The sequence below is a fragment of the Talpa occidentalis genome, unplaced genomic scaffold, assembly GCF_014898055.3.
Source record: "Talpa occidentalis isolate TD23 unplaced genomic scaffold, MPIMG_talOcc4v2.1 talOcc4.15, whole genome shotgun sequence".
Taxonomy (NCBI): Eukaryota; Metazoa; Chordata; class Mammalia; order Eulipotyphla; family Talpidae; genus Talpa; species Talpa occidentalis.
This window is the reverse complement of record NW_023601543.1, coordinates 56381791-56453879: the sequence shown is the minus strand read 5'-3', so window position 1 is coordinate 56453879 and position 72089 is coordinate 56381791. Positions and strand designations below refer to the sequence as shown.

General features: G+C 41.2%; 1 protein-coding gene across 2 annotated transcripts; it reads left to right on the top strand.

Moving 5' to 3' along the window:
• Positions 1-11680: 11680 nt before the first annotated feature.
• CLCN5 (chloride voltage-gated channel 5) lies at positions 11681-55576 on the top strand. Of its 2 annotated transcripts, none has more exons than XM_037512388.2 (12): positions 11681-11847; positions 22500-22651; positions 24943-25042; positions 28940-29127; positions 32520-32642; positions 33772-33978; positions 36634-36714; positions 37211-37753; positions 45332-45518; positions 46811-47209; positions 47366-47582; positions 48808-55576. In XM_037512388.2, the coding sequence occupies exons 2-12, from the start codon at positions 22544-22546 to the stop codon at positions 48896-48898; spliced, it is 2244 nt and encodes a 747-aa protein (XP_037368285.1). In that variant the 5' UTR covers positions 11681-11847; positions 22500-22543; the 3' UTR covers positions 48899-55576. The 2 variants fall into 2 exon arrangements, with proteins under 2 accessions (XP_037368285.1, XP_037368286.1); XM_037512389.2 differs by lacking the exon at positions 11681-11847 and adding an exon at positions 20313-20414.
• Positions 55577-72089: the final 16513 nt, after the last annotated feature.

The following is a 72089-nucleotide window of genomic DNA, read 5'->3' as shown; positions in this document are numbered from 1 at the left end:
CTTCTTTTCCTATTTGGATTACTTGTATGTCTTTCTCTTGTCTTATTGCTCTGGCTAGGACTTCCAGTACTTATATTGAAAAGCAGTGGTGAGAGTGGAAAATCCTTGTCTTGTTCCAGATCTTAATGGAAATGCTTTCAGCTTTTCACCATTGAGAATGATACTGGCTGTTGGCTTGTCATATATGGCTTTATGATGTTGAGGTATGTTCCTTGTATCCCAAGAATTTCAAGGGCTTTTATCATGAATGGGTGTTGCACTTTGTCGAAAGCTTTCTCGCATCTATTGATATATCATATGGTTTTTATATTTCTTTTTGTTGATGTTTTGGATAACCTTGATTGATATTCGGATGTTGAACCACCTTGTGTCCCTGGAATGAATCCTACTGGTCATGGTGAATTATCTTATGGATACACTGTTGGATTCTGATAGCTAAAATTTTATGAGGATTTTTGCATCAGTGTTCATTAGGGAGATTGGCCCTATAGTTTTCTTTTTTTGTGTTGTTCCTTTTTGGTTTTGGTATTAGTGTAATGTTGGCTTCATAGAACGTGTTGGTATTATACCTTCCTTCTCAAATTTTTGGAAGAGTTTGTGAAGGATAGGCACCAATTCGTCTCTGAATGTTTGGTAGAATTCATTTGTAAATCCATCAGGTCCTGGGCTTTTGTTTTTGGGGAGGTTTTGATTACCATTTCAATTTCGCTAGTTGTAATTGGTCTGTTGAGGTGTTCTTTTTCTTCTTTATTAAGCTTTGGGTGATTGTAGAGTTGTAGGAATTTGTCCATCTCCTCTAGATTGTTGAACTTGTTTCCATACAACTGTTCATAGTAGTTATTAATTATTCTTTTGATTTCTGCTGTGTGGGTTGTGATTTTCTTCTCTTTCATTTATTTTCCTGTTTATTTGTGCTTTCTCCCTTTTTTCCCTTGTGAGCCTGGCTAGGGGTTTGTCTATTTTATTTATTTTTTCGAAGAACCAGCTCTTGGTTTCATTGTTCTTTTGGATTGTTTTTTTTTTATTTTCAATTTCATTTATTTCTGCTTTGGTTTTTATTATTCTTTTCTTCTACTGGTTTTGGGTTTTTTTGTTGTTCTTTTTCTAGATCTTTGAGCTTCGAGATTAGGTTGTTTCTTTGAGTTCTTTCTTGTTTCTTTTTTTTTTTTTTTTTTTAAATATTAAATTTTATTTTTATATTCCCCCATACAATTGCAAACGCCCCATTCTGACCCCAATCCTTCCCTCCCCCCCCCCCCCCCACCCCCCAAAAAGTGTTCTTGGTTCATAGTTTTTTGTTGATTTTGATTTTCACTTTCTTATATTCATTTTCCTGGTCCCTTATTTAAGTTTTCTAGATTCCTGCTATGAGTGAGACCTCTTTCTTGTTTCTTGATGTGAGCATCTATTGCTATATATTTTCCTCTAATTACTGCTTTTGCTGCATCCCATACATTTAGGAAATTGGTGTCCTCCTTGTCATTCAATTCAAATAATTTTTTAATTTCTTCTTTGATCTCCTCGTTAGTCCAGTGGACTTCCAGTAGTGTGGGTTTCAATCTCCATGAGGTAGGAGAGTTCCTTGCCTTCTTTTTATGGTTTATTTCTAGTTTGATGCCTTCATGGTCAGAAAAGATGGTTGTTATGATTTCAATCTTGGTGTATCTGTTGCTGTTTTGTCTTTGTGGCCCAGTATGTGATTGATCCTGGTGAATGATCCGTGTGCGCTTGAGAAAAATGTATACTCGGATTTTTTTGGGTTTAGTGTTCTATAGATGTCTGTTAAGCCCAAGCCCTCTAGATCCTTATTTAGAGCTTTAGTGTCTTTACTTATTTTTTGTCTTGTTGATCTATCCATTGTTGATAGTGGTGTGTTGAAGTCTCCCACTACATATGTGTTTTCTCTGATGTCTGTTTTCAGAGATGCCAATAGTTGTCTGATATATTTTGGTGCTCCTTCGTTTGGTGAATATATGTGAATGAGTGTTATTTCTTCTTGAAGTATTGTCCCCTTGATCATAATGTAATGACCACTGGGGTCTCTTTTTATCTTTTTGAGTTTGAAATCTGTTTTATCTGATATGAGTATAGCTGTTCCTGCCTTCTTTTTTGGTCCATTTGCTTGTAGAATTGTTTTCCATCCTTTAATTTTGCGTCTATTTTTATCTTTTGCAGCTAAATGTGTTTCCTGGAAACAGCAAAAGGTTGGATTTTGTTTCTTAATCCAGCCTGTGACTCTGTGTCTTTTTATTGAAGAGTTTAGTCCATGTACATTTAGAGTTAGTATTGATATGTTAGCATCTGTTTTTGCCATTGTGTTTGTCTTTCCTTTGATTTTATTTATTTATTCTTTTAATAACTTTCTTTGGCCTTCTTTTGTTGTTATTCGTCTCTGAGGTTCTGGCTTTAGGACTCCTTGTAGTATTTTTTGGAGTGGGAGTTTAGTCGTAATGAAATTCCGGAGTTTCTGTTTGTCTGGGAAGGTCCATATTCTTTCTTCAAAGAGGAAGGAGAGCTTTGCGGGATAGAGTATTCTTGGTTGGCATCTTTTTCTTGGAGTCTGTTGACATGTCCCTCCACTCTCTCCTTGCCCGTAGTGTTTCTTTGGAGAAGTCTGATGTCAGCCTGATTGGCTTTCCTTTGAATGTTATCTATTTCTTCCCTCTTGCCACCTTCATTATTTTTTCCTTGTCCTGGATTCTTGGGAGCTTTACTATTATGTGTCTTGCTGTATTTTTCCTTTCGTCGTGGAAGTTTGGTGTTCTTCTTGCTTCTTGTATATCAATTTTCAGCTCCTTCTTCACATTTGGGAAGTTCTCTTCAATTATATCCTTGAATATTTTCTCTGTTCCTACATCTCTCTCCGCTCCTTCTGGGATTCCTATAACTCTTATATTTCCTTTCCTCATGGAGTCAGATAGCTCCCGAAGTCTTTCTTCGGTCTTTTTCTTTCGTACTTCTCCTTCCTTTTCTGTTTTAGTTCTTTTTATTTATGTGTCTTCAAGAGTACTTATTCGTTCTTCCATTTCATCTATTCTGCTTTCATTGCCTTTCCCAGAGTTCTTTAGCGCCTCCATTGATTCTTTGATCTCCTGCATTTCTTTTACTTCCCTCTTTAGGAACTCAATTTCATTCTTCTGGTCATTAATTATTTTTCCCATATCATTGTTTTCCTTTATGACTTCTGTCAATTTTTTAATCACAGCAATTTTAAATTCTCTATCTGGAAGGCTCAGAAGTTCTTCCAAGTTACTGTCGTTGCAATCTGGTAGATGGTTTTCTTTTTGCAGTGTGCTTTTTTGCGGAGGAGTTGCTGGGTTGCATGTGGTTTTTCTACTCCCTACTGCCTGTTTTCTAATTTGCCATATTCCTTGTGACACTGTGTTGCTGGTACTGGCTGGCATCTTGGGCGACCTTCCCAGCTCACCTCTGGCTCCTCTGGGGGACTTCTGCTGGTTTCACACAGTCTTCACCAAATAAAGGTCCCTGCTGCAAATGCCGGTGCCAGGGATGTGCTCCCCTGAATGCCTGGTCTGCCCCAGCGGTGGGTGCCACTCCCCTCTGGGCTGGGACTGCAGGCTAGAAAGCGCCTGGCATGGGCAAGCCTCCCAGCTTACCTCTGGCTCCTTGGGGAGCCTTCTGCTGGTTTCACAGTCTCCACCAAAGAAGGTCCCTGCTGCAAAATTACTTACTTAGAGTTTTAACACATGCATCACTTCTTATAATCATTGCCTCTAACAGGACACAGAATAGTTCAACACCCCAAAGAATTACTCTTCTCTGTCTCTTTGTAGTCAGATCTCCCTTCTTGCCCAACCCCTGGTAACTACTGATCTCTTCTCTGCTTTTAGTAGTTTTCTCTTTTTGAAAATGTCATATACATGGAGTCACATAATAAGTCACTTTTTGAGATTGACCTTTCACTCAACTTAATGCCTTGGAAATTCATCCAAGTTGTTCATTCCTTTTTCTTACCATATAGCATACCTGAGGGCGAGCTTACTAGGTCATGTGGTAAATATATATTTAAATATATGTTTAAATATATATTTAAATATATGTTTAACTTAAGAACCCCAAACTATTTCCCATGGTTTCACTACCATCTTACACCTGAATTAGTTCCACTTCTTCCACCTCCTCAACATCTCTTGATATTTTTGGTAACTTTTATTTTAGCCATTCTAATAATGTTATCTTACTATGAATTTATTTTCCTAACAGCCTATCAAGTTGAACATCATTCTGTGTGTTTATTTGCCAATTATACCCTCTTTGATGAAGTGTGTGTTCAAATCCTTTGCCCTTTTTATAATTGGTTTTATAAAAAATGATCTAAATGATTAGAAAATGTGACTTCCCCTCATCTGTTATTTGGTTATCCAGTAACAGCATTCTTTTCAATGACTGCCTACCATTTCATGAATCGTAACATAGTTTACTTAACCAAGCTTCTATTGATGAGCATTTCAGTGGTTTCCAAATTTTTGCTGTTATGAACAGCTGCACAGGGCAACCGTGTGTGTGCTTATATTTTGCTGTCTCTACATCTATCTTTGCCTTTTAAGTATATGAGGACATTTCTATAGCATGACTGTTTACTTCCCCACAAGCTTGGTAGTGCTGAATATTGTTCTTTTTTTTTTCATCTTTACAATATTGTAAGGAAAGTAAATAAATATAATCCATCATTGTTTTAATTTTCACTTGTAAATTAATGGGGTTAAGCATATTTTCCTATGTTTACTAACCATTTTAATTTGTTTTTCTGGAACTTTTCTGTTCATATGATCCTGTTTCTCTGATGGGATGGCTCTTCTTTTTTTTTTTAAGATTTATTTATTTTTATGCAAGAACTGGGGTACAGGTCAGAGGCGTGGGAGGGTGAGAAAATTCACCAGAGACAGAGCGGGGAGCAGAACAGGCAGACAGACTGAAAGCGCTGCTGAGAGGAGCAGCAGGTGAGACAGGAGAGGTCTGCCGTACCATGTGGGACTCTCCCTGGCCAGCCGGAAACCAAACCCGTGCTGCAGAGGCTGCAGCAGCTTCACAGCTCGGTGCTCAACCTGCTGCAGCGCAAGGGAGGCCCCTCTTCTTGTTTTTAAAAATATTTTTATTGCATTAGTATTGGGTTACATCGTTGTTTGCATTCTAGAAGTGTGGGATCCTCATCCAGGCACTGTTGCCATAGTGCACCTGCCGCCACCGTAGAACCCATAGTTCCCCACCATAGACCCGTGAGCTCCCCCCCTTCTAATTTTTTTTTAAAGATTTAGCTGTTCATGTATACAAGAACGGGGGTACAGACCAGAGGTGCTGGGGGGCGGTGAGAGGATTCACCAGAGACAGAGTGGGGAGCAGAACAGGCAGACTAACTCCATCCAATACACTGCTGAGGGGAGCAGCAGGCAAGACAGCAAAGGTCTGCTGCTCATGCTCCAGTGGCTGCGGACAGCTTCATAGGTTGCATCTTAACCACTAGTGCCACCAGGGAGGCCCCTAATTTTTTTTAATAGAAACCTTTTCTGTATTGTTCATCTTTTGCCTGGTATAGGTCAAATACATATATATTCCATTTCTGGTTTGCCTTTGTTAACTTTGTGTTTTAGAATCTACAAATAGCTATTATTTTAATATAACCAGTAGATTACCCTTTTCTTTTGTGAGTTCTGTTTCTTGTACCTAGAAAGGACTGCATCAATCTAAGATTAAATTTGTATCATTACTTAAAACTGTTGTCTAGTTAGTTAAGTGATTGGGATTGCCATTCTCAAAGGAAAGATAGAGGACAAAAAACTACCATCAGAATTAACTATTCACTAAATTTGTCCTAGGGACATATGCCATTGCAGGGACTTTCCAGGACATTAGCAAAGGCCTTAAGGCATCATTCTAACCTTCATGAAGTAGATTCCAGCCAGCTAAACAGAAACACCTGAATACTTATGATGGTACTTAGTATGATTTAAGGTTGTTTACTGAATTAAGTGTTCTTAACTATACTTGACATTGAGTTAAAGCTCAGTACATGTTAGCTATTATTATAGTTATTATTTTAATTATTTTACTATTCTATATCATAAGTGCTATAGCTCTTATGAGAACTTACTAGAGGAAACATTCTCTGTGTGTGTGTGTCTGTGAGGGATTAGGAAAGATTACACATAATATGTGTGTTTAAGTGGAGCCTTGAAAGGTAAGTTATTTGGTGGAAAGAAGAGCATTCCAGGCAGAAAGCAAGCTTTTACAGAGATAATATCTTTTACAGAGGTATCAACAGGTATAATATATCAACAGGTATAATATACAGAGGTATGAAAGGTAGAATTCCTGTGTACAATATACACAATATCAACAGAAAATTGTCATAAAGTCCTGGATATTTGGTGGTGAAACTGCACAAAATAATTCTATTTTCTAAAAGGCACAACAGCTCACACTAAAAAGATGAGTTAAAAGTTTGAAAGGCAGTAGAAGTGGTTCTTGTCTTCCAGATGGTTAGAGATACTGATTTATGAGGAATTAATAAAGAAATTATGCATGGCATGGTTAAATGCATCTGAGGTAGCGTTATAATACACTGTAAATTAGAAGAAATATAAATATGGAGATCTGAAAGAAGTGGCAGGGGAAGCAAATAGAAAAATGGTTTGAGTAACAGGAAATAATTCCGAGCTATCTTCACAGGCCATCTGTTGTAACTTGCCTGTCTGCAGCCTAGGCCATATGCTCAGCCATTCATTCACTCACTCATTCATTCTTTCATTCTTTTCTTTCTTTATGGAGCACCTAGATATGAATCCAGCACAGTGCTGCTTTAGTAATGCTCTTTCATTCCCTTTTCCCCCTCAGCTCCTTGTCTTTCTACCTAGACTGCCTTGTTACTTACTACTGTTTAGTTGTAGAGTGAGTAGACAGTCCTGACAGACAGAGCACCCAACCCAAGTATAGGCACAGCAGGATGACACAGCCTTTTATATTGAAGAAGCAGGGTCTGTTTGTGGTGTCCCAGGTCAGAGGCTCCTGGGGGTGGGGTAGGAGGTGGCAGTTGGAACAAGAGAGGACAGCAAGGGCTAGGGCTAGAGAGCTAGTTGGAAGTGTAGGGTGGGGTCCAGATTGTCTAAGCCTCTTGCTCTTATCTTGTAACCAAGGAATCACCAAATGACTTCCAAATAGAGGAATGAGATGATCTGATTTGTTTTTTAGAGAATTCATGAGTGTGAAGAATGAATTCCAGTGAAGAGTAGGTCGGCAACTTGAAGACCAGTTAAACAGCTATATTTTTCAATCTAAACAAAAAGTCAAAAAGCCTGAATTAAGACAACAGGAATGGAGAGGAAGGGATGATAAGTTCTGGAGACATTTCAGGGTGAGATTCAGTAGGACCAGTTCAATTTGGGGAATAAACTAGAAGGGTTTCACAAATTAATTCGAAGCCCAGGCTTGCAGGAGAGTGGGCTGTGTCCCCCTTCCGTGTGAAAACATGTCCAGACAACCCCTGCAAGCCTCAGCACAATGTCCAGGGAAGAAAAAATGAAAACCACGGCAGTGCATGAAATCACCAAGTAAGCCGGGAAACAGTTCTGTTTGCACTGCCCACTGTAAAAAAAAAAAAAAAAAAAAAAAAAAAAAAAAAAAAAGAAAAAGAAAAAGAAGGTCATAGTATTTGTGTAGAGAGACACGGAAATCCACCTACAGCTCATGGAGAAAACTACCATCATACTTCAGTTACGCTTCCCCCAAACAGTCTGACTGCAACGATTGTGTGGATGGTGCAGGGAGGACAAGGAAAGTCATTTGGGATACATCACCCTCTTATGTAACAGACACTTCCCTAAACACAGCCTGGTGGGATGGCAGTCATTACTCCTGCTTTTTGAGCTTGGAAAAGGAAGCCCCCACCTTAAACTTTCTGTGTGGCCATAAACCACACCAGTTTTATATGCTGAACCTTGAAAGTGAGACCTATCATGATGTCTACACTTTGAAGGCTGCCTTTAAGGTTCCTTCCTTCATAGGGAAATGCCTAGTCAGATTTTAGAATTTATGTCCTCTAATCTTTCCCTCATTTATTTATTTCCATTTTGTCTTATCTAAAGGACACACTTTATTCAGATTTACTTAGTGTTAAATTAATGAGCCATCCAGGGCACCACATCACTTTTAGTTACCATTCTCCTCTGACTCCTCACGGCTGTAGTAGTTTTCTAGACTTTATTTGTTTTTGATGACCTTGACAGTTTTGAGTACTAACCATGTATTTTATAGACTGTGCCTCAATTGGAATTTGTCTCGTGTTTTTCTCATGGTTAGAATGAGCTTATGGATTTGGGGGAGGAAGTCTGGAGGTCAAGCATCATTCTTATAGCAAGGATAGACCTCACTGCTAATGTTAACCTTGATCATCCAGCTAAAGGAGTGCTTTCCACTTTCCCCACTGTGAAGTTACTCTTTTTTCCCCATCTTTTCCAGAATGTACTCCTTTAGAAGGAAGTCACCTAGTGGCTCACACAAGAACAAGGGAGTTAGGTTCCACCTCCTTGAGGGCCAGGTATCTGCAGAAACTATTTGGAGTTTTTCTGCGTGGGAGATTTGTCTGTTGTCTCCCATTTATTTATAAAATCACTTATTTATGTCAGTAGGGATTCATTTGTTTTATACTTTGGGTTACAATCCATTACTAGTTTATTTTATTCAAATCTGTCCCGCTTTGGCCATTTGGAACTCTTTCAGCTACTCTTTCAGTTTCCCTTTGAAGCACCCCTCTCATTTCGGGTTTCCCTGAGGACATCCTTACTTTCTGGCACTGCAGTGTAGCCCAGGCCTTGTTACAGGTTTCCTGCCCATCCTGGAATCTGCCATTTCCCCAAGGAACCCAGCTACTTTAAGTGGTGAATGGTATTAACAAACAAGATTTGGTCAGTAGCTGTGCTCCTTTTTACTGAGGTGATGTTGTTTCTAGGTCCACCAGACTCTCAGTAAGGAAATGCATGTGTGTATGATGACCATGTATATACACATTTCTAGAAATGGTTGTCTCTATAGAACCAGCTCTGTCTGCATTAAGCTAAGTATGAGATCATGCTGATGGCTCGAGCTATCATCCATTACCATGTGGATCATTCTAACTTTCTTCCCTTGCTTGTCTGTAACTTTTCACCTTCGGTGATAAGAAACTCAGTTCCCACCTTTCACTATCCATTACTTCACTCACTTTCTGTGTGCAGGTATGATTTCAAGTTGTCAACCCCTGCCCTCCATGGGAAACTACCCTCTCGACTAAAGTGCAGGGCTCACACACAATTCCTTTTGCCTTTAGTCTTCCAGCTTCCACTCATTTCTAGTTACATGGGGCCTGAACCTTTTTCTTTACTCCCCTCAGTGAGGCTAGTTCACAAATTTGTAATATAGTTTGATTATTTTGTCACATTCTGCATTCCATCCTGGAATTTAAAAAAAAAAAAAGTCTTGCACATTTATTGTTCACTCTTAGTGCTATAAAGTTCTGTGGCTTTGACAAATGCAGAACGACATGTGTCAGCTATTACAGTATTGTGCAAAATTGTCTCACTGCAATAACAATCCAGTGTTTTGCCTGTTCAGCCACCTCCCTTCTGAATCCCTGGTGACCGCCTAACTGTTTTTTGGCTCCATAAATGTGCATTTCCAGAATGTCATATAAATGGACACATCCAGTATAGAGCCTCTTCTAAGATTAATTTATATCTTTGCCTGGATTGATAGCTCATTCTGTTGTAGAGCAGCCCCGATACAAAACGGGGTGCCTGACTGTGGGTCCTCACCCGCGCGCTTAAAAGGACTTATCAATGCTCTACTGCAGGCACACGTGAAAGGTTAATAAAAGGTTTATTTACAAGGGAAAGGGAAATGAGGAAATGTACAGCTCTGGGAGAAAAGTGGGAGACAAAGTTTTAAATGAGTCCTACCCGATCCGCCGATCAGGAATCCCAAAATGGCGCTCTGAGAGCTGGCCGCCAGCCAGGAGCGGTGAAGCCAGGAGGCGAGCGATCGCGAGCCAGAGAGCGAGCAAGGCCCACGTGTTTGGTTTTTATATCCAACCTGGCTGCCCAACTCCACCCTCAGGTCCCAGCCACCCTCCCCTTGGTGGTGATGGGATTTGTCTTTCCCAATGTCCTGATGGCTTTAGTCTGGAGTGGGGGTGGAGTCCACAAAGCCTGTATGAGATTATCTCAGGACATCCTTTCCCCCTAACAATTCCTTTTCATTGCTGAAAGTATTCCATTGTCTGGGTGTACCTTAGCTTGCCATTTACTTACTGAAGGACTCTTGGTTTCTTCCAACTTTTAGCAGTTATGGCTAAAGTTGCCCCAAAAATCTGTGTGCAGGTTTTCATGTGAAAATAAGTTTTCAAATCAGTTGGGTGAATACAGGGATGTATTACTGCTAGATTATCTGGTAAGACTTTGTCTAGCTTTGGAAGAAACTGCTCAACTATCTTCCAAAGTGCCTGCACCATTTTGCATTCCCACCAGCAATGAATGAGAGTTGTTATTCTGCATCCTTGTGAGCAATTACTATTTCTTTTTAAAGATTAATTTATTTATTTGTACAAGCACTGGGTACAGTCAGAAGCGCGGGAGGGTGAGAGAATTCACCAGCGCAAGAGCGGGAAGCAGAACAGGCAGACTGACGAAGTACACTGCTGAGGGGAGCAGCAGGCGGTAGGAGAGGTCTGCGCGCCATGTGGGACCTTCGCCCGGCGGCCAGGGATCGAACCAGCACTGCAGAGGCTGCGGGCAGCTTCGCAGCCCAGCGCTCAACTGCTGCGCCACCAGGGAGGCCCATGAGCAATTACTATTGTCAGTGTTTTAGTTTCATTGTTTTAATTTGCATTTCTCTAGAGGAAATGATGTTGAACATCTTTTCATTTGTTATTTGCCAGTGATATATCTTCTTTGGTGAGGCTCAGATCTTTTGATTTTAGATCTTGTTTCTTTTTTAATATGTACATTTAATGCTAGACCTTTATGCATTATGTTTTTTCACCCCACAAGTGAAACATTTTAAAATTTTTCTTGAGTGTTCTTTGATCCATGGGTTATTTGGAAGTTTATTATTTAATTTATAAGTATTTGGGCACTCTCCATCTATTTTTCTGTTATTGGTTTCTAGTTTAATCCTTTGTGCTAGGATTTATGATAAGCTGGCTGGGAGTTGCAGCTGTGTTTAATGGTTGGTGTAACTATCAGTGCCAGAGGGTTAAATTCCTGAAGTGTCTTTGTTTTTGCCCCATCTCAGTTTTGAGTTTCCCTAAGTACAACTTCTTGAGAGAGATTTTTATGTCTTGTAATTTTTCAGCTGTTATTCCCTGTCACTATACTGGGGCCCCATGATGGTAAGGAATGGGGCAGCAGATCATTTTTAAATCTTCTGATTAAGTCTCGTGTCTGCTGGGCCTGGGTCTTGTGCCTGTGATCTTCTCAAGTTAGATAGCTTTTTGTTTTCCCTGCCCCCTCCCCCTGTCCCTAACCTGAATTTTCTCAGTCTATTTCCTGGAAGCCCAGGACCTGGTTCACAATACTTTTTTCCCCCTTAGGTGAAACAAAAGGACTGGGAGGGTGGGTTTGGAGTGGGAGGAATACCCTTCCCCCACTTGTGATTAAGCTCACAGCAAAGTATTTTCCCCTGGAGCATAGGCCTTTGTTAGAGAAAGCTCTGAGTTACAGCACAGGATTACTTTTCCCAGCCCCTCCTCACAGCATGGAGGGGACCTTTCAAGTACCTTCACCATGAGAACTTGGTAAGATTCCTTGATAGAAAGCCCAGCTCCTCACTCAGTCTTCAGCGAGTCATCAAAGTTGCCATGTAAGTGTCCCTACCAGTTTATGGTTCTGGTGGTTTCTACTCCAGGTAAGCTGTGTCTCTTTGAATAAGCTTTTCTCTTCAGATTTGGGGGCTGCAATTTCCATTGCAACCTCAATTCTCTGCTGGGTTCAAGAAAAGTTACTTTTCACTTTGTCTGGCTTTTTCCTCGTGTAAGGATGGGAAGGATATCTTCTAAGCTTTTTAGCTTGCCAGAGCTGAATCTGGATGCCCCCCATGTATTTCTCAATTAGTGAAGTCAGTTTGGTCCCTTGAAGGAAAAAAATATTTCACTGGCCCTTTCATGGTTCTGTAAATCCGGAGTGGATTATTTTTAATGCCATCTTGTTCTGATTTATGGCACAGGATAGAGGAGAGGGATGTTGTTATGCTTCAGGAATGTGCACTGCATGTTTCTGAAGTCTCCAGCCAGCAGGTACCCCAGATATACGATAGCCGTTTTGTTACAGATCTGGTAAACCAGATGCTAAGCATTGGGTCACAGCTTGTCCTATAATCCTGATGAGCTGAGTGCTTAACTTTTCTGAGGATTCTTAGTACCATTTTATGATCTCATATAACTATGCACTCAAAATGCCATTTGGAATTCCTCAAAATTAAGGTCTTCTTGAAAATCATTCAGTACAATATATGAGTAGCCAAAACAAAAATCATTGCTAAAATGATAAAGCGTGAGAATTGGAAGGGACCTACAAAAGCATACGTTCTAATACCTCCTCATTTTACAGATGGGGAACCTGAAACCCACAGAGATTTAGGCATTGCCCAAGGTGACAGGACTAGTGAGTTGTGGAGCTAGGATGAGAAACCAGATCTTCTCACTGCTGGACAACAGGCTGATCACAACAACTTTATTCCTACTGACTTTCATTAATAAGCCACCTTCCTCTCTTGCTCTCCTGCCGGTGTTCTCCAGAACTGTTGCCTGCTTTGTTTCTAAATACCCCCAGTCTCTGCCTCCTGAGGTTTGCCCATTGCAGTGTAACCTGTGTAACACCTCATTGTTAGAGAGATACAAACAATGCACATGTATATCAAATGTATTAGTGTCCCCTTCTACTTTCCCATTCCAGAGATAACTCCTAAAACCTATTCAATACGACCCTTTCAATTTTGTTTCCATTTAGATAATATAGACACACACTTAAAAAATATTCTCAGTATTTTGTGACTCACTTTTTACCCCATTATTTGTCTGGGACATTTTTATTTTTTTTAATATTTATTTTTTATTTATGCATATAAGAACTGGGCTGTAGGCCAGAGGTGGGAGGGGGGTGAGAGTATTCACCAGAGACAGAGTGGGGAGCAGAACAGGCAGAATTACCACAATACACTGCTGAGGGGAGACAGGAGAAACAGGAGAGACTATGTGGGATAGCTTCCTGGCTAGGGAATCGAACTCAGGCTGCAGTGGCTGGTGATAGCTTGATAGTGCTGAGGCTTTGACCCCTGAGCCACCAGGAGGCCTGAGTTTGGGAGATTTTTAAATTGCAGTACACATCAGTCTGATTCTTTCTTTGTGCTGTTCCTCTCTGGTTTTCCATTGTTTCCGGGTTTTTACTACTATTAATAGTGGTACACTGAATAACATACATATATTGGTGTGCACAGGTACAGGTGCTTCCTTGAGAGCAATCCATATATATATACACACATATATTTTATAACTAATTTTTCTGTCCATGACATCGTACTGCACCCATGAATCCAAGAATACTCTCCAATTACTAATTCCTCTCTTGAAGATACTTCCCTCCAAAAAAAAAAAATAATAATTGCTAATTTCTTTTCCCTACCTTCCTTTTGGAGATTAATAGAGAGAAACCAATACAGCAATACAGGGTTAGTGCAGAAGAATGGGAGGATGGCTGTTTCTAAAACAATAATTACAAGTTATTAACTCAGGTTCTTGCTAGCCAAAATGGTTTCCCAACACTGTGGAATATAATGTGCACTCAGGGCAGTGCCTCCTTACCCACTACATTTTCCAGTCTTCTTGTCAATCCCATAAATGTGTAAATTTGTGAAGAAAAGAATAAAGAACAAGTAATGGAGCAGAGGGCAGTTCTTTATATGGGCAACACTCTCAGCATCTTTGCCAAATCTGGCTCCTTTACTTCTGGTTTGACATGGATTTGGGGGCATGCTGGTCCAAGTGGGAGCTTGCAGATACCAAGTCAGAATCCTCATGCTATATTTCCTAAGTTGGGTAACTGGCAGTTAGCATCCTGCCCCACTGCTAATGAAAGTGGGTTGGGTCAGGGAACTTCCAAGTTAGAGCAGATGCTGGGAGTAGGACACATAAAAGGTACACCCCAAACAGATGTGTATACCCCAGTGGAGACAGAACTGTATCCAGTGGGAAATAAGGTGTTGGAAGGTGGTGTTAGGATCTAGATTAATGCTTGTCTCTAAAGCCTTTTTCCTGTGCCTTTCTGCCATACCGCATCTTCCTGTATACTTCCCATAATTCTAAACTTCATTTTGATGGTATATATAATAGATTTGCTGGTTTTTTTTAAAGATTTATTTATTTTATTTATACAAGCACTGGAGGGTGACAGAATTCACCAGAGCCAGAGTGGGGAACAGAACAGGCAGACTGACGAAATACACTGCTGAGGGGAGCAGCGGGCGTGGCAGGAGAGGTCTGTTGTGCCATGTGGAACCCTTGCCAGTGGCCAGGGATCGAACTGGCACTGCAGAGGCTGCAGGCAGCTTTGCAGCCCAGCGCTCAACCACTGCGCCACCAGGGGAGGCCCAGATTTCCTGTGGTTTTTATAGTTCTGTGAACCTCCATCTCTTACATTGTCCTGCTGTCAGCAGAGTTGGGATAGCTTCCTCGGTGTCCTTCCATTTAGACAGCTTCAAGTTTTAACCTGCTGTGAAGAGGAACCAAAACAGACCCTAATTGACATGAATAGAGAGGTGACACTCAGAACAGCTAAAATTCTGACAGTGACATTGGATGTTAGTGCCAGGCAGTGTCATGGCCTTCCAGCTGCTGCATCGTGGGAATATTCAGGAGATTCTGGGGGACAGTTGGTGGGAAGAGGAGAGTCCTTAGGAAATAGTGGTTGTTTACCTAGGGTAGGGAGATATTTCAGTATTTAATAATCAGTATGACCGTACAGATGTGTAGCAATAGAATAAATGCCCCAGGTGTAGTCAACCGGAATAAATGTCCCCGTGCCAAAGTAAGATAGTATATTAAAACATAACATGGGCCTTTGATGCAATTCAATATTTGCTTTTCAGTCACTGGGGTTAGGTAAGTGGGAAAGAAAATTAGAAGCAAAATCAAGTTAGACAATAAAAAAGTCCTAAAAATGTTGAATAACTATTAGGCCTTCAACTGGAATGTAGTCTCAAACAGAGGCGAATGAAATGTGAGTGTCACTGACTTTTTGGGAAATCCAAAATGGATGTCAATGCAACCAATCAATGCAAGAAAGGAAGGGGGTACAGGTATGGAGGTGAGGAGGAACACATAATAAATAGTTCTTAGTATTTGCTATTGAATGCATTTTTTAAAGATTTATTTATTTATGCATACTAGAACAGGGGTACAGGCCAGAGGTGTGGGGATTGAGAGGATTCACCAGAGACAGAGTAGGGAATAGAACAGGCAGATTCACTGAAATACATTGCTGAGGGGAGCAGCAGGCGAGACAGGAGAGGTCTACTGTGCCATGTGGGTAGCTCTCTGGCCAGGCATCGAACTCATGCTGCAGTGGCTGCAGATAGCTTCACAGGTTGTGTCTTAACCCCTTGCGCCACCAGGGAGGCCCTTGAATGCATTTTAAAGGTAAAATTCAGATGACCACAGGAGTACCGCTGATGTGTGCTAGATAGGGTGTTAATTTTTTTGTTGATGTGGCTCTGGCCTTGCAAAAATACAGTAGACCCCCTACATATTTCATGTACTGAAATACATCTTTAAAAGTGGGACTATTTTCAAATCTTGTCATGCATACCATTAGCCCTGCCCCATTTCTTTGAGGGACTTGGTTTTCCTTGAGGCTACTGAGAATATGTGAGCCCTCACACAGCAGGGTCTGTGCAAGAGGTTTCTTCTTATCCCTTTCCCTTGTGTTTTGTTAGTGTTTAACTAGTTCTCTTAATCAGTTACTGTTCATACCCGCAGGTAAATGGCTAAAGGCATACTGGCTAGGGATTGGAATAAACATTATTCTCAAGTAGGAATTTCTTTTCTTTTATTTTAAGGGGTTTTCTAGTTTTAAACATCATGTGATTCTTAGAAGAAAATTAGAAAGTGGTTTCCATAAAGGGAAATGATTTAAATGCATTCATTTATATGCCTCCTCACTCACACAGTGTGTTTCTAATGACCTTATTGTTAAGTTTTTAGACCTAAGTAAGAGTCACCTGCCTGGAAAACTTGTTCACAGTATTTTTTAAGACTAGTTGTTTTTCCTGGAGTCAAACATTACAAATTAGCCTTAAGGGGGTTTTTCATCTACCTTTCCAGTGGAGATCTAATTGTACTTTTAACTTGAATCATTTTCCTGTTAAAGCACTAAATATAACTCAGGACAAACTATGCCTTCGCAAGTTATTTTTTACCTTTTAAAAATGCTTTTCTGGGCCTCCCCGGTGGTGCAGCGGTTGAGCACTGGGTTGCAAAGCTGCCTGCGGCCTCTGTGGCGCCAGTTCCATCCCCTGCTGCTCCCCTGCCACCGGAGGAGGGTCCCACATGGCGCGCAGACCACTCCTGCCGCCCGCTGCTTCCCTCAGCAGTGTACTTCGGTCCTTCTGCCTGCTCTGCTCCCCTCTCTGGCTCTGGTGAATTCTCTCACCCTCCCGCGCTTCTGACTGTACCCAGTGCTTGTATAAATAAATAAATCATTTTAAATAAATAAATAAATAAATAAATAAATAAATAAAAATAAAAATGCTTTTCTAAAAATAAATACTCTACACTTGCCTGAATACTTCATCTAACATTTAGGGTCGTTGTTTCATTTCATGTGTTCTTCATTGACAGAAATTAAACTTTTAATACTATTTCTTTATTTTTTTCTTTTTTTTAAAGATTTATTTATGTATACAAGAACTGGGGTACAGGCCAGAGGGTGTGGGGGGTGAGAGGATTCACCAGAGACAGAGTAGGGAAGAGAACAGGCAGATTGACCAAAATACACCACTGAGTGGCGCAGCGGGAGAAACAGGAGAGGTCTGTTGTACCATGTGGGTAGGGTAGCTCCCTGGCCTGCAGGGGATAGAACTTGTGGTGCAGTGGCTGTGGATAGCTTCATAGGCTGTGTCCTAACCCCTTGTGCCACCAGGGAGGCCCAATACTGTTTATTTCTAAGCCTTTTACATTTTATAACTTTGTCACCTCAGTAGTTGGTCCTGAAAGAGATCTTTGCTGTCATTCTTCACAGCTAAGTTTTATGAATTATTAGTTCTTTCTACTAAGTAAAATGACATATGCTAAGAAACCAACCTGAGGTGTACTCTGACCCACCACTTAAGGAATTTGTCATCAAATCAGATGATACCTCAGCAGAAGAGTACAAACAATGTAATCCATCTCATTGATGAAACCTCAAATAGTGGTATCATTGAACTCATCATGTTATCATTTTTAAATATTTTCTTTTTCCTGTTCTAAAAATTATGAACATTTAATAATTTCTGGTCCATGAAGTGGTCTAAAGTTTTGTTTTTTTTTAAGATTTATTTATTTATGCATGCAAGAACTGGTGGGGGACAGGTGGAGGTGTGGGGGGGGGTGAGAGGATTCACCAGAGACAGAGTGGGGAGCAGAACAGGCAGATCTACTGAAATACAATGCTGAGGGGAGCAGCGGGCGAGTTAGGGGAGGTCTGCTGCACCATGTGGGTCACATCCCTGGCCGGGAATCGAACTCCTGCCGCAGTGGCTACGGATTGCTTCATAGTGCTGCGACTTAACTCCTTGTGCCACGGGAAGACCCTGGTCTAAAGTTTTAAAAACATGGCTGGAAGAGCCACTGATCAGATCTGTTTCCAGAAAGATAACTTTGCTTGTCCCCAGATATTATTTACACTATTTTGTTTCTATCTTAGAGTCCGTTAAAAATTGCTAAGCTTTTCTTTGTCTTATTTTCACAATAATATCAGTTGATCTACACCTGGAAGGTTGGAGAATCAACATATGCTAGAGTTAACAAATTTGGCACAGACGGGCATGGGGGTCAGAAAAGAGGAAAAGGATGTAACATGTCCATCTCTCAATACCAGTCAGTGCCTCATTTGTTAATCTGGACTGTGATTCTCATTTTAGTATGAGTGTTACAAGGCAACCCCAATATAAGATGGGTTCCCTGACTGTGGGTCCTCACCCATGCGCTTAAAAGGGACTTATTAATACTCAACTGCAGGCACACACAAAAGGTTAATAAAAGGTTTATTTAAAAAAGAAAGGGAAAATGAAGAAATGAATAACTCAGGGAGTAAGCGAGGGAGATAAACTCGTGAATGCGTCCTACCCATTCACTGGCCTGGAATCCCAAAGGCACGGTGAGAGCTGGCGAAGAGACAAGAACCGTGAGGCCAAGAGAGCGACCCAAGGCCCATGTGCCTGATTTTATACCAAACCTGGCAGCTTAGCTCCACCCTCAGGTCCCAGCAACCCTCCCTTTGGTGATGATGGGATCTGTCATTTCCAGTGTCTTAATGGCTTTGGTGTGCAGTGGGGGTGGATTCCACAAGGCCTGTATGGCGTTTGCTCAGGGCATCCTTTTCCCCTAACATGAGGAGTGCATCATGCTAACAGCATCTAGGTCTCGAAGTAACTGCATGGATTAAAAATGTTCCTCTCCTAGAAGCACTGATGTAGCATTTGAAGCACACAGGATGTTTCATTAAAAGTTGCAAGCCTGGGGCCTCCTCAGTGGCGCAGCAGGTTGGCACGGCACTGTGAAGTTGTCCGCAGCAATTCCCGGCCAGCCGGGGAGATTCCCACGTGGCGCGCCCGCTGCTCCCCTCAGCAGTGCTTTCGGTCCGTCTGCCTGTGCTGCTCCCCACTCTGTCTCTGGTGAATCCTCTCACCCTCCTGCACCTCTGACCTGTACCCCAGCTATTATATAAATAGAAAATAAATCTTTGAAAAAAAGTTGCAAGTCTGGAAGAACTCTGTACTTCTTATACTACCTTTTTCTTAAGGTATCAAAAGAGATAGTATTGTGAAGTATAAAGTAATCGAGATAATGTAAGCCTTATTAGATAATGTAATTGAATTCTATAGCGGTCTTCAGATATTACAGATAAACTCCTATTTAATAAAAATAGACTTTGAAGGAGGATTATGAGGTTGATGGGCATATTATCCTCTTGGAGTAAGGTACACCTACTTTCCTCAAAGCATAATTCCATAAGACAATCCCACTCACCACAAATAGCTTTTGTTCCTTAATACTATCAGTTGCCACTTCATTTTAATTCTTCTCATTAATGCCAGATTGGTTTCTCAAGAGACTGAGATATTGCTTTTACCCAGGTTGGATTATTAAGATGCGATTTGATGTTGCTTTTTGGGTAGAGCTCCACTAGTAAAAAGCGCCACTAGTAAAAACTCATTTTCTTGACTGTGTTCTGGGTTTCCAAAGTTAGTAGGTGCTATTAAAGAACTGACCTCATGTAGTAAGTTCACATGCAGCTCGGTTTTTCATATTTCCCTCTAAATGATGTGTACATAGACATAAAACATGTGTATGAAGAATAATTGTAATGGGAACACTCAGGTAACTACGGCTCAGATAAAATCACCAGCATTCCAGACCCCCCCCTTGCCACGTGCTCCCACCAGATGGTGACCCCCCCTCCCCTGCTCTGGGTCTCTAGGTTACTGTCTCTAATTTTGTGTTTTTCTTGCTTCTCTTTGTAGTGCAGTCACTTACCTTTGTCTCCTAAAACAATATAATTAAGGCTTCCCTTTTTCTGAACTTCTGTGAATGGAATCTTCATGTCCTGCTCTGTTGTGTCTGTCCTCTTTGACTCAGCCTTACGTTTGTGAGATTTGATCCGTATTGTTACCATTCAGTCCATTTTAAAAAAAAATGTTTTTCTATATTTACCTCTCTCCCTTTTCTACTTAGGATTCCTGTAACTCTAAAATGTTTTTGCTTATTTCTCCTTTGCCTTCTTGGATTTTCTGCTAAATGAAGTCTGAAGACTAAAACTTGTCTGGACCCCAGTTTTCTGACCTGACCTACCTTCCCCCAGCCTGGTGGCATTTGTTTAGATGAGACTACGTCTTTAAGGCTTCTGTGCTCGGTTAAAAATCTTCCTTTCTCCAAGGCTGGTCCAAGGGTCTGGTCACATGATTCCAACAGTGACATCACATTTTGACCGCCTGGAGCACTGGTGGTGCTTTAGGTGGTGTTTGTTCCTTTGAAAGGCAGAGAACGCAGCAAGTGCCCTTGTAAAGCAGTTGGTGCCGTGCGCCTTCTATAAAAGCTCCTCAACCTAAATGGCTCAATGCGGGCTGCCAAGGTTATTTCTTCCTTGAGGCAGAAAAAAAGAAAGCTGTGATTGAAGGTAAGCAGACTTACGCCTGGCCAAGGACTGAAGTGTGACCCCAGGGAGAAGGGGGTCTGGAGAATCACAAGCAGTCTGTTGTCGGATTCTAATCACTGCCTGCTCTTTTGAGCTGCTGACAATCTGCGTTTATAACAGGAGACTCTTACAAAGAAGGATGATGTGGTGCTCACGTTTCCTAGTGATGTAATAGGCTCTTTCTTTCCTATTAGGGGGCTGTTGCACCTCTTCGTTTTGTCTTAGTATCCTTTGGGCGGCGGTGGCGGGGGGCTCATTTGCTATGTAGTGTAACCTTAGCTCGCTATTGGGGGCTTTTAAAAATCAGTTTCACAAAATCCTTTTTTAATTTTTCCTAAAAGGAGAACTCATAAACCAGAGCAAATTCAACTGAAGCAGAACCTGCCTTAAAAAGTACATTTCTGGTTGATTGGTGTCCTGTGTTCGTGTCAGCATTTTGCCTGGAGAATTGAAATAGCTACTGTCCTCCCCCCACCCGCCTTACTCTGTTCTCTTTCTGCCCTCATTTCTTAGCTGGTCTTTTCCCTCCAAGCTCTCAAACAACACACCAACATTAATCTTTATCAGTATGCCACTGACAGGATAGGAAATGCAGGGCTTGGTGATTCAGCAGCCAACCATTTTACAGCCAGGTAAGCTTGAAGATATGAAAAGGACTTTGGTTTGGGTTTTAAGATTAACTTGTTGGCCTCCTCTGCTCCACCCCCACCCCACCCTGTCCTCAGTATGATTTGGATTCTACAGAGCTTTTCCTTTCAAATGTGTGTGTTGCTTGTGGAAGGTATGTTGAATTAGGCATTCAGAAGACTTCTAATTTGGAAACCAGGTACAGCTTGGGTGTTAATTCGAATTTACCCTTTGAGAGTGCTGAGTTGTCTGTTAGGAGTTTCAAGTGAAGATGGGGTACAGATGCGGGGAGAGGGGCTCAGACCAGGCCCACTTTGATCTTCTTTGCAGAGGGATTCATTACCAAGCAGTCTGGGTGAAGTGTCTCCCCTGCCAAGGTTGATGCAGCAAATGTGAGCTTTGGCCAGTTGAGTTCAATGATGACATTACTCTGCATTTTTCCTCAGCATAAATTCCTGATTGCAGTATCACATTTATGTTTAATAGCAAAATGTTGTTCTGCCAGAGGATATTGTGGAAATAATTTGAACAAGTTTGTTAAGCAGTATTAACCTTGTGTGAGTGCAACTTCTGAATTTGAAAATGATCTCTGTCCCCAACCATTCAACAAATAAACTTTAGTTCAGCTGATTTTTATTGAGTTTGAATGTACACTAGACTCTGAAGAATGTAATGATGAATCACCCTCAGAGCTTTTAGTCTAGAAAGGAAGATAAAACATTCGCACAAGTAATTATAATAGGAGTACTAGGAGTGAAGCAGATAAAGAGCTGGTTGGGGAAATGGATTTTTTTCCAGTTGAAAGATCAGGAGGGACATTTTATCTTTGAGCCACCCACTGTTCTTGCTGGTCTTTAAACCTCTACTTGTAAATCTCAGCTTGTTCAGACAGAGTGAAAGTTTCTAAAAGACCAGTGATCAAAGTCGGAAATGTGTGTATTTTAGCCAGTTTAACTCTTGAAGAGGCTGACATGCTTCCTTTAGAGTCCCCACTCAGGCAAAAGTCACTGCCTAGGACTGAATTTTACTGCCTTCTGAGTGTCGAGTGGTTTCTGATGCATATGTGGGCAGCGGCCTTTGACCCTGTTGTCTCCGTTCCAAAACGGAAGCTGAAATACCTATGCTGCCCCAAACTCCCGCCTTTTGTTTCATAAATCCCTTCCCGCTGCATGTCAACTCTTGTCAGTTCTCCCTTTGTACTGTCACTCTCATCTGTCCCTTTCCAGTCACACTGCCCTGAAGACACTCACCATTTTGTGCCTAGCCCCCAGAAACCTCCGAATGGGATGGATGTTCCCAACAGGGGAGCTGTTGCTCTGTCAGCACCTCCTAACTGTAGTCCTCTGATAGTTTAAGGGCTCACATTTTGGTGCTCAGAAAAAGGTCTTTAAAAGGAGTTCAGTGTCTGAAGTACTAATGTCTTTTTCCTGTTCAATACAGAGGACAAGTCATACCATGGTGGAGGAATAGGTTCTTCAAGTAGGATGATGGACTTCCTCGAGGAACCAATCCCTGGTGTGGGGACCTATGATGATTTCAATACAATTGATTGGGTGAGAGAGAAGTCTCGGGACCGGGATAGGCACCGAGAGGTAAGTTGAAAAATGGTATCGGAGTGTTAGGAAATACCAGGAGAAGAAGTTAAGGATATGTGTTCTTTATGTGTCTACTGGCAGATTCGGGGTCAGTTTCTTGTTTCTACTTTTTTGTTTGTTTGTTTGTTTTTTAGCTTATGTCTATTGTTAAGGCATCTTGTATATGATTTTTAAAAGAATTTATATTTAATGATGAGTATTCTTCCTATGGTAAGTAGTTGGATCCTTCTAGCCTTGAAATGGGTATAAATACAGAGAGGTGAAAACAAGCACTCAGCAGAGAGATCCAAAATAGGTTTCAAAGATCTTCCTTCCCTAGATCCTCTTCCTTTTATGATTTTTCCTTGAAACAGGATTTTTAGAACTAAGAAAAGTAAATGGGCTCCTTCTAAACGAATAAAAGAAAAAAATTCAGTGTCCTGTGTTTACTGAAGCATACAGGATAAACTCTGTGTGATTATAACTCTCATTAAACCATGAAACCAAAGCAAATTTGTGCATTCAACCCAAACAAAACCACAAAACCAAGCACATTCAAATTAAGGACATTAATTTAATATAATACACAGCTGTGGCACCAATTCTTTTCAATTGAGCAAGAGAATTTCCCCACTTTTCTCTTTTCAGAGCAGTCTGCTAAGATCATTTTCCTTTAAGTTGTTGCTGTGTATCATTTAAATCAGGGAATCACAATTTTCAGTTTGTGTCAGGGACACATGGATGGCTTATTAAGCAAGTAGGGCCCCTGCTCCAGTGATTCTGACTCAGTAGGTGATTTTCTGGGAAGAGGTTTCGCCAACCAACAAGTAGGTATTCATTTTTCTTACTATTTCTGCTATGATTCCAGATTTCAAATCTGATTTTTAAATTGGCCCCATTCTCTCCTGAGCTTTTGGGTTCAGATCACTTTTCATTCTTAAGCCTTCCCCAGCATCTGACTGGTTTTCTCAGGACCACCTGAAGCACGGAGTCAGATTGTCCCAGGTACAGGCGTTAAGAAATTCCTGTGGAATCTTTGAATTTGTGATAATCCCAAGGAGCTTTCTTATTTTAACTAAAAAAGGTGACCTCTAGGAAAAATTCTGTGATTCTTATAAGACTTTTTGCTCTCTGGAAACACACAAACATTGTGTCAATTGATCAGGCAGTCTTTAGATTTTAAAGTACTACAGTTTTTGAATTTCTGCTATCTGTAATTCAGAGTTCAGTGTGTCACCAGTTGTGTATTTGACATGTTTTCCAGATTGTAAAAATCACCTGTGATATGAAAAGGGCACATTTCCCCTTCTATTAAGATAGTTGCATCTGAAAGAAATTATGCCAATTAATAACTGAAAATCAATTAAAATGTGTTTATGAATTGTTCAAAGGAGACTTTTTTTTTTAACTTTAACTGGCCTCATGAGACCAGACACTTTTAGAGGAAAATGTTACTTCATCTACATTCAGCACTGAAACTAGAATGTAATAGGTCAAAACAAATGTTTAAAATGCTTTAAAATTTTAATAGTAATTTATTATTTGTGATGCTGCAGATGAAGATTTGTGGCTAAATCATTGTTTCAAAGATAAGAAATAGAGGGACAGAGAAAGGAGAAGTACCAGTGACAAAACTGTCAGAATACTTGGCTTTGCAATGTAGGCACTGAAGGGTTAAATTGACAAGGCTGGGATCCAAAAGGTAAAACTTTCTGCACCTCTTGATGGCCTCGAATATTCCCAGCAGGTTTTTGAAAATCAAGACATGTCATCCCTGTGCCCATTTGGTGTCTCCCATCAGTGTACAGGCAGGCTGAGTGTTTATGGGATTGAGTCTGAGAACTTGCCAGACCTGAAGCACAGGCCTGGATAGTAAATCTCAAATTGTACTTTCACCACTCAAATAAGTCCATGTCTGTTCGTCCTTTGAAAAACAATTAGACTATTTGCTGTGAGTCAATAGACCATCCTTGGAATATCTCTTGCCCAGGCCAGAGAGAGACCACTGCGATAAGCAGAATAGATTGATGCTATAAGATATTAATAGCTGAAATGGGGAGACCTGAATAAGGTACTTGCAGGCATTACAATACTGCAGATGAATGTGGGGTTCAGCAAGAACAAGGGTCCATGAAACCTCAAAGTTTGTGGTGATGTTGGTTCAGCCAAAGATTATTTGAGAAGTGACTCCAAATTGATCTCTTTTGCCAGGTGATTTGTCTTTGTGTTTCTTTACTCTATCAAGTATCTTCAGATGCAAAAAGCAAGTGTATGTGTAGATATACCAATGTTTTCTCATTTCTCCCTAGATTACCAATAAAAGCAAAGAGTCAACATGGGCCTTAATTCACAGTGTGAGTGATGCTTTTTCTGGCTGGTTGTTGATGCTACTTATTGGGCTTTTATCAGGTATGGTGAACTATGTTAGTTTTTTAAACAAATCCCCTAACCTTTTGGTGTGCCCCTCCCCCAAGTCATGAATTGAGTGGAGTGCTGTGCTTTACTATTTTCTCACGTGACATGAATTGCTGGTGAACCTTTGAGAGGTTCAATGTCTGCATCTGTAAAGGAGTGCGGATTTTTGCCTCTCCTACCTTGAGCACGTGAGGTCAAATGAGGAAATGCTGGTAGCACTGCCTTTTGGTGTTTGTCTTGAGGAAGAGCCCTTTTGCCGCAGGAGACATTTTTTTTAAAGATTTATTTATTTATGCATACAAGAGCTGGGGTACAGGCCAGAGATGCAGGGGGGTGAGAGGATTCACCAGAGACAGAGTGGGGAGCAGAGCAGGCAGATCTACTGAAATACACTGCTGAGGGGAGCAGCGGGTGAGACAGGAGAGGTCTGCTGCGCCATGTGGGTCACGTCCCTGGGTGGGGATCAAACTTGTCCTGCAGTGGCTGCGGACAGTCCCACAGTGCTGGGTCTTAACCCCATACCCCACCAGGGAGGTCCTGCAGGACACAATTTTTTTTAAGATTTTATTTATTTATTTATACAAGCACTGGGCACAGTCAGAAGCGCGGGAAGGTGAGAGAATTCACCAGAGTCAGAGCAGGGAGCAGAACGGGCAGACTGACAAAGTACACTGCTGAGGGAAGCAGCAGGCGCGGCAGGAGAGGTCTGCATGCCATGTGGGACCCTCGCCCGGCGGCTGGGGATCGAAACGGCACTGTGGAGGCTGCAGGCAGCTTTGCAGCCCAGCGCTCAACTGCTGCGCCACCGGGGAGGCCCAGGACACAATTTTTTAAAGACATACTTCTGGGGGTTTAGGATAGAAGATGCTGAAAAGGACTTCCTGAGAAATTTCGGAGCTATTTCTTTCTTTCTTTCTTTTTTTCCAAAGATTTATTTATTTATTTATATAAGCACTGGGTATAGTCACAAGGGCAGGAGGGTGAGAGAATTTACCAGAGCCAGAGCAGGGAAGAGAACAGGCAGACTGACGAAATACATTGCTGAGTGTAGCAGCGGGCGTGGCAGGAGAGGTCTGCTTGCCATGTGGGACCCTCACCAGCAGCCGGGGATTGCAGAGGCTGCGGGCAGAGGCTGTGGGCAGCTTCGCAGCCCAGTGCTCAACCACTGCACCTCCAGGGGAGGACCTCGGAGCTATTTCTTAAACACCTAGTCTCATTTGGTGGTAAAGAAAGGCATGTAAGATATAGCTCATACCCTCAAGGAGTTTACAATCTCATTCTTTCCTAGTGGTTTGGAGGTGGGATAGGCACCCACCCTTTTCCTATGCTCTCCAACCTGTGGAGCCACTCCAGATAAAATATCTTCTAGCTAATAATAGTAGCTTGTTATGTGAATACAGCTTTAAAGCAAATTTCTTGCCAGGTTTCTCCTTCCATGGGGAAAGCAGAAAGCCAAGAGGTGCTAAGAGTGTACCATTATGGCATTAAAAGGTGGGCCTAGTAATATCTGTAATTTGAGCTAAAGTAGAAGGTGGGAAATCTGGAGGTGGGTGGGATGACATAGCAATTTACAGCACAGGCTCTAGTGTCTAGCCACTTGGATTTGAATTCCTGCCCCACCACTTGTAAGTTTCGTGACTTGTGGCAAGTCTTTTGACCCTTAAGAGCTTTAGTTTACTGATCTGTAAATGGGGATAGTAAGAGTACCTATATTATGTGATTGTGGTGAGGATTAAATGAGATATTGCACACATAGCACTCATCACAATGCCCAGTTGCTGCCATTGCCACTGCCATTAAAGATAATACTCATGAGTCATGGATTATAAAATGATTGCAGCAAATGAGCAATGGCTCCTCCGTAGCTGGGTTTTCAAAGGTGTTTAGGACAGGGGTTGGCAAGCTTTTCTGTCAAGGGTCAGATAGTGAATATTTTAGAATTTGTGAGCCAAATGATTTCTGTAGCACAAAAGCAGCCATAGACAATAGGTAAACAAATGAGCAGGGCTATGAACAGGAAAACTCTGTTTATAAACATAGATGGCGGCAGATTTGACCCTCATGTGATTTGTACTAATGTATGACGTACATTATGCCTTATGTATATACATGTATATACAAATACACAGTATCCATATAATCCGCCTCACAGTTTGCCAGCCCTGGCTTGGGTTGGTGGTGCTGCCCCTTCTGGTTCACACGAGAGAGATGGTCTGACCTGCTGACAGCTGGCTAATCGAGTACGGTCTATAATGCCAGGCATTGCAGAGAGCCTGAAGAAAAGGAAGAAGACTGAGAAAAAGTTAAAGAAGTTAGCAATTAGGAGGATACAAATGACTTTGAAAACCCATCTCAGGTAAATATTAGGAGCCAGTTTTCGAGGGGAGACAACGGTGGAAATTTTTGAGCTATTTGGTAATCATTGGAAGGAAAGAAGGGACGAAAGGTTGAATTGGTACAAGGACAAGGGCAAGTGTTTTAGTCTTTAGGGTTGGGAGAGACTGGTAAAATGTGTAACCACAGAAGAAGGAGCTACATGAGAAACTAAGGGAAGACGTGGAAGTAGAAGGGAAGCTAGAACTCAGGGTACCCGTGGTAATGGAATAAGACGTGCAAAATAACAACGAGAGAACAAGCCAAGCTCTAACTTAATCATGTTAGTTTTCTGAATCTGAGTAATAAAAGTAATAAGAGTTAGAAAGAAGAGAAGGTGGGGATGATTTGGCCAAAAGTGGGTGTCAAACAATGTGTCCCATTTGACTAGGTTATTCAAATATGTAAATAACCTGTGTTAACACCTTCAGCACCTACTGAAACACACACACACACACACACACACACACACGCACGAAGTGGCCTCCAGCCTGCTGGAATGTAGGAGTAATTCCTTCAACTTTTAAATGTATTCCTTGTTACTAGGTGGCCAGTGAATATTTTTCTTTCCCTGATACACACAGGGTATTTTGTTTTTAAGCATTGGAGAGCAACAATAGAAGCAGTGTGTCTGAAGGCAGGAGCAGTCTGGGAATTCAGAGGATGTGGATTTTATGATATATTTGCTGTTTCCCCAAAGCACGATTCTGGATCATTTAATTTCTTTGTGCCAGAGTTTTTTCATCTGGACAACAGAACTGATGAGAAGACCAGAATCCAAAGTACTATAACTCTCTTAACCCTAGCAGTGTATTAGCCACAGTGTGTAAGTCCCCTGTTCACTGTTCATTTCCTCATTTTCTCAGTTGAATGTCCTCTACATATTACTGTTTATTCCTGCTCACTCAGAAAAACTCAGAATATTCAAGTTCTAGGTTTAGCATGTCTCCAGCATCATCCAACCTGCCATGCACATCCTAGTTTGTGCTTTGATAAATGCAGTTCCTTTAGCCTGGAGTGCTTTTCTCCCTTGTCCATGGAGCAGAATCTCTCCCCATAGTGTTTAGCAGCTCCCCTCCCCATGCCAATTAAATAAATACCACATAATATTCCTCAATGCGGGCAGTTTGTGTTTTCTCAATCTTAGGCATATGGTGAGAATAAAATAAACTTGACTGTCTGTGGAACAGTATTCATCAACTCGAAGTCAAAGCAGAGTGTTGGTCAGGTAAATCAGCTATGAGCCAAATCACTCACCCCTTGCTCCCACCCAACCACTTTGCTCTCCCCTAAATTTCCCCTACATAGAAATTCTGCAGACACACTGTTGACGAGGCGGTATGTGCAAATCCACCAGACACCCAGTAAGGTGGCAGATGCAATGGGAAACTTTATGTTGTCCATTATTTTGATTCCTTTCCCCTCATTTTCTCTGACAAAGCTTATTCTGATCCCCTGAGGACAAAGTTTCAAGACTTGAACTGAACTTTGTCCCCTCTCTTCCTCCCCTCAAATCAGGTTCATTAGCTGGCTTGATTGACATCTCTGCTCATTGGATGACAGACTTAAAAGAAGGTGTATGCACTGGGGGGTTCTGGTTCAACCATGAGCACTGCTGCTGGAACTCAAAGCACGTCACCTTTGAAGACAGAGACAAGTGCCCGGAGTGGAATAGCTGGTCCCAGCTGATCATCAGCACCGATGAGGTAATGTGTGCGAAGATTTCTGAACCACTGGCTTTTATTCTGACAACGAGATGACTGCATTTCTTACACTGTACTGCTGGCAACTGTGGACTCTTCCCCTGTTTTCCTTTTCATGAAAAGGGGAACCAGTGCCAGCTGCCTTTCTCAGCGGTTCACGTGCACTGCCGTTTCCATTTCTTCTGACCAGTGGAGTCATTTGATGCTTACATGACTTAATTTTTAAATTTTTATTTATTTATTTATTTTTGCCTAGAAGAACTGGGGTATAGGCCAGAGGTGAAGGGGAGGGGGTGAGAGGATACTTGAGAGACAGAGTGGGGAGCAGAACAGACAGACTGACTGAAATACTCAGGCCATTGTGGTGATAGCGCTGAGAACTAACCCCTAGGCCACCAGGGAGGCCCTTAAAATTTTTGTTTTAAGCCAACCTGGTGTTTCTTCTTAGTTACTAGTCCAATGTGTGACTGAATCTATTTTTCTCTAATAATTTCAGTAGAAATGTCAGGACCAGCCAATGGGTAAGCTGTAATTTCTAACCAAGGATGGAATGGATTAAAAATGTAGTTATCATGTAGACTCCAAAAGTTATTCTCCCCTGAGCATTTAGAACCATTAAAAAATTATACATTGCATATCAAAATAATGCAAACCCAGGAATAAAATTGCCCCTACTCCAGGTTGAGGTTGTCGATGTTTTCATTTGTTCCTGTCTTCTAGGCTATGTTTTTTGATGCAGAAGTAACTTTGCTTTTCAGTTCCTTACCTTCCTCTGTTAGATCTCTCCTACTAAAAACAAAACAGGCAAAACAAAGCAAAACCATTCTCCAATTCCCCGTTCTACTCTGACTTTCACCACCTAAAATAGGTACCATTTAGCTCATTGCTCATCCACTCTGTTGGTGAAGTGTGGGGGACATGATTAGGATATGTGGTTCTACTTTTAAAATTGTGTTTTATGCCTACCTTGGTTTACAAACATTTTGAAATGACCATGCATATTGACTTGGAGAAAAAGTTCAACAAAGTATATGTATAGGAGTGTTTCAGTCTGTGCTTCTCAAGCTGGGTTAAAGTCAGCATGCCAGAGGATAGGTGAAACTATAGAATAAAATATGTCCCTCCCCAGAATAGCAGTTTTTCCTGAATAGTTGTAAGAATTTTTTTTCCAAAAATTGAATGTAAACAATAATTTAAAAGGCATGCAAAATGTCCATGCTTGTTAAGGCAAAGCATCTATATCAGTTCTTCCTGGGTACTCCACCTTCTACCCTGAAGTCTTGATTTACTCTACTTGATTAGGGGTACTTGGGTAGAAACGTTTGAGAAGCCCTGACATTTAGGATTGTGTGTGTGATTCCCCCTTTTCTGACTTTTATTTGTGAAGTAATTATAGATTCACAGGAAGTTACACAACAGAGTACAGGGAGGTACCCTGTTCTCCTCATGCAGCTGTCCCCAAGTGTGACATCTTGTATAACTAGAGTACAATAAGTGGCGAAACAAGGGAATTAGCATTAGCACAATCCACAGACATTATTTCAACAGTTTTACATGCATAGGGGTGCGTGTGTGTGTATGTGTAGATATCTCTATAATTTTATCCCATGGGCAGATTGTGTAGATTTGTATAACAACTGCCACAATCATGATATAGAACTGTGGTTCCAGCACCACAATTCAAACTGGAACGTGAGATTTGCCCTAATGACAAATTTCTGACTCACCTTTTTATGAATGAGTCCTTGACTGAAGAAAGAGTCCTCTAGGTTTTAAGAAGGGTTCTTCTGCCAAGAACTTGGCCTCCTGGTCTCTGCCTCTAGCCAGTTCCAGCCACTTTCCCTTTCACTTCCTTTCCTTCTTTGTTTCTTACCTTTGGATTCTTCTTCCTCCTTAGCTACAGTGAGAGACAAAGAGAGCAGGTGTCTGTTCCTCTGGTGTAGGGCGGGGATAAAGATGATGGAAAACCAGTGTCAAAATTGAACTCAGAAGGGGCCTCCCCGGTGGCGCAGCGGTTGAGTGCTGGGTTGCGAAGCTGCCCGCAGCCTCCGCGGCGCCGGTTCGATCCCCGGCTGCTCCCCGGCCACCGGGGGAGGGTCCCACATGGCGCGCAGCTCTCTCCTGCCGCCCGCTGCTCCCCTCAGCAGTGTACTTCTGTCCTTCTGCCTGCTCTGCTCCCCGCTCTGGATCTGGTGAATTCTCTCACCCTCCCGCGCTTCTGACTGTACCCAGTACATGTATAAACAAGCAAACAAACAAACAAAAAATAAATAAATAAAACATGCCTCTATTAAAAAAAATTAAAAAAAAAAAAAATTGAACTCAGAAAAAACTTGAGCATTCTGGTGCCCATTGTCTCAGTCAGAAATTATTTTAATAGTGTTTTATGTTTTAAAAAGTCCATTGAGTTTTGTGTTTCATGTAATTTGAGTCAGTTTCCTCTTCTATTATTTTGATCAGCAAGCAGAATCACCTAGTGTTCAAGAGTGTTTTTTTTTTTTTTTTTGAAGTGTAGTTATTTGCTAGCACTTTAATGTTCTTGTGTCCTTACTAGTGGTGAAAAGTAGATTTTCTGGCACTCCATGATCATAAGTTAGGAGTTTTAAAAGTATGTTCTTTCCATGTTCAAACTAGCTATTGCCATTTTATTCTTTCAGATAGCTTGCATCTCCCCGGAGTTTCATGATGAGAGCTCAAAACTTTCTGCTATATAACTTGTTGCTCAGTCTGTGGTCGTAAAATTCTCTCACAGATAGGTTTGTTTTCTAGCGAATGTGATTATGTATTTTTTTAAGAAAAGCTCCTGGGAAGAATAGAATTGGACTTTTAGTGGTGGGCTTAGTGTATATTATATACATTGATCTATAATGATGCACATCTTAAATGTATATAATAATACAGTGTTAGATCAGTAAAAATTGTTTTAAAAAGGAAAATCACCCAGGAATTTCTGACACGAAACCTTCTGTGAGAATTTGACACCAAGGTGGTTTGCCTGCCAGTCTTCTCCTCAAATGTGTAGTTGAGGGTTCAGCCATTCCAATAAAAGAACCATTAAGACTTGATAAAATTGACATCATTTTGTATGTATTTGCCTACAAAACCTATCCAGCAAACTACTCACATAGAAAGTGAATTGGTGTCAGATTTTGTTTGCTCTTCATTCTTGTCCAACTTAGAAGCTGTTGTCAATTTCCTTTGGGTGTAGCCACGCTTCTCATTTTCAGTAACAGCGCTTCAGAAGTTCCTTTACTGACAGTCTGGGAGGAGAATCTTGAAATGATTTAATGTTGGTCTTTTTCTTTCTGACCTTCTATCCTGAAAACCCATTATTCAGAAGAGCGGCATGGCTCACTGTGATCATCTGGACTGAAACAAACTCTTCTTTGTTCCAGGGAGCCTTTGCCTACATAGTCAATTATTTTATGTACGTCCTCTGGGCTCTCCTATTCGCCTTCCTTGCTGTGTCTCTTGTCAAGGTGTTTGCACCTTATGCCTGTGGTTCCGGAATCCCTGAGGTGAGTCTCTAAAATGGTTTATAAATGGTAACCATAATGCATCCTTTCTGGTTAAAACCCTTTAATGTGTATTCCAGAATCTACCACAATATGAATGTGAATCTGGATCAGACCCTGAGGTACTCTAGGGCCTCTCTAGGTCTTCTTTGTGTTTTCTCCCAGCCTGGGCCATCTGGACATTAAGGGAAGGTGATTCCTAGCCTCCTGTGGTTCCTAGTGCCTCAGGACTCTGAAGATCTCCCCAACTTTCTACCCAAGAGTAAGCAGGGTAGAGCCCAAGATTCTGACCTGGAAAAGTAGTTGTATTGGCAACTTTGTTAGAGCAGAAAAAATAAAACTGTTTTGCTCTATTTCCTATAATATTATTTGGACTAGCAGGAGAGTATTTCCATCTACTTTTTAAAAAATTTGTTTATTTATGCATACAAGAGCTGGGGTACAGGCCAGAAGTGTGGGGGGTGAGAGGATTCACCAGAGACAGAGTGGGGAGCAGAACAGGCAGATTGACCAAAGTACACTGCTGCGGGGAGCACTGGGTGAGTCAGGAGAGGTCTGCTGCACCGTGTGGGTTGACCCCTGGCCAGCCGGAGATCAAATCCATGCTGTGGAGGCTGCAGATAGCTTCATAGGTTGCATCTTAACCCCTTGCGCTACCAGGGAGGCCCTCCATCTACTTTTGATTTTGATTGCTTGACATTGCTTAAAACCACTGAGATTTTAGGTTATCCTGATGACCTAGTCCCTCTCTGTTTCCTGACCAAGTCAGAGTTATACATTTCTTTGGCAGAAAACCAAGGCTATACTAGCTTTTGAGAATGCAAATATGGAAAGAAAGCATCTATCCCCCTACCCCCGCCGTTTGCCCTCTCCATATGCACACACTTTCATAATATACTACTCCTTGCCCAGCTAGCCCATGGCTCCCTGCCCCAAAAGGAACTTTTGAAAACTTAAAGAACAGTTCTTGCTTTCTTGGATTCCTGGGCTCTCTCCCAAACTGGGATCACTGTAAATCAAACATTTGTATGTAACTTGTTCAAAAGGTACATTTTCCATAATGTCTAGATTATTGCTTCTTAGCCTTGTTTACTCACATAGACTATATTCAATCTCTCTGTTTTTCCTGCAGATAAAAACTATCTTGAGTGGTTTTATTATTAGGGGCTATTTGGGTAAGTGGACCCTGATTATCAAAACCATTACTTTGGTGCTGGCTGTATCATCTGGTTTGAGCCTAGGAAAAGAGGGCCCCCTAGTGCACGTGGCTTGCTGCTGTGGGAATATCCTGTGCCACTGCTTCAACAAATACAGGAAGAATGAAGCCAAGCGCAGAGAGGTAATAACCGATGACCTTAACAGTCTCTTTTTTTGGTGAAAGCGTCTATGTTACAGTCTTAGGGATGAGCATTTGGGGATTCTACCAATGTTAATGCAAACACCCTTTGACTCAGAAATTCTACTTCTAAGAATTTCTCCTACAGACATCCTAGTGCATGTGCGCAGGGGGGCATAGGGGGATGTCAGTGGAGTATTTCTCAACATATGTGAAACACTGAAACAATAAAAATTGGCATCAATAGGGGCCTGATGGAGTAAATAACATTCCATCCACACTATAGAGTACTATACAACTGTTAAAAAAAAGTGAGATGAGCCTGTCTATAATGATAGCACTAAAACACCATTAAATTTTAAAAGCAAATTTTGGTATAATGTGTATAGTATAATTCAAGTAAGGTGTTTTTTCTAAGATTTTTTATGCATACAAGAACCTGGATATAGGCCAGAGGTGTGGGGGGGTGAGAGGAGTCACTAGAGAGAGTGGGGAGCAGAACAGGCGGATCTACTGAAATCCACTGCTGAGGGAAGCAGCGGGGAGACAGGAGAGGTCTGCTGGGTCATGTGGGTAGCTCCCTGGCCCGGTATCCAACTCAGGCTGCAGTGGTTGCTGCCAATAGCTTGATAGTGCTGTGTCTTTAACCCCTGCGCCAGCAGGGAGGACCCTTAATGTGTTTTTTTAAAAAGTATATAGCTCTTAGAAAGAAATGCCTGGAAAGTGGTTTATCTCAAAATGTTAAAAATGTCTCCCTCCTCTAAGTGAGAAAGTGAGATGGTTGCGAAGGAGGACTTTTTAATGTATCAATGCTCTATAAGTATGTGCTGTTTCTATTAGAAAATAATCAAGGATTTTTAAAGGAAGTTTATTGCTGTAGAAGGAGAAATATAAATTCAGTATGCATGTCAGACATTAATCTTTTTATTTCTCTCTAACATCACACTGAGTTAGTTTCCCTCTGTATGGGATCTGCCTTTGCCTTTGGCCTCAGCCCCACTCAGTTTGTCCCATAAAGGCATCTTTGTGTTGTTCTCATGTTTGATATAGTTGTTAATGTATATCATTTCAAGGATGTAGCATATTTTAAAAAACATTTTCCAAGTCATTGGTTACTTTTTGTTGTGCTATCATTGAGGACTTAAGACTTGCTCTGTTTTCCTCGAGTTACAAAGAAATTATATGGAATGGGTCAATACTAAGATCATTTCATTAGAAAGGGATTTCTATAAAAAATGAATCTAGGGATATATGCTAAAAATCAAAAACAAAAAAAATTGACCAAAGACCCAGAAGGAAACTAAAAGATGTTGAAATTTCAATTATGGAATACATTTGGATGGTTTAGGAGGGCAAGTTCCTGGCATGGTTAAAAAGGACAGGGACACTTGCAGGAGAGAGAGAGGGAAATCTGAGCAGATTGTTTAGCCACCTATCTTATGGTAGAAGGACATAAAGGTAGTATTAAATTGGTGGGATTGTTCAATGGGAATAATGTACAACAGAAGTTGAAGAGCTGAAGAAAGTACTTAACTGGTAGGAGTAAAATGTTGATTGTTGCTGGTTTTGCATAGATAGAGGTGACTCTGAAACAATAGATTGCTAGTTACTTCCATTCCTAAAGTTGACATTTTTGTGCAAACAGTTCATTACAAAATGAGAGGGAGTCTGATTTGGCTTTTTCTCTGTACAGATGTCACATAGTCTTCCAACAAGACTCATGAATATCCAAATTTTTAGTTTACTTCCTGCCTGTTGCTTATTTAGACTTTCTAGTTATTTTTTTTTCCCTGTTCTCACCATCGGCAGCAATCCTTTTGTGTCCCAGGGCCTTGCCTATGAGCAGATGGTTGACAGTAAAGGTAGAGATTTGAGAAGGATGGGTATTAACTTAGCTCACTCTCAATCTACAGTTAAAGCAAACCAGCCACCCTCATTCTTCCTTCTCTCTTATAATTTGTTCAAAAACATCCTGAAATCCCCTTTCTCAAGTCCCCTGTTGACTGTCAGCTTTCTCAGACGAAAACCATCATAGCTGTGAGTTTTGAACTCCTTCCCAGCTAGTACCAGAAACAGTCTTTCGTCCCAGTCATTTTCCTGCACCATCCTACATTCTTAGAGAAATCTGACTGCTTATTTTGTCAAGAGCCATCTTATCCTTCACAAACTGAATTTTGTCCAATTTTCTCTTTAAAAACTTATTTATTACCCCAACCCATATATCACACATCATGGCAGCCAGAATCTTATGAGAGGACTTTATCCTTCTCTGATTTTTTGTCTTCAGTTTTGTATTATTTGAGTCTTCTTTAAGTCTCATTTAAAAAGAATTCTTTTATAAGAAAGCGCTATGTGAACACATCACTATAAGTGAGTACGTCATTTAGGTGGTGAATAATAGGTCCACGAACTCTAGTTCAGTGGAAAGTATTGGGGGTGAAGAGGAGAATTTGGAGGACAGCACATGCCTGCATTACAAAGGAAAGGCTTCTGCCTGCTCGAGTTCTTGACCACATGTATTCAAAGGTTGACATACATTGTTACTCTCAAATATAAATTGAACTTCATTTTTGATAAATTGGATAAAGCATTTTTAAAGATGACTGAAACTAGGAAAGTGGCATTATTCTATCACTAATTCTGAGTTTTGGATTGTAGGTCTTGTCGGCCGCAGCAGCAGCTGGTGTATCTGTAGCCTTTGGGGCCCCTATCGGTGGAGTATTATTCAGCCTAGAAGAGGTAATAACTTTGAACTGTCTATGGAGCATGTGCATGCTTCATTATTTTTTTATTATGCATATAAGAGCTGGGATGTAGGCCAGAGGTACGGGGCGCTGAGAGGGTTGCCCAGAGACAAGAATGAGGAACAGAACAGGCAGATTGAATGAAATACACTGCTGAGGGGAGCAGCGGGTAAGACAGGAGAGGTCTGCTGCACCATGTTGGTTAGCTCCCTGGTGGGGATCGAACTCATGCTGCAGTGGCTGCAGATTGCTTCATAGTGCTTAGACTTAACCCCTTGCACCACCAGGGAGGCCCCTATGTCAATATTTCTGACCAGCATCCCTGTGCGTTGCTGTCCCCATGTGCTCTGCCCAATTCAGTGCTTGGTCACGTGACCAGTGACCTCGGGGGACTTTTCATCCTCCATTCTAATTCCTGCTGCACTAACTTTTCACTGAATATACAGTGGCTACACCTTGACTGATTTTGCTTCCTCACCTTGTCTCTATAGGTCAGCTACTATTTTCCCCTGAAAACATTGTGGCGTTCATTCTTTGCTGCATTGGTAGCAGCATTCACTCTGCGGTCCATCAATCCTTTTGGGAACAGCCGCCTGGTTCTTTTTTATGTGGAGTTTCACACCCCATGGCATCTCTTTGAACTTGTGCCATTCATTCTGCTGGGCATATTCGGTGGTCTGTGGGGAGCTCTGTTTATCCGCACAAACATTGCCTGGTGCCGGAAGCGTAAGACCACCCAGCTGGGCAAGTATCCCGTCATAGAGGTCCTCGTCGTGACAGCCATCACTGCCATCTTGGCTTTCCCCAATGAATACACCCGTATGAGCACAAGTGAGCTCATTTCCGAGCTGTTTAATGACTGCGGGCTTCTGGACTCCTCGAAGCTCTGTGATTATGAGAACCGTTTCAACACAAGCAAGGGAGGTGAACTGCCTGACCGACCAGCTGGCGCGGGTGTCTACAGTGCGATGTGGCAGCTGGCCCTGACCCTCATCTTGAAAATTGTCATTACTATTTTCACCTTCGGCATGAAGGTGAGGAGATTCCTTTGGTCCTGAGCAGAGGTAGATGTGGCTCTGTGTTTGGAGGGCAAATCTCAGCCATCCTATCATCCTCATATCACATGAGGTGCTTCCAACTTCACCCAACATTATTCCCCCAACCCCAAAAGCCCCTTTATCCCTACACATCCCCTAACTTCTTACACAATTGTATCTCTGTCTCCAATTTCTAAACTTAGTTTTAGGCCCGTGCAAATCTTATGATGATTTAGATAGAGATAATTCCTCTTTTTCTGTGGAAAACATATTTTGCCCCTCAGAAATGATGGTGAAGTATTTATTTCAGGTATATTTATTTCAGGTGTATTTTGTATCAAAACAATATCTGCTTTGGAGTTTACCAACAAAGCAAAGTACCAGGTTGAAATGAAGTGGAGTTGCTCACATTCTGTCTTTTGATCACTAAAATAGCATTTTTATGTGGTTCAATTCAATATATAGGTATAGTTTTTTTTCATTCACAAAATTAGACCTTTAATATAAAAAGGAACATTTCTCAATAGCCTTTTCCATGACAATGTTAGTCTACTTTTTTATTATGAAATAATATTTATTTTGTTTTTTATTTTATATATTTTTTACATCATTTTTTTTATTTTTGCACAATGTATGCATTTTCATCTTGGTTATAGTCCCCATACAATTCCCACCCCCCTTGCTTTGATCCTAATCCCTCTTCTCTCCCCCCGCCCTGTAGTGTGTCTTTGGCTTATAGTTGCCTATTGATTTTGATTTTTACTTCATTATAATTAGTCTTTTTCCTGGTCCCTTATTTAGGTTTTCTAAATTCCTGCTATGAGCGAGACCATCTGGTATATTTCTTTTTCTTTCTGGCTTATTTCACTGACCAAGATCCCTTCTAGCTCCATCCATGTTGTTGCAAATGGCATGAGTTTATCTTTTTTGATGCTGAGTAATATTCCATTGTGTAGATGTACCACATCTTCTTGATCCAGTCATCTATTTTTGGACATTTGGGTTGTTTCCATAGCTTAGCTATTGTAAACAGTGCTGCTATAAACATAGGGGTGCAGGTGCCCTTTGGAATTAATGTTTCTGTGTCCTTTGGGTAAATACCTAGGAGTGGAATTGCTGGGTCATATGGAAGCTCATCTTTAGCAGGTTGAGGAATCTCCACACAGATTTCCATAGTGGTTGGAGCAGTGTGAACTCCCACCAGCAGTGCAGGAGAGTTCCTTTTTCTCCACATCCTTGCCAACATTTGTTGTTGCTAGTTTTTTTTAATATGTGTCATTCTCACTGGTATAAGATGGTATCTCATTGTAGTTTTGATTTGCATTTCCCTAATTACAAGTGATGTTGAACTTTTTTTCATATGCCTGTTGGCTATTTGCTTTTCCTCTTCAGAGAAGTTTCTTTTTAGCTCTTCTGCCCATTTTTTGACTGGATTATTTTCTTTGTTTTTGTTGAGTCTCATCAGCTCTTTGTAGATTTTGTGATCAGTTCTTTATCATTAGTGTTGTGTGCAAAAATTTTCTCCCAATCGGTGGGGTGTCTCTTTGTTTTGCTTACTGTCTATTTTGCTGTACAGAAGCTCTTTAATTTGATGGAGTCCTAGCTATTTGTCTTTGCCTTCACTATCACTGCTTTGGGTGATGTGTCTGTAATGATATTACAGAGGTATATGTCATGTAGTGTTTTGCCTATATTTCCTTCTATATATATTGTATGTTTTCAGATCATATGTCTAGTTCTTTAATCCATTTTGAGCTGGTTTTTGTGCATGGTGTGAGGTAGTAGTCAAGCTTAATTCTTTTACAAGTAGCAACCCAGTTTTCCCAGCATCATTTATTGAACAAACTTTCTTTGCTCCATTGCATATTCCTTGCTCCTTTGTCAAAGATTTGTTGACCATAAATCTGTGGGTTTGTTTCTGGATTTTCTATTCAGTTCCTTTGGTCCATTTGTCTCTTCTTGTTCCAATACCATGCAGTTTTGATGATTATGGCTTTGTAGTATAGTTTGAAGTCTGGGCGTGTGATACCTCCATTCCCTTCTTTTTTTTTTTCTCAGGAGAGATTTCGCTATTTGGGGATTTTGGTGCCTCCATATGAATTTCATCAATATTTGTTCTATTTCTTGAAATTTTTATTGGCATAGCATTGAATCTGTAAATTGCTTTTGGTAGGATGGCCATTCTGATAATGTTAATTCTTCCAATCGTGAGCAGAGCATTTCTTTCCATTTCTGTGTGTCTTCTGCTATTTCTTTTAACAGTGTTTTATAGTTTCTTTGTATAGGTCCTGTACCTCTTTTGATAGGTTTATTCCCAAGATTTTGATTTGTTTTGTTTCAATAATAAAAGGGTTTTTTTTTTTATTTCTTCTCCAGATTTGTTGTTTGTGTATAGGAAGGCTAGTGATTTTTGCATGTTGATTTTGCATCCTGCTACTTTACTAAACTGATTGATTAGTTTGATTTGTTTTTCTGAGGAGTTTTTGGGGTTCTCTATGTATATTATCATATCATCTGCAAATAGTGATAGTTTAACTTCTTCTTTTTCTATTTGGATTCCTTGTATGTCTTTCTCTTGTCTTATTGCTCTGGCTAGGACTTCCAGTATTATATTGAAAAGCAGTGGTGAGAGTGGACATCCTTGTCGTGATCCAGATCTTAATGGAAATGCTTTTAACTTATTTCCATTGAGAATGATATTCTCTGTGGGCTTGTCATATATGGCCTTTACGATGTTGAGGTATGTACTTTGTATCCCTAGAATTTCAAGGGCCTTTATCATAGATGGGTGTTGTACTTTGTCAAAAGCTTTCTCAGCATCTATTGATATGATCGTATGGTTTTTATATTTCTTTTTGTTGATGTGTTAGATTACATTGATTGATTTTCAGATGTTGAACCATCCTTGTGTCCCCGGAATAAATTCTACTAGGTAGTGGTGAATTATCTTATGGATACATTATTGGATTCTGTTACCTAAAATTTTATTGAGGATTTTTGCATCAGTGTTCATTAGAGAGATTGGCCTGTAGTTTTCTTTTTTTGCGTTGTCCTTGTTTGGTTTTGGTATTAGTGTAACCTTGGCTTCATAGAACGTGTTTGGTATTATCCCTTCCTTCTCAATTTTTTGAAATAGTTTAAGAAGTATAGGCACTAGTTCATTTCTGAATGTTTGGTAGAATTCATTTGTAAATCCATCTGGTCCTGGACTTTTGTTTTTGGGGAGGGTTTTGATTACTATTTCAATTTCACTGCTTGTAATTGGTCTGTTTAGGTGTTTTATTTCTTCTTTATCTAGCTTTGGGTGATTGTAGAGTTGTAGGAATTTGTCCTTCTCTTCTAGATTGTTGAATTTGTTTGCATATAACTGTTCATAGTAGTTTCTGATTATTCTTTTGATTTCTGCTGCTTCTGTTGTGATTTCTCCTCTTTCATTTGTGATCCTATTTATTTGTGCTTTCTCCCATTTTTCCTTTGTGAGCCTGCCTAGGGGTTTGTCTATTTTATTGATTTTTTTCAAAGAACCAATGTTTGGTTTCATTGATCTTTTGGATTGTTATTTAGTTTTGATTTTATTTATTTCTGCTTTGATTTTTATTATTTCCTTTCTTCTACCGGTTTAACGGGTTTTTTTGTTCTTCTTTTTCTAGTTCTTTGAGATGTGTGATTAGGTTATTTGAGTTCTTTCTTGTTTCTTGATGTGAGCCTGTATTGCTATATATTTCCCTCTTATTACTGCTTTTGCTGAGTCCCATCCATTTAGGAAATTGGTGTCCTCCATGTCATTCAACTCAGAGTATTTTTTAATTTCTTCTTTGATCTCCTCATTAGTCCAGTGGTCTTCCAGTAGTGTGGGTTTCAATCTCCATGAGGTAGGAGAGTACCTTGCCTTCTTTTTATGGTTTATTTCTAGTTTGATGCCTTCATGGTCAGAAAAGATGGTTGGTATGATTTCAATCTTCGTGTATCTATTGATGTTTGTCTTGTGCCCCAGTATGTGATCGATCCTGGAGAATGATCTGTGTGCGCTTGAGAAAAATGTATACTCGGATTTTTTTGGGTTTAGTGTTCTATAGATGTCTGTTAAGCCCAAGCCCTCTAGATCCTTATTTAGAGCTTTAGTGTCTTTACTTATTTTTTGTCTTGTTGATCTATCCATTGTTGATAGTGGTGTGTTGAAGTCTCCCACTACATATGTGTTTTCTCTGATGTCTGTTTTCAGAGATGCCAATAGTTGTCTGATATATTTTGGTGCTCCTTCGTTTGCTGAATATATGTGAATGAGTGTTATTTCTTCTTGAAATATTGTCCCCTTGATCATAATGTAGTTACTATCTGGGTCTCTTTTTACCTTTTTGATTTTGAAATCTGTTTTATCCGATAGAAGTATAGCTGTTCCTGCTTTCTTTTTTGTTCCATTGGCTTTTAGGATTGTTTTCCATCCTTTTATTTTCAGTATATTTTTATCTTTTGTAGTAAAATTTGTTTTCTGGAGACAGCAAAAGGTTGTGTTTGTTTCTTAATCCAGCCTGCGACTCTGTGTCTTTTTATTGAAGAGTTTAGTCCATTTATATTTAGAGATAATATTGATATGTTAGCATCTGTATTTGCCATTTTGTTTGTCTTTTCTCTGGTTTTGTTTATTTATTTTTTTAATAATTTTTTTTGGTCTTATTTCATTCTTATTCATCCCTCTGTTCGTTCTGGCTTTAGGACTCCTCGTAGTATTTTTTGGAGTGGGGTTTAGTCGTAATGAAATTCTGGAGTTTCTGTTTGTCTGGAATGGTCCTTATTCTTTCTTCACAGAGGAAGGAAATCTTTGCAGGATAGAGTATTCTTGGTTGGCATTTATTGTCTTGGAGTCTGTTGACTATGTCCCTCCACTCTCTCCTTGCCCGTAGTGTTTGTTCGGAGAAGTCTGATGTCAGCCTGATTGGTTTTCCTTTGTATGTTATCTGTTTCTTCCCTCTTGTCAGCTTCATTATTTTTTCCTTGTCTTGCGTTCTTGGGAGCTTTACTATTATGTGTCTTGGTGTATTTTTCCTTTCATCATGGAGGTTTGGTGTTCTTCTTGCTTCTTGTGTGTCTATTTTCAGCTCCTTCTTCATCTTGGGGATGTTCTCTTCAATTATTTTCTTGAATATTTTCTCCGTTCCTAGGTCTTTCTCCTCTCCTTCTGGGATTCCTATAACTCTTGTATTTCCTTTCCTCATGGAGTCAGATAGTTCCCTAAGTCTTTCTTCATTCTTTTTCCTTTGTATTTCTCATTCCTTTTCTGGTTTGGTTCTTTTTATTTCTGTGTCTTCAAGAGTGCTTATTCATTCTTCCATTTCATCTTTTCTGCTTTCACTGCTTTTTCTAGAGTTCTTTAGCTCTTTCATTAATCCTTTGATCTCCTGCATTTCTTTTACTTCCCTCTTTAGGGACTCAATTTCATTCTTCTAGTCTTTGATCATTTTTCCCATATCATTGATTATTTTTCCCATATCATTTTTGACTTCTTTCAGTTCTTTTATCATGGCAACTTTCAATTCTCTATTGGAAAGACTCATAAGTTCCTCTAAGTCACTGTTGTTGCAGCCTTGTGTTTCATTGTCTTTTTATGGTGTGTCTTTTTCCTGAAGATGTGCTTGGTTGCTTGTAATTTTTCTTCTCCTTGCTGCTGCTTGTTTTCTAATTTGTCCTATGTGTTGGGACACTGTGTCACTGGTTATGCCGGCATCTCTTTGGTGGGCTCTTTCTGGGATGTTGGAACTGGTTGTCCAATCAAGTCCAATACTGTTTTGCCAGAAGTCCAGTAGGGCAGTGGTACTATGGATATGTTGCTGTCCCTGAAAATCTTCTCCTTCTGTATTTGTTTAATTTCAGCGGTGGGTTTTGAGGTCCCACAGACTGCCCTGGCAGTGGCTGGATTGCCCGCTGGACTCCAAATCACTGGATCCCCCTCTAGGGTCTGACTCTCTGCCAGGCGGGGCCTGGCTTGTGAGGGCTTTTCAGCTCACCTCTGGCTGTGGGGGCAGCCCTTTCCCAGTTCCACACAGTCTAGATGGTTTCCAGAGGCACAGATCCCTGTTCTAAAATGGCGAGTCAGGAGGGCACTTCCCTGCACCCGTGGTCTGCCCCGTCGGTGGCTGGATCCCCCTCTGGGCTCCAACTGGTGGCCAGAAGAGGCCTGTCTTATGGGGGATTTCAGCTCACCTCTGGCTTTGGGGACAGCCCTTTCCCAGTTCCACACTCTCTGGGTGGCTTCCGGATGCAGAAATCCCTGTTCTAAAATGGCGAGTCAGGAGGGCACTTCCCTATGCCCGCAGTCTGTCTCAGCAGTGGTAAAGGTATTTTTGTAGTTGATATTAATGTACAATTATCAAGAACTTCATGGGCGATCCTAAATGAATCAGTCTCTAGTATGTTTAATTTTGGTAGCCATCACCATGTCCATGTTTCAGAAGAAACAAAGAAAAATTTGTTAAAGTTTCCTCTTCCTTTCCAGTTTTTCTTTTGTTCGTTTGTTTCTTTCTTTAGTGCCTCATTACCATGTTCTTTCCCTCTATTACCTGGGGAGTTGGAGATTCAAACCCGAAAATAAGAGATAGCAACTCAGAAAATAAGAGATCACACTCTCTGAGATGATGTCATCTATCCCCCTCAACACCCTAGAAAGTTTTGCAATGTTTCTCAAGTTAATTTTTACCTTGTGGCTTCATTTTTTCACTTAATGTGAATTGGTGAGCCATCAGACCCACCCAGCTCCAAATGTACTCCAAAATCAAACACAAGCTATTTTAAAATAATCTGCTGTTTTGATTATTCTTGTCATCATTTCCCTCTCAGCTCAGAAAGTTGAGGATTCGCTATACTCTACTAGGAGCCAATAAAGAGTGGGGAGACAGATGAGGGCTCCTTTTTTGGATAGTCATACAACCGTCATCTGTACTTCATTTAAAAATGTAATTCTTTCATCTTTATGTGCCATCCTTTTTGCATGTGCATTGGGTTAGAATTGACTACATGAGAATGGTTATAGATACTGCATTTAAACCTCAGCACCAATATTTACTAACTCTTGACCTTGGGTGAGTTACTTCAATTCTCTGAACCTTAGTTTCTTTGTGATTTGGAAATCCATCTCTGGGTGTGGTTGTAAAGAACAAGTGAAATCTTGTCTACAAAACCTTTAGCATAGGACATGATAGTCAATAAAGGGTATTATTACTGATAAGAATTCAGAATTGGGAAAAATGTCTGTATATATGAGAAACTCCATCTATTTTCCTTTTTCTTTGGGAAGGTCTTAATTTCTGCCTCCAGTTCTGTGTTGGTCTGGAGAGTTCAGGCTCTTTCCTGATGGACCCCAAATCAGGTTAAGCTTCTCTGTGGTCATACTTGCCTGCACATCGCAGAGAACCTCTAGTCCCTATGGTGTTACACAAATCTTTACAGCTACTTGCTAGTAGAGTGCATAGTTAAATTGCCATTGGCCTGTTCACTTTGCCGAGGGTCAGTTCTCTAGCCCTTCGCCACATGACAAGCAATCACATCATTTCTCACTAACCATCTGTTGCTTTCTCTTTGCAGATCCCTTCTGGCCTCTTTATCCCTAGCATGGCTGTTGGTGCTATAGCGGGTCGACTTTTAGGAGTAGGAATGGAGCAGCTGGCTTATTACCACCATGACTGGGCCATCTTCAATAGCTGGTGTAGTCAGGGAGCTGATTGTATCACCCCCGGCCTTTATGCAATGGTTGGAGCTGCAGCCTGTTTAGGTGAGTAGGGTTTGCATTGATTTAAAAGAAGTTGTTATCTAGGTGACATAATAAAAAATAGTAGTAGTAAACTCAGGTGACTGCAGATTCCTTTTATGACCATCCATTTCCTGTTGGATTTTCCATTTTTTTAAGTGCTTTCTAAGAAAGTATTCTTTACAATATATCTACATTCCTCCCTTTTGAGAGTAATTCTACTCTCAAATGCCATAATACTAGGGAAATCATCATAAATTTTGACAAAGATATCTGAAGAGAATGTTCATCATACTATTATTATTATTTTTCAAAGATTTATTTTTTAATTTACTTATGCATATAAGAGCTGGGGTGTAAGCTAGAGGGTGGGGTGGGTGTGAGAGGATTTGTCAGAGACAGAGTAGGGAGCAGAACAGGCAGATCTACTGAAATACACTGCTGAGGGGAGCAGTGGGGAGACAGGAGAGGTCTGCTGTGCCATGCGGGTCAGCTCCCTGGCCAGGGATCAAACCCATGCATCTCTGGCTCTCAATAGCTTGATAGCACTGAGACTTTAACCCCTGTGCCACCAGAGAGGCCCATGCTATTATTTATAAGAGCAAAAAGTTGGAATCAAACAAAATGTGCACAGTAAGGGACTCATTATGCAAATTATAGTACTTCCATATGTTACTTTATATACCCATTGAATTTTTAACATATTTAAGTAGAATAATAAATAAACTTGCAGTAATATGCAAAATGTTCCCAATGTAAAGTGTGTTGTTAGGAGGGAGAGCAGGATAAGAAATTAAACACAATTTAAATGAGCTCACCTATGTAAAAACATACATTTTTGCATAGTCAAACACCTGAAATTGTAACTTAAAAATTTTACTCTGATTATTTCTAGGCAGTGGGCCTATGGATATAATTCTTTTATATATTTTAAAATATATCCTGATTTTTCCACAACGGGCCCATGTGTCCCTCAGGATGGACTCAGGTCCTTATAGTGATACACAAAATGTGGCTATCTTCTGAAGTTATTTTGTTATTAGGGGGCAAAAAGCAACTGACATGAAAATAAAAAATGAAAGGATTAAGAAGGCATTCTGTACTTTTTGTAGATGTTATTTGTGAAATCTGACTCATGTCCATTGCAAACTTACTTGAATGCAGTGGCTGGGGTCTGTGAAAATATAGGTGAGCCCTCTTTTAGCGATGTTTCTGGTAAGTAAGCTTGTCCTGGACGGGGGTCCGTGGCAGGTCCACAATTACAATGACCCCTATATTTTGCCTACCCTCAGTAACCTGTGTCTGATTCTTTTCAGGTGGGGTGACACGGATGACTGTTTCTCTCGTTGTCATAATGTTTGAACTAACTGGTGGCCTGGAATACATCGTGCCTCTGATGGCTGCAGCCATGACCAGCAAGTGGGTGGCAGATGCTCTTGGGCGGGAGGGCATCTATGATGCCCACATCCGTCTCAATGGATACCCCTTTCTTGAAGCCAAAGAAGAGTTTGCTCATAAGACCCTGGCAATGGATGTGATGAAACCCCGGAGAAATGATCCTCTGTTAACTGTCCTTACTCAGGACAGTATGACCGTGGAAGATGTAGAGACCATAATCAGTGAAACTACTTACAGTGGCTTCCCAGTGGTAGTGTCCCGGGAGTCCCAAAGACTTGTGGGTTTTGTCCTGCGACGAGATCTCATTATTTCAATTGGTAAGGATTTCAGAAAGGGGATAATGGAGTCCACCATGGAAATGAATAAATATGTGTGAAATGGTAGAAGATGGAGGGAAGAGGGGACTAGTTAAGGGCCAGAATGATAGAACTAGCACTTGCATTTTCAACTTTTCTTTTCTGCTTTTCAAATAGAAAATGCTCGGAAAAAACAGGATGGGGTTGTGAGTACTTCCATCATTTATTTCACTGAGCATTCTCCTCCAATGCCACCTTATACCCCACCCACCCTAAAGCTTCGGAACATCCTGGATCTCAGCCCCTTCACTGTGACCGACCTTACGCCCATGGAGATCGTGGTGGATATCTTCCGCAAGCTGGGGTTGCGACAGTGCCTGGTTACGCACAATGGGTGAGAGCTCTTTGGTGAAGGCAAACTGGATGGTGGAGCAAAAAGAACATAGATAAAGAAGGAAAATCAAATTCAAGTAAACAGTAGCATTTTAGTACGTTTTTGAAGCTTTGGGATGAAGATGGATGTGTTTCTTCTGTAGTCATAATTCACAGGACAGGCTTTGGGGAAGAAAGTATGTTTGAGAGATGTGAACTTCTGGTCGCACATTATAAATAATTCAGCTCTTCCCCCATAAAGGGAACAGCTGTGTTCTTATGAATGGATAACACTGAAATTATAATGATATTGGTAGTATATGTATAGTATTTGTTCCTTACAATTACTTCACTATTATTAGCGGATGAGAAAACTCAGTTTCAGTGAGGTTTAAAGATTCACACAAGGGCCACCATTTAATATATTATAGAGGTAGGCTTTTAACGCAGTCTTCTGACTCCCATGGCCAAGGCTTGCTCTTTCTGGGCTATTACCCAGTAAAGGAAACCCTGCTATTTTTATTGGAAAGGAAGGGAGTTTGAGGAGAAGGGGTGATTTTTTTTCCCCTGAACGTGGTATGTTAATCCAGCAATTATATAAGAATTTCCCCCTCTAAAATTTCTAACTGCTGTAACAGATGTCTTGAAGGAATTAAATTGGTCAGGGGATTTTTCCTAACTGATTCATTCAACTTCTACTGAATCCCTACTTCATGTAAGAAGGTATTCCATTAGACTCCAGGGAGACACAAAAATGAATAAGACCCTTCTCTGCCCTCAAGGCATATGCAGTGTCCTAGGGAAGCTGAGAACACATAAGCATTTCGAGTCCAACAGCAAATAGGACCAGTGCTTGGAAGAGGTGTGCGCAGAGCATGCCATTGCTGGCAGGAGAACACGGTTATTGCTGGCTTGTAGGATCAGGGAAGGTCTTCTGGAAGGGGGCCATTTGAACTGGGCTGCAAAAGGGAGGCAAGATGTGTACATGTGAAGAAGAATATTTAAAGCAGAGGAAAGAATAGAATCTGAGACCTGGAGGTAGAAATGCTTGGAGTGTGTCTAACAACACAGTCAATGTCCCGTCTGCCTGGTGCACATACCCTAGTTCTTCTATCTCCTCATCCTAGAAGTGCAGCAGGTGTCCAAAGACAAAGTTGAAAAGGATTGAAGAGGGAAAGTGTCACTTTTGAGAATGTTATTTTAAGTACAGATTTATTTGTGTTTTGTTGTCTTGTTTTGTCTTTTAGGCGATTGCTTGGAATCATTACCAAAAAGGATGTGTTAAAGCATATAGCACAGATGGCAAACCAAGATCCTGATTCCATTCTCTTCAACTAGAATTACAGGGTTGTGCTGGATATAAAAAAGGAAAGACATTGCAGACCATGGATATATTTTATAAACTGGGTACCCAAAACACATTTCCCATGTTTGGACGGTTAAGTTCTATTAGTGTGTTGTCTCTTTCCTACATGTTAACCAGTTGCACTACATAATCTCTGGAAATTAATCTTCTCTTTAGGAGAGAATACAGTTAGGCTTCTGTGATATTGCTAGGAAGATTTCATGAAAGAGTAAACAAGATTGCTATGGTTTAATTGTTTTTCTTTTTTTTAAGATTTTATTTTAGTTTAAAAATAATTTCTAGCCAATATGCAATCACTGAAAACTATGCAAGAAAAATTCCAACTGTCCTGACCTATATAGCCTGCAGGAAATTCATGAAAAAGTCACTTTTTGGACTCTAACTGTCATTGGTGGAAGATGAAGTGTAAACTAAATGGCTTTGCTTTTCCAACCACAGAAAAGGAAAGCCAGAAGGAAAATAGTAATGGTATTTTCCAGACTGTGAAGATTCAGTTCAAATGTTATCTTGTTCCTGTTACAATATTTAGCATTATTAGTTTGTGTATGTTGTATATGTTAATTTTAATATCTGATTATACGACAATGCTGCTTTGGTTAATCTCCTCTAAATGAATTTAGAGAGGTTGATTTTTATAGCTTGCTTGTTCCTGGTACTCTTTTGAAGTGCACAAAGATAAGTTACAGAGCTTTCTCCTTGTCTGCAAAAAGGGTAATTTTCCAGATGGTATTTGTTAGCTAGTGGACAAGGACTTTGCAATGAATTCCTTAATAGCAAGGAATGATTTCTTCAGCTTCCTTGAAATGAATGATTACTAAAATTCCAAGCAAAGTTGGTGACTAGGAATTTCATATTTTTGTGAGGTCCCAACTAACCCTCTTACCCAGATGCCACCTCCATTAGTGATGGTGCTTTAGGCTTCTGGAATTATGAGTAAAGAGAACCAAGTCTAGACTGCATACTGGTAAACCAGAGATGATCCTGAGCTATATCTGCATTGTCATGCATTCCTTTGTAAAGACCACCAGTACTAAAATAACTGGCACTTGCGCTTCAGTACTAAAATAACTGGCACTTGTGCTTCCTCCCAATGATACGTACGTCTAACAAGCCAGTGTTGTTCCAGTGAACATGAATTTAGGCTTGGGGTACTTTGAAATATATTCAAGGCATTGGAATAGGATAGGCAGCTGTGATTCCCTGAGGCTCCTTAGAATTCTAAATAAAATGCAGAGCCATCCTAAGACCCAGGGGCGTGGACAAGGCCTGGTGACATCAAAGGTGCTTGTATCCAGTCGAAAAGGTGCCTGTCTCCATTTCCCACCACCTTTGCCACGCTCGAAAACATCACACTATTGGGACTCCTGGTGGAGTTACAGCCTGGTGGCTCCACCACCATCATTCCAACCACTGTTTCATTTTTTACAGTTTTACCCATGCGTAGTTACTCCCTCTCCATTTTTCTCTCCCTTTTCATTCCTTAGTTCGGAGTTCTCTCTTTGGGGTGGAGTATCATTCCTGGTTAATCATTCCTATTGTTAAAAAAAAAAAGTAACTCCCAGGGCTAGTTAAAATGGAAACCACGGTTCAGCACCCTTATGGCAGATGGACCGAGGTAACACACAGCCATTTGCTTTGTTGTATAGCCCAGTCACTGCTGCCAGGGGTGAGAGTTCAGCCTTTCCAAATCTTCCAAGTCTTTTCCCTGCCTCCCACCCTCCTTCTAGCCTACAATCAACTTCTCCTCCCTAGCCTCTTCCCTCCTCCTCCCCAAAGATCTCAGTGTACCTCATTTTAAAAGTTGCTGATCCCTGATTCTAGGATTTTTTTATCCCTAGTTCTTAATCTTTCCAAAATCTGAAATTCTTTTATTGCCCAGAACTAGGTGGCCAAAGCTTATTTTGAGTGTATTTTTTAAAATATTAAGGCAGTCACCAGAGTTTCTTTTAAGTATATCACTTAGCATTTTAGTGAAATGGAAAATAAACCTTGTAGGGTATATTATATCATCATCATGAATCCGTAACTTGACATCTGTGTTTCTTCCATGCCACTTATTCGCACATGATGAGGCTCCATTTCCTGGCCACCCCTGTATATTGTGTAGAAATCAAAGTTCTTATCTGTATATTTCTGGTTTACTACCTATCTTACAAAAGTTTGCAAAACAGGAAATGTTAGTATTTCTGGTATTTGATGACAGCAAAAGGCTTGGTTGTACTTCATAGTGCAGCGGCGATACGGAGGGTATCTAAGTTTGCCTTTGTGTTTCTTCTAGGCTGTTTTTGATTTTAGACAGATGAGCCAGTGTTAAGGTGCTACTTCAGAGAATAAATTTAAGAAATCAGATAACACTGTGCCAAGGTATACTTTTTAGATGCTAAGCACCGTTTAGCCCTCCAGAGAATAATATAATATCCCTTTGATACCTCATTCCTGATAAATCTCATTCATTAACCTCAGCTTCTCAGGAATCCTTGTAACTCATGTGCTAGAAGTAGCTGTAGTGTATGGTATCCATTATATGTCCAGTCCTATGGTTTGGCTCAAAGGTTGGCTAATTGTGACTAGAGCTGTCTGCTAGAGTGTGAGCTCAGCACCTTGATACTCAGAGTTAGTTGTGTTGAGGCAAAGGAAAATGTTCTTTCTGCCATTGGCAATTCAGCAGTTGGGCATACTTAACCCACAAACAAAGCCTGTATAGGGAGGTCTGTCAGTAGCCTCAAATGGCCATATACCTCAATGGCAAAAGACTAGATAATCTGTTGATTTTAAAATGAATATGAGTTGAGGCTAGGGTATTTTGGTATTAAAAAAGAAAATGTCCTTACACAAGAGAAGGAATTGCAAACAAATGCCAATTAGTAATTCAAGAGAGCTAGGATTTCCCGAGGGAAAAATAGCTGGGCGACATCTGGCCATGAAAGGAATGAGTCCGTAAGTTTGTAAAGTCTTAACTGCTATATTTTGAGTCTTCAGATCCTCAGTGAGAAGAGTTAAGAAAGCCAACACAGTTCATGAGTGATTAGTTATACTATTGGAGGGAAGAAGCAGGGGATGGAAAATGTAAATTAATGGCCACTTTCAAGATCATTCTACATGGATATTTGTTCAGATGCTCTTCTCTTTCTCTGCTTCCAGTGTCCTTCTGGCTCAGCCCAGCTGTGGAGTAGAGGTGGGGTAATCCACAGAACAGATATCCTCTGGTGGATAATCTAACATTGATGATACCTGGATTTGTTAACTGGCAGAGCAAACAATTTGCGGATTGAACTTCTTTGCACCAGAGGCTGAATCTGAACCCCTTACACGAAGAGCAGAGCACAGTATGAATTTCTTTAGAAAGTCTTCAATTCTGTTTGAACATGAGAACGATAATAAAAATAAATAGGGTGTGGTCTGAGGCTGAGAAGTCATCATCAACCAAAATCTTGTGAAACCTATTCAGGTGTGGGGGGAACAAATGTTTTTAAAACCTTGACGTGCAATAGAATCCATCATGGAAAGTAATCATTACTGTTATGTTTTAAGTATTTCAATCACCTGTCCCTGTTGATTCTTAATCTTGGTTTGTTTTATTAGGCGATGAGTAGGAAAGTGTACTTGTTATTCTACAGTATCTTTTGTTTTTTAATAAATCATAAAGTGCAATTTTTGAAGTTGAGTTTTTAATGATGATAGTGAAGACAATTTTGAGAATTTGAAATGGCCAGTGTGTTTTATATCATCACAGTACATCCTAAAGACTGGCCACCTTGTATTGTGAGGGGCCAGTTTACCTACACTGGATCAGAGCCAAATACAGGCCACCTCTCAGTTCAGAGAAAGCAGGAAAGCATCTTCTGTGGTGGTCTATAGAGTAGTGAGCTCTTGAAGACCCTGAGAAAAGTTAGGAATTTAGAAAGTAGAATATTGAGTCCTTATAAACAAAAATAGATGTCTAAAAATGTGATATCAACTTGTATCCTAAAACCTTGATTTTTTAAAAACCACCTCTGGGACTGTGTGGATCCCCATTGAAGAAGGAAGTGAAAGTTATGGTCATGGAAAAGCCCTAGTAAGAAAATATATGAGTTCAACTAAGGTGATGGGAGGAAGGCCATCCCTTGCCCCAACCCCATACATCCTGGCATTTAGTAACTGCTGATTCTGAGCTTCAAGGAGAGAAAAAGTCAAGTAATTGCTCACAGACCAGCAAATAAGAGACTCAGAGCAGCACAGGGCTGGAGACAGCTTGCTTTTGTGGGGAGGGCTAACCCAGGGCAGGACATCTGCATGTGAAAAAGGGAGACATAAGTGTTAGGTTGATCATCTTAAATTTTGATAGTGAAATATTTTTTTAAGTCTATACTTTTAGTCTCCCTAATGTTTACTTATTGTGTACTAAGAAGAAAAAGGCAAGGACTTCTCAGATTAGAGCTCAAGGAGCTGTGTAAATTTGAAGTCCAGTCCATGTACTGGACCCATGTTGCCCACTCACCTTGACTGCCTAAATTTCAGTTGTTTGCTCCAAAGAGACATGTTCTTAGAATGGCAGGAGTTAGCAACTTCTAGTTACTCCCCAGATCCCAGATATTCACTGGCCAGACTCATTTTTAAATATCTGAATCTGGGCAAAGTTTTGAAGTGATGCAGGGAATAAAATTGTTTTTTTCCCACTCTGTAGTCTGATTTTGCCAAATCACCCAAGAAAGTAAGTATATAATGTGTGGAGTTTGTGTGTCTTGGCTTGAACCTACAAGTGGTCCAGCCCAACCCCACAGTCATAAATTCCTACCTCTAAGTTCTTTCCAAAGGGTCTTCAGCCTCAGTGTGCACACTCATCGAATGAATGCCTTGCCCAGAGTTTGGCCTTTTTTAGGCAGAAATGGGATAGTATAAAAATGAGGGTTTTAAAAAAAACATCTCTGCCTCACCTTCTCTATCTCCCTCCTTATTTCCTTTGTTTTTCTCCTTCCCGCCCGATGCCCTAAATTCAAAATGTTCTCAGTTGTTACAAGCTTTTGTTTTGAACGTGGACCTTAGAAAAGGAAGATCATTCTGAGAATAGAGAGTGGAAGACACTCTGAGTTGATGTGGCCAATGGAGCTTTGCTCCACTGTAGGAGCAGAAGCCAATGAGTACTATCTGTTGGGGGTGTCAGGGGCTTTAGCAACTCAAGGCAGACATAGAAAGTATTCATTACTAAGCCTTACTATATACTAGTACAAATCTTTTGAAAGCTAGAGACAGTCTAAGATATGGCAAGTGAAATGTCACCTGGCAAAATGGGGACAAACGAGTAGCCTGAGATAGTTTTTCAGCATGGGAATGTTCAGTCTCATTATCATATTGAGTGTACCTCAAAATATATGGTCCTTTAAGAGTGCTCCTTCTCCTCTTTCACTTTATTCCTTCTCCCTCCTTGGTATCCTGTTGTCCTACTTTTTATTACTCAGCTTTTTTTTATATAAATATTTACATTTTTATGATATATTTGGTCCTTTGGGACTATGTCATGATTAAGAATTAATTTCATTCTAGATACAAATGATGTGCTTAATATTTTATTCTTTTAAACTGCCTTTGGAAGCTATGCTGCTAACCAGATACAGGCCAGAAGGGAGTTGGGTCTGACAGACTGCACCCTGGTCATTTCACCTAAGGTGACATTAATGTTACGATGGTGACTCTCATTCATTTGACCTGGGTCAGCCTCCTGCTCTTACCTCTAACCATTCATTTCTGGCTATGGGAAATATACCACCCATTGGGTGAGCCAGTGAGACCAGGAGGATCAGAGGGGACAGGTTCCAGCCCATGGGCCACCTTATGAATAGCCCTACAGTAGCTCCTTTGATGTGTAGGGCTAGCTCCAACTACAGTAGCCAAAGAAAACCTGTCTGACTCTAGATTTTAGTTCCTGAGAGTTGGTAAACGTACAACTAAAGCTAATGTATAGTCGTCAGCAGTAGCTAGGCATCCAGAAGCTAGTGTCAACCAAAGCTAAAGTAGCCTGAGTTTGCACAGGAAGCTTGGTGCTGAGCTGTTCAGAGTAATTATTGATCTGAGTGTTCCCAATCCTTTAATCACACTTTCTTAGCTTTATTCTAATTTTTAGAGGTGTTGGTCCCTGTTCATAGACATAGCCTGTACCCAACTGTGGCTCACAGCTCACTTCATTTACTCCCTGGTCATGCATAGCAACATAGTCTAACAAGGAAGGCAGGCTGGGGAGTTAGGGGACCTGGTTTCTAATCCCTGTGCTTCTACTAACTAGTCTCGAGATCTTAACCGCTCTGTGCCTCAGTGTTCCCATCTGCAAAATGGGGATAGTGTTAATTGCCCTACCTACCTCACAGGGTTGTTGTGAGGATAAACTGAGACAGTTAATAGAAAGTATTTTGAGAAGTAAGTGCTATGCAAATTGTAAGAAATGGAAATAATGATGTTAAAGGCAATGGGGTGGACATTGGCAGAAGGGTTAATGGGATTGTCCAGCCCTCTCTCTGTGTGGCTTAAACGCAGGTTGCCATTGCTTTATACATTTTCACTTAGCACAGATTTGTAATTATGCATGTAATAAAGCACAGCGTTACCCATCCTGGTGTCTGGTGTGTTTCTGAAGACGCTAAATGTTGTAGCTATTGATAACTGATCATAAAAAGCAAAAGGGAGGGTTGGAGAAGGGTAGTATAAAAGGCAACTGCACGTCCCTACCAGCAGGCTCACATCTTGGAAAGATTTATTACATACTTCATTAGTTTTACATTTACAGATTCAGTACTACTTTCTACCAGAAGGAGACATATTAAGGGGCAGCTGGCATTTTCCAAGAGATTCCAGATACCTCATTCATTGTGGCCACTTAAATGTTCCTGACTCATACATTAATGATACTCTCCTGATGACATGAGAATGAACTAGGAGCTGTATTTTTTTCCCTCCTTTTTTGAGTCTTTAAAGATGTGAGATTAAGGGCTTTGACAGGCCACCTGCCTGCTTCTTACAAGTAGTAGGAGTAGGCTGGGTGATTAAAATGTACCTCCAATGAAGAGTAAGTTTCTTAGTGCCCTCTTTATGGTGTGCTGAGATTCAAATGTTTTCTTGGGAAGCCCCCGAAGTGACTGTAAAGAATACGTTTAGGGAGGGGAAGTTTTCAGGGAGGTGGTTGACTGTGCAAGCATTTCCTTTTTGTACTCTCTGGAACAGTAAACATCAGGAAAGCTGGCCTCTAAAGTAAGACTCAACTACTCACTCTTTTTTGCTATAGCTGATCCTCTTCACCAACCTGTACAACTCCCTGATAGCCAGACCTTTAGTAAACCAGTTAATCACTTGTCCAAGTTTTCCTATAAGAATTTCTCATGCCATTTAAACCAACATGGATGGAGCTGGGATGTATAGAGAAACCGAACAAAGGGTCAGGAAAAAGACACCACTTGCAAGCTGACCATAGATCTGAGGCATTCGGCAGGGGAGGGGAGGGAGGAGGGTCACAACAGGAGAGAAGAGCACTAGGGACTGTGGTGATGGGTCATGGGTACTATGGTAGCGGGAGAGCTACAGAGACTACCCCTGAAGGGAGAAGGCAAATACTGTCCAAAAATGAACAATGATGTACAAAAATAAATTTCATAAAGAATTTCTCCAGTTGATGTTTAATCACACCTGCACTGCCCTGGATTTTGATATCTTATTGCTATCCAGAACATTAATGCCCTTTCATGCTACTTAAAATCATTTCAGGAAGGACACTTGTATGTAAAAGAAAACAAACCAAAAAAAAAACCAACTCTTCCATTAACCTGAAATCTAACAAGGAAATTTCAGTGGTGTTAATTTACTGGGTTCCTTCTACACAATCACTATCCCTGCCTCTAATTTAAATACCCTTTTTAAAAAAAGATTTATTTATTTTATTTATATATGCATACAAGAGCCGGGGTGCAAGCCAGAGATACGGGGTGGGGGTGAGAAGATTCACCAGAGTCAGAGTGGGGAGCAGAACATGTGGATCTACTGAAATACACTGCTGAAGGGAGCAGCGGGATGCTGCGGTGGCTATGGGGATGGAACTCGTGTTGCAGTGCTGCGTCTTGACCCTTTGCGCCACCAGGGAGTCCCCTAATCTAAATACCCTTTAAGAACAGATGTGGTTACCAGCTATCAACAACTTCTGTGAATTGAGTTTCACATATTGCCACTCTAGGGCTCAGATAAAAGTGGCTTTGAAGGAATATGAGGTAAATAGAAAAACCTGGAAATGACCACCAGATGTCAGTGCAATCATTAAAATACTGCTGCAGCTAAGGTTTGCTCAGAAGACAAGTGTGTATGAGGGTAGGCAGGGAAGAGGCCTTACTTCATACACGTGGCTAAGTGACCAGATGGTGGGCATAGAATACAATCACAGACATTTAGTAGTTTATCAGACATTCTCTTTGTAATATATATAATAATCCACTTTTTTTTAATCAATTGTTTGGCAGTCGCTGCCGTTATGAATCTTACTATACTATACCTGAAAGTGCCAGTTTCTTTTTCAAAGCAGCAACCTTGATAACATCAATGGGGAAAAAAGAGCTCCTGTTCCCTCATTAGAATGGCCGGGCAATTTAATGTATGGTCAGGATACTTGTGACAGTGGGATGGTGTAGGGAACAATTATGTGGAGACAACAGGTGTAAACTGAGACTATCCCGGGTGTCTTAGTCTCATCTGGTTCCTCTAACAAATGACCATAAACCAGCTGACCTACAAACAGCAGAAACGTATTTCTCACAGTTCTGGAGGCCGGAAGTCTGAGAGTATCAGGCTAGCATGGTCAGGTTCTCGTGAGGATCCTCTTGCAGAAGGCTAACTTTTCACTGTATCCTCACTTGGCAGAAAGGGTGAGCTCTCGGGGGTCTCTTAAGAACAAAAGTCCCTGAAAGCCCCATCCCCCCTGAGCTCATTACCTCCCAAGGCCCCACCTCCTTATAAGGGATTAGGAGTTCAACATGTAAATTGGGGGGAATAAGGACAGTCATTGCAGAACTCCAGGCAAAAGCAGAAGCGAGGCCACTTGCTTCCTGAGCATCCAGGCAACTGTCCCTTGGACTCCAGCTTCCAGTCTCCCAAGCGCCTTCCCTGGAATCTCAGATTCTGCCCCCTCCCCTCCCCTTGGCTACGTGAGACCCCTCTCCTGGCCTCTCTTCCCTCTTTCATAACATGCACTCTCATCTTAACTGCTGCTGGGAGGTGGAGTAAGAGAGATGTTCAAACAACCACAAGTAAGAAATTTTTGTTCTCAAAAACAATATAAAGACTTTGAAGAGAGATCAACATTCAGGGTAAGAGAAAGCTACTTTAGCCTTTGGGCTCCCTCAAGTTTGCTCAAGCTGTCAGGCTGAGGAGGTCCAGGGCATATGCGTTATCCATCGTTAGTGCCTCAACATGGACATCTTAAGATCTTGATTCAGGAGATTGAATCTAGAATACAGCTAGAAGGGGAAAAGGATGGGATTTGGAGCAAAAAGCCCTGGCAGGGAATTGCTACCTTCTCTATCAAAACTCTATGATTGTTATTGAAGGAAGAGTCCCCTCTTGAAAAGGGGCTTCAGGATCTCATTGTATGAGTTTGTGTTCCACAAGCTTCTCCTTACCATTGAGGCATTTTTCCTGGTTATTCACTGGCCTAATTAAAAGGAGCCAATGTGATGTGCACTGAGCTCATCCACCTTCCCCTGATGACATAAGAACCACTGGTAAAAGATATTAAAGTACAGGTTTCTGGAGATTTGGTGCCAGATCTTTCAGTAGATTTGGAAAATTACACAGAAATATTGGAGGCTTCACCCTGCCATGCAGGCCTACCAGCCTTTATGTGGTAGGCACTCTCTCAGGCCTGCCTAGAACTTCTAGTTCACTCTTGAATCTCAAGTACCAGGTACAGTTCCTAGTATCTGTTTGCTGCTTGAAGATGTGTCTCTTCCCTAGATGCACACCACTTTCCAGGGGCCCGACAATTACCTACCCACAATGAGTTCTCATATTACAAGTCATCACCCCCTGATCCACTCTTATAACCATTTCTAGGTGATGAAAGAAAGGCATGTTTATTTCTTTTTTTTTTAAGATTTATTTATTTATTTATTTTTATTTATACAAGCACTGTGTACAGTCAGAAGCGTGGGAGGGGGAGAGAATTCACCAGAGCCAGAGCGGGGAGCAGAGCAGGCAGAAGAACTGAAGTACACTGCTGAGGGGAGCAGCGGGCGGCAGGAGAGGTCTGCGCGCCATGTGGGACCCTCCTCCGGTGGCTGGGGAGCAGCCGGGGATCGAACCAGTGCTGCAGAGGCTGCGGGCAGATTCACAACCCAGTGCTCAACCACTGCGCCACCGGGGAGGCCCCAAGGCATGTTTATTTCTGGCTCGCTACCTATTCGCTGCATGATTTTAGGCACATGATTCGACCTCTACAAACCTTAAAAACTTTACCTGTAAAGTAGGAATGACAATAAAAATCTACTTCATTGGACTGTTGAGATGAATTGAAACTGGGTATGAAAAACTGGGCTTTATAAGTTGACTGCACAAGAATTGTTATTCATTTGATTCTGAGAATTAAAGGAGACAATGTAAGAGAATAGTCAATTCACTCAAGAAATATTCATTGAGCACCAGCAGGCAGTGGGAATGAAAAAAAAAAAAAAACCTCATTCTGTGGATGGTGATCCAAAGTACAGTCATTTAGGATGACATAAATCAGTTGTCTAGTTTAGTGACAGAGTATTTTTTTTCTCAAATCCAGTGTCTATGGGCTTGGCAGCCTGTCTTGAATATTAGCAGTACCCTGAACTTCATAGCAACCCTGTGAGATAAGCAAAATATGAGGAAACTAAGACTTAAGACTTGGTTGTGATTTGCTCAGTATCTCAGAGGGAGGGAGTGCTGGAACAGAATCTGGAACTCAATGATTTTGTCTCCAAGCCCGCTGATATTTTTGCTAATCTTACCACTAATGGTTCCTTTTCATCCTGAGTGTTTGCTTCCAGACCAGTTTGTGGGAAGAGGATAACAGGAGCCTGCTTGGTGAAGTTGGATAGTTGGGCTAGTGTAAAAAAGTTGCTGTGAGTAAGGATCAGTATAAAGTCATAAAGATGATCAGAAACAGTCAACTTGTAGGAAGGGAATCTCCAAAAAGTTTCTTTAAAAACTTAGATGGATATAAAAGTGAGAAGTTGGAAGGGATAGGCACTTGGGGAGCAATGTCTAGGGGTCTGTATTTACTAATCTACCTCCCTTGGTATTTTGCCTGAAGTTTTTTGCCAGAAGCCTGTGGCACTTTTATAACTTTTTAAAAGTAAACATGCAGGAAAGAAAACAGTATTTCTATATGTGGTTATAAGGATGTGCTCATCTCATCGATTGAAAGTTAAATTTGTTTTTCTTTTGAACTAATGATAAAAATGAAAGCTATGGCCTCAGATCCAGGAAGTGGTTATTATGATTAGAATTCCCATCCCTAGCAGTGGAGCAGTATGACTCATGCAGGCACAGGGGGCTGTTTTCTCTCATAATATGACATAGCAATCAGAATGATTTTTTTAAGAACATGAATCAGATCAAGTCATTTGCCTGATTTGAAACCCTTCGGTGACTTCCCATTATGCTCAGAACAAATGCAATCCCCTTATCCTGGCCTCTGAGGCCTCCAATGATCTTCCTCTGTCTAGCTTGCTAACCTCATGCTATGCATTGAATTGAGTCCACCTCTCCTGTCTCGCCCGCTGCTCCTCAGCAGTGTATTTCAGTCAGTCTGCCTGTTCTGTTCCCCACTCTGTCTCTGGTGAATCCTCTCACCCTCTGCATCTCTGGTTGGTACCCCAGCTCTTGTATGCATAAATAAATAAATCTTTTTAAAAATCTACTTCATTGGACTGTTGAGATGAATTGAAAGTGGGTATGAAAAATAAGGCTGTTTTTCAACTCTGTCATAGGTTAAAATCCTAGTCCTCTATACCTCAGAATGTGATCTTATTTCAAAATAGGGTTGTTGCGGGGGTGATTCATTAAATTAACGTGAGGTCATCCTGGAGTTGAGTGGACCCTAGTTCAACATGACTGGTGTCAATATAGGAAGGAGAAATTTGGGAATACGTGGAGAGAGAGAGAGAGAGAGAGAGAGAGAGAGAGAGAGAGAGACATGTGAAGATGAAGGCAGAGATCAGGGTGATGTTTCCATGAGTCAGGGAACACCAAAGATTAACAGCAAACCACCAATGGCAGCCAGGAGAGAGGCATGAAAAGATGCTCCCTCACTGCTCTCAAATGGAACCGACCTGCTGTTACCTTTATTTTGGATTTCTAGCTGACAGAAGAAATACAATAAATTTTGAGATCAGGGAACTTTTGTGTGTCTGCAACACACCTAGACTGCATGGAGCTGGAAAGGGCTGTGCTCCCAGCCAGAGGTGAGCTGAAAACCCCCCACAAGCCAGTTCCCATCCAGGGTGCCTGAGCCCAGAGGGTGATCCAGTCATCTCCAGGGCAGACCAAGGGTGCACGGAAGTGCCATCCAGACTCATCATTTTAGATCAGGGAACTTTTGTGTGTCTGCAACACACCTAGACTGCGTGGAGCTGGGAAAGGGCTGTGCTCACAACCAGAGGTGAGCTGAAAAACCCCCACAAGCCAGTCCCCATCTGGCTGCCAGAGCCTAGAGGGGGATCCAGTCAGCGCCAGGGCAGACCACAGGCAGACAGAAGTCCCCTCCTGACTCCCCATCTTAGATCTGGGACCTTTGGCATGTTCGCAACACACCTAGACTGTGTGGAGCTGGGAAAGGCGGCACCCACAGCCAGAGGTGAGCTGAAAAGCCCCCACAAGCCTGTGAGCTGAAAAGTCCCCACAAGCCCCAGCCTGTCTGGCCACCAGTCTGAGCCCAGAGGGGGATCCAGCAATTTGGAACCCAGCAGGCAATCCTGTCACCACAGGGTAGACTGTGGGACCATAATCCCCTCCTTGGAATTAAACAAATACAGAAGGAAGAGATTCTATGTGACAGTGACCACTAACATATTCATAGTATTACTGCCTTACCGGAATTCAGACATAACAGTTTTTGACTTGATTGGACCACTGGGATTCGACATCCCAGAAAGAGCCCACCAAAAAGATGCCGGCCAGTACCAGCGACACAGTGTCCCAATGCATAGGACAAATTAGAAAACAAGCAGTAGGGAGAAGAAAAACTACATGCAACGAAGCAAGTCCTCAGGAAAAAGACACACCACAAAAAGAAAACCACCCACCAGATTGCGATAACAGTGACTAGGAAGAACTTCTGAGGCTTCCAGAAAAATAATTTAAAATTGCTGTTATTGGGGCCTCCCCTGGTGGTGCAGCGGTTGAGTGCTGGGCTGCAAAGCTGCCTGCAGCCTCTGCAGCGCCGGTTTGATCCCCGGCCACCAGGGAGGGTCCCACATGGCGCACAGACCTCTCCTGCCACCCACTGCACGCCTCAGCAATGTATTTCGTCAGTCTGCCTGTTCTGTTTCCTGCTCTGGCTCTGGTGAATTCTCTCACCATCCCGCGCTTCTGACTGTACCCAGTGCTTGTATAAATAAATAAATAAATAAATATTTAAAAAAATAAAATAAAATTGCCGTGATTAAAAAACTGTCAGAAGTCGGGCCTCCCCGGTGGCGCAGTGGTTGAGCGCTGGGTTGCGAAGCTGCCCGCAGCCTCTGCAGCGCCGGTTCAATCCCCGGCTGCTCCCTGGCCACCGGAGGAGGGTCCCACATGGCGCGCAGACCTCTCCTGCCGCCCGCTGCTCCCCTCAGCAGTGTACTTCGGTCCTTCTGCCTGCTCTGCTCCCCGCTCTGGCTCTGGTGAATTCTCTCACCCTCCCGCGCTTCTGATTGTACCCAGTGCATGTATAAACAAACAAACAAACAAAAAAATAATAAATAAATGAAACATGCCTCTATAAAAAAAATAAATAATAAAAAAAAAAAAAACTGTCAGAAGTCATTAGAAAAACAACAATCAGAAGAAGGAAACTGAGTCCCTAAAGAGAGAAGTAAAAGAAATGCAGGCGATCAAAGGATTAATGGAAGAGCTAAAGAACTCTGGGAAAAGCAGTGATAACAGAATAGAGGAAATGGAAGAACGAATAAGCACTCTTGAAGACACAGAAATAAAAAGAACCAAAACAGAAAAGAAAAGAGAAGCATGAATGAAAAAGACTGAAGAAAGACTTCGGGAACTATCTGACTCCATGAGGAAAGGAAAGATAGGAGTTATAGGAATCCCAGAAGGGGAGGAGACCTAGGAATAGAGAAAATATTCAAGAAAATAATTGAAGAACTTCCCAAACATGAAGAAGGAGCTGAAAATAGACATAAAAGAAGTAAGAAGAACACCAAACTTGCATGATGAAAGGAAAAATACACCAAGACACATAATAGTAAAGCTCCCAAGAGTCCAGATAAGGAAAAAAATAATGAAGCTGGCTAGAGGGAAGAAACAGATAACATACAAAGGAAAACCAATCAGACTGACATCAGACTTCTCTGAAGAAATACTACGTGCAAGGAGAGAGTGGAGGGACATAGTCAACAGACTCCAAGACAACAAATGTCAACCAAGAATACTCTATCCTGCAAAGATTTCCTTCCTCTATGAAGAAAGAAAAGGACCTTCCCAGAATTTCTTTACAACTAAACCCCACTCCAAAAAATACTACGAGGAGTCCTAAAGCCAGAACGAACAGAGGGATGAATAACAATGAAACAAGGCAAAAAAAAAAGTTATTAAAAGAATAAATGAATAAAATCAGAGGAAAGACAAACACAATGGCAAATACAGACATTAACACATCAATATTAACTCTAAATGTAAATGGACTAAACTCTTCAATAAAAAGACACAGAGTTGCAGGCTGGATTAAGAAACAAAACCCAACCTTTTGCTGTCTCCAGGAAACTCATTTAACTACAAAAGATAAAAATAGACTCAAAGTAAAAGGATGGAAAACAATCCTATAAGCAAATGGACCAAAAAAGAAGGTAGGAACAGCTATACTTATATCGGATAAAACAGATTTCAAACTCAAAAAGGTAAAAAGAGACCCCAATGGTCACTACATTATGATCAAGGGGACAATACTTCAAGAAAAAATAACATTCATTAACATACATGTACCAAATGAAAGAGCAACAAAATATATCAGACAACTATTATCATCTCTGAAAACAGACATCAGAGAAAACACATATGTAGTAGGAGATGTCAACACACCACTATCAACAATGGATAGATCAACAAGACAAAAAATAAGTAAGGACACTAAAGCTCTAAGTAAGGATCTAGAGCTCGTGGCCTTAACAGACATCTATAGAACACTGAACCCCAAAAAATCTAAGTACACATTTTTCTCCAGTGCACACAGATCATTCTCCAGGATCAATCACATACTGAGACACAAGACAAACATCAACAGATACAACAAAACTGAAAACATACCAACCATCTTCTCTGACGATGAAGGTGTCAAACTAGAAATAAACCATAAAAAGAAGGCAAGGAACTCTCCTACCTCATGGAGATTGAAACCAACACTACTAGAAGACAACTGGACTAATGAGATCAAAGAAAAAATTTTAAAAAAACCTTTGAGTTGACTGACAAGGAGGACAACAATTTCCTAAATGTATGGGACGCAGCAAAAGCAGTAATAAGAGGAAAATATATAGCAATAGAGGCTCACATCAAGAAACTAGAAAAACTCAAAGAAACAACCTAATCTTACAACTCAAAGAACTAGAAAAAGAACAACAACAACAACAAAAAAAAACAAAACCAGCAGAAGAAAAGATATAATAAAAATCAAAGCAGAAATAAATGAAATTGAAACTAAAAAAAAAAAAAAATCCCAAAAGATCAATGAAACCAAAAGTTGCTTCTTCAAAAAAATAAATGTAATAGAGACCCCTAGGCAGGCTCACAAAGGAAAAATGGGAGAAAGCACAAATAAATAGGATCACAAATGAAAGAGGAGAAATCACAACAGACACAGCAGAAATAAAAAGAATAATCAGAAACTACTTTGAACAGATATATGCAAACAAGTTCAAGAATCTAGAAGAGATGGACAAATTCCTACAACTCTACAATCACCCAAAGCTAGATAAAGAAGAAATAAAACACCTAAATAGACCAATTACAAATAGCAAAATTGAAATGGTAATCAAAAACCTTCCCAAAAACAAAAGTCCAGGACCTGATGGATTTACAAATGAATTCTACCAAACATTCACAAACTCTTTCAAAAAATTGAGAAGGAAGGTATAATACCAAACACATTCTATGAAGCCAAGATTACACTAATACCAAAACCAAAAAAGGACAACACAAAAAAAGAAAACTACAGGCCAATCTCTCTAATGAACACTGATGCAAAAATCCTCAATAAAATTTTAGGTAACAGAATCCAATAATGTATCCATAAGATAATTCACCACTACCTAGTAGAATTTATTCTGGGGACACAAGGATGGTTCAACATCTGAAAATCAATCAACGTTATCCAACACATCAACAAAAAGAAATATAAAAAAGATATGATAATATCAATAGATGCTGAGAAAGCTTTCAACAAAGTACAACATCCATTTATGATAAAGGCCCTTGAAATTCTAGGGATACAAGGAACGTACCTCAACATCATAAAGGCCATATATGACAAGCCCACAGCCAGTATCATTCTCAATGGTGAAAAGCTAAAAGCATTTCCATTAAGATCTGGAACAAGACAAGGATGTCCACTCTCACCACTGCTCTTCAATATAATACTGGAAGTCCTAGCCAGAGCAATAAGACAAGAGAAAGACATACAAGGAATCCAAATAGGGAAGGAAGAAGTTAAACTATCACTATTTGCAGATGATATGATAATATACATAGAGAACCCCAAAAACTCCTCAGAAAAATGAATCAAACTAATCAATCAGTTTAGTAAAGTGGTAGGCTACAAGATCAACACGCAAAAATCACTAGCCTTCCTATACACAAACAATAAACCTGAAGAAGAAGAAATTTAAAAAATCCCTTTATTATCGAAACAAAGAAAATCAAATACTTGGGAATAAACCTAACAAAAGAGGTAAAAGACTTCCCGGAGCTCCCACTCATGCTAAATTGCTTCATGCTCTTTTATTTTCAGAGTACTCCTTATTAGCTGATGTCTTCTTGTTTATAGTTTATTTCCTTCAACTAAAATATAAGTTCCATAAGGATTTTGTTTATCATTGTATCCCCATCTTCTACTTAGACATAGCTGGCATGCAATAGACTCTCAGTGAATATTTGTTGAATGAATGAAAGAATGGAACCAGTTCTTCACCAATAAATTTGTTTATTAAGCATTTATAGAGCTTCTACTGTTTGACAGCCATTGTAATAGAACTTGAGCCACAAAGGCAAATAAGACTGGGTCCCTGCCCTTAAGCTTTCTAAACTCCCAGATCTCAATACTGGTGTAGTAGAAAGAGCATAGATTTTGGAGTCTGGCAGGTCTAAGTTCATGTCCTAGCTCTGCTTCTTACTAGCTGTGTGACCCTGGGTAAGGCACCTAATCTCTTTATATCTCAATTAGAGATAATTGAGATTTCTGCAAAATGTAGATAACATTAATACCCACTCCAGAGAGTTGTTTAAAATTTTTAGCAGTGCTTATTACCCAGTAGATGCTTTAAAGATGGCACTCTGCTTCACCCTAATTAAATAGGACCCTTCTGCTCACAGCTATTTGCCTCCTTTTGTGGGGAATTAGTCATTCCCCAGGACAGCAGTAGAAATAATTTGGCCTAAAATGAGCCCCTAAATGGCCCATGCTTCAATCAGGGGTCTCTGAGGACCCATTCTGGTGGAGAAGCCACATATTAGAAATTAATACTCAACCCACAGCCCCTTGTGCTCCATATATAAGGTAGTCATTCATTAATTTCTTCAGCAACTATTTATTGAATATATGTTTTATTTAAGGCACTTTTTGAGTGATGAGGTTAACAGCAACAAACAACACAGTCAATCCTTGTCTCCATGGGGCTCACCATCTAGTGGAGGTTTTGATTTTTGCTTTTTCCCCATGAACTATTTCAGCAAATTTTGATTGGGCCTGGCAGTTCCAGGGTTTCTCTCTCTAGAGGGAAGGGTGAGCACAGGCATCATTCACCATGGGGCTGCCAGCTGTCAGCCCAGATTACCAAGTGGCCCATGGTAGAGGTGATGGTGTCTGTCCTTGGCCTGTTGTGGGCTTAGGAAACTTCTGCAAATGATCAGTTTAAAAGTTCCACATGTTGAGTGTTTGCTCTGTTTCAAGAACTAGACTTCATACTTCCCATCTATTATTTCATTTCATACCCCACAACAACCTTGAGAAACAGATGCTGTTTGTAAATGCTTTTATATCAGATGAGGAAAGGAAGTCCCATGCTGGTGGAAGATGAAGTGCCTTAGGTTACACTGACAGTAAGTGGTGGAGGTGGAGCTCAAGTCTAGGTCTGTATGACTCCTGAACCTCTTCTACAATATCACTATGCTTCAAGATTTCCATAGGCTATTTCCGCCAAGGAAGCATTGCATAGGGCTGACTTGCTGGAAACTACAAGAGTGCTTGGAAAAAAAAAAGTCAACTACACTAACTTTGTAGACAGGAATCCCCAAGTTTCTATACTATTATGTATTATCTATTGCTGTGTGACATTATTTTTAAAAAATATTTATTTTTATTTATTTATGCATACAAGAACTGTAGGTCAGAGGTGTGGGGAGGTGAGAGGATTCACCAGAGACAGAGTGGGGAGCAGAACAGGCAGATTACTGAAATACACTGCTGAGGGGAGCAGCAGGCCAGGTTTGCTCCCTAGATTAGCTCCCTGGCCAGGGATCAAACTCATGCAGCAGTGGCTGGTGATAGCTTGATAGCACTAAGACTTTAACCCCTGAGCCACCAGGGAGGCCCCATATTGCTGTGTAATGCTATTACCAGAAACTTAGTGCCTTAAAACAATACAGATTTATTATCTTTCATTTTCTGTAGGTCCGGAGTATTGGCACAGTTTAACTGGGTTCTCTGTGAGGCTGCAATCAAATTGTTGACCAGGTCGGTTTTTATTTCTGAGGCTCAACTGGGGAAGAATTCACTTCCATACCCATGTGATTGTGGGTAGTATTCAACTACTTGTGGGCTGGCAGATTGAAGACCTCACCTCTTAGTTTACTATACCAGGGCAACTCTAGAATCCTGGTTGTATTAGTTAGGCTCCCCGAGACACACAGACTCAATAGAATGTGTGTGTGTGTGTGTGTGTGTGTGTGTGTGTGTGTTGTGTGTGTGTGTAGATAGGAGAGAGAATTTAAGAAATTGGCTCATGGGATTATGGAGGCGGCAAGTCCAAAACCTGCAGGGTGGGCTGGCAGGCTAGAGACCCAGGGAAGAGCCAGTGTTGCAGTTTTCTGGCAGAACGCCCTCTTATTTTGGGGAGCAGAGTCTTTTAACTGACTGGACAAGGCCCACTCACATAATGGAAGGCAATCTGCTTTCAGCCAAGTCCACCCATTCAAATGGCAACTTTATACAAAAAAAACTGTTGGGGAAACATCCAGAATAATTTTGACCAGGTATCAGTCACCATTGCCCAGCAGGTTTGACACATACAATTAATCATTCTGTTACCCAACAATTCCACTTGCCATTGTGGGCCTCCCCAATGAAGTCAGTTTGGAGAGGTGTTAAGCTCAGAGAGTTGGGTCGTTTGGTTAACTCTGAGAAAACTTTCATCAGAGCTCCCCTTTCAGCAGCACACTGCAAGTTTCCCAGGTGAGTTTCCCCATGAGGCAGAGACATTTAGTTATATTCAAAAGGACAAGTTTATTATAAACAAGGAAGGGAAGGAAGCTTGCAGACACAAGCGGGCAGAAAGAGCTGCCCCCAAAGAGACAGGGTTACTAAAAGAGAGGCCTGAATATGAAGTCATTTTTTGGAGTTGTGGGGTTCAGAGAGTGGGGTTTGGGGTTTACTCTGGAAAAGGTTTCACCAGAACTCCTCCTTCAGTGGCACTGCAAGCTTCCCAGTTGCATTTCTCCACAAGATGGAGGTGTTAGTTATATCCAAAGGGGCAGGTTTATTATAAAAGGAGAGAAGAATGAAGGACACTTGCATAGACTCAAGCTGGCAGAAAGGGCTGTCCCCAAAGGGACAGGTTTGCTAAGAGAGGCCTGCATGGTCCCAGGCAGGCAGCTTTGAGGAGAGCTGCCTCTGCTGAGGGAGGTCAGTGAAGAGAAGCCCAGAAATGGTCCAGGTCATGGATGGGCAGGAGGGTGCTGCCCTGTGGAGGGAAAGTTGGCAATGGGGAGCACCTGCATAGGCACAGGTGTGCAGGAGGACTGCTGCCCTGTGCCAGTGCAGAGATTGCACTGATGTAGTCTTCTCTTTTGTTGGGGCTCACTCCTTTGTGGAGTGGTCCCTTTGCTATTGATTTTGGGTAACTTTATAGAATTTGAAAGGGACCTGAGATTCTACAATGGCCCTCCACCTCCATATCTTCACCTCTGGTTTGTGCCCTATGACAATAACAGCAGCCTGACCTTCACTTGGGTCTGTGCCTTGGCACCTAAGGATTTTTAGTTCCTCTACCTGCTTTAACACCTATGTTAATCACTTCTATTCTACCTCCAGCTCCTGGCATTGTGTGAGCCAGGTTTCTGGTCTTGTGGCTCCTCCTTTCCAATATTTCTATCTTTATCCTCCATCACATAGTCACAGGCAGGCAGGAGAGCTGCTGTCTCTTGCCAGTGCAGAAATTTCAGGAAAAAAAAAGACAAAACCAGCAAACTATAAATTAAATTGGAGACATTCATCAGGGAAGAGGGAGGGAAAGGGATCAAAACGGGAGGGAAGAGTATAAGAGTCTATGGTGATGGTTCACAGGTGTCTTTGTGGTGGTAATTTTATGGGGACAACACTTGAGAGGAGAAATCAGATATTGTACAAAAATGAGCAACCATGTAAAATATATAACTAAATTAAAAAAAAAAGAAATTGCCTAATATAATCTTTTTTGAGAGGGGCTCATTCCTATGTGGAGTTGTTAACGTCCAGGGTGTGACTAGGTTCATTTGTAAGGTCCAGTGATTCTCTACAATGGCCTCAATCTCCATCTTCAGGCCTGCTGAGGTCTGTGCCTAAAGATACTCTCTATCACAGTCTGATGCTTGCATAGCAGTTGGAAGGATTTTTCATTTTCATAGCTGCGTTAACTACTAGTTCATCACTTCTACCCCCACCTCCTGCTTTTCATTTTGTGTGAGTCAATTTCTGGTCTTACGATATGCCTCCTTTCCAAATTTTCTAACCTCCATCACCAACATGGCCACTACTGCAACGGGGTGGTCCCCAGGAAAAGGGGAGGTTCCAGGTTCCCTGTACCACACAAGAATGGTGGAGCTGAGCAGGGAGGATATGAACTTGGAGAGGAGACTTGAGAAGAAGGAAGCAGGATGGAGAGCGAAGAGGAGACCTGGAGTAGGCATGTGTTGCAGACAGACACGTGAAGAAGCTACGTTTGCTTCTTGGTCCTGGACTGGTTGAAACAGATGTGGGTGAGAGACCCATGGGGAGGTTTGCAATGACAGCATTTATCTTGATTTTGATTTTGCTCCTTTCCTTCCAGACTCGTCTGGCTGTTTCTGACCCTTTTCTTTTCTATGGGTTCCCACCAGAAGGGGCCTTAGACTTGTGGCAGGCTTTCGGGCTTCAGTAGCCCTGCTTTGGCCAAACTTGTTTGACTGGGCATACACCCACAAGGGGATGGGTATTTCGGGTGCTTGATTTGGAAACTTTATTCTTTCCCTTTTCTCTACTGCACACTAATTGTATTAAAGTTCCTTTCCATTAAAGGTCTTATGCACTAGAGTATGTTTTGTCTTGATGTGGCAGATGGCAGAACCTATTTAGAACAGGCATATTTGGGGATTTTGGGGTGCCCCTCACCCTGTCCTGTAACACTTCTTTATCAAAGTCAACAAAGAAGAGAGTCTTCTAGTAGGACAGTAAGTGCAAGATTATGTGACAAAATCACAAAAGTGACATTCTGCTACTTTTGCTATATTTTGTTGGTTAGAAGAAAGTCATAGGTCCTGTTCCACACAAGAGCATATGAATTCCAGGAAGTGGGGTTCCCGGTGATTCCTAGGGTAAGTTAGGGATAATTACGCACCCTCAAGAATAGTGCAGGGACTTCAGGAGAATTAAAGAAGTCTCCAGAGATAAGGGCAACAAATTCCAAAGGGGACTAATCAAACACCCCAGGTCTAAGGTCAACAGGACATTCCAAATCGAGGACAATAAAGAAAAAAGATAAGGGTTGGGACACAGAGACTTAGTTTTGGGCACAGAGACATTTAGGCAGTGAGTGAGACTGAAGCAAAAATATATTATTGAGCAAATGAATATAATAAAGATTCCAGCAGAACTTCCAGCCCAGGTGCAATGAACACTGCAATGCCGGCATAATCAACAAGTTTGCTTACTTACAGCTCCTTCCCTTTCAAGATTCATGGCCAGGGCCTCAGCACTCTTATCTACAAGGTCGGGCAGCCAACCAGCTGGTCTGTCTCTCCAAGGCCATCCCTGAATGCCGGCATCTTTCCCCCCTTCGCCTTACCCCCCTTGTCTGGGGACTTTGCCGCAATTGGTTGTGTCTGCTGAAAAACGATGCTATCAATGTAACAGATATGGACACAGTTGTGTGCAAAAGGAACCCTTGGTCTTTAAACCGGTGCTCAGACCTTACGGGGCTACCCAGGTCTGGGACCTCATGCATGAGTAATAAAGCTTCTCCTGACCTCACCATTCCTGAAGCACCGCTTGTTTTTCCTCTGCCTGGGTAAAAGGCTAGAATTCAGGGCCTCCCCGGTGGCGCAGCGGTTGAGCGCTGGGTTGCTCCCCGGCCACCGGAGGAGGATCCCACATGGTGCGCAGACCTCCCCTGCCGCCCGCTGCTCCCCTCAGCAGTGTACTTCAGTCCTTCTGCCTGCTCTGCTCCCCGCTCTGGCTCTGGTGAATTCTCTCACCCTCCCGTGCTTCTGACTGTGCCCAGTGCTTGTATAAACAAAAAACAAACAAACAAAATA

Excerpts from the sequence above, each read along its gene's own strand:
- CLCN5 (XM_037512388.2), top strand. The coding sequence starts at position 22,544 with ATGATGGACTTCCTCGAGGAACCAATCCCTGGTGTGGGGACCTATGAT. Across the intron at positions 25,043-28,939 it reads ACTTATTGGGCTTTTATCAG|GTTCATTAGCTGGCTTGATT; the intron begins GTATGGTGAACT and ends CCCTCAAATCAG. Across the intron at positions 29,128-32,519 it reads TGATCATCAGCACCGATGAG|GGAGCCTTTGCCTACATAGT; the intron begins GTAATGTGTGCG and ends TCTTTGTTCCAG.